The 60948-nt window shown below is 39.9% G+C and overlaps 1 protein-coding gene and 1 pseudogene across 1 annotated transcript in view; both read left to right on the forward strand.

Annotated features, from left to right (window-relative positions):
- LOC128518711 (B-cell receptor CD22-like) overlaps window positions 1–6015 on the forward strand; it is a 15497-nt gene extending 9482 nt beyond the window's left edge. The window contains exons 4-12 of the mRNA XM_053491954.1: window positions 26–370; window positions 516–731; window positions 1505–1855; window positions 1923–2141; window positions 3439–3708; window positions 5286–5385; window positions 5489–5543; window positions 5622–5839; window positions 5925–6015. Of these exons, the coding sequence (XP_053347929.1) occupies window positions 26–370; window positions 516–731; window positions 1505–1855; window positions 1923–2141; window positions 3439–3708; window positions 5286–5385; window positions 5489–5543; window positions 5622–5839; window positions 5925–5997 (1847 nt within the window). The 3' untranslated portion in view covers window positions 5998–6015. The remainder of the gene's footprint in view (window positions 1–25; window positions 371–515; window positions 732–1504; window positions 1856–1922; window positions 2142–3438; window positions 3709–5285; window positions 5386–5488; window positions 5544–5621; window positions 5840–5924) is intronic.
- Window positions 6016–20342: 14327 nt separating this feature from the next.
- LOC128518522 (B-cell receptor CD22-like) lies at window positions 20343–59583 on the forward strand (annotated as a pseudogene).
- Window positions 59584–60948: the final 1365 nt, after the last annotated feature.

Here is a 60948-nt window from a genome sequence, read left to right on the forward strand (position 1 = left end):
TATTTATTTTGTTGCATTGTGTCAGGTGTTTATGATGAGCAGAAGTGCTGGAGTGTGACTTACTCCACCCAGACTATCTGCTCTCTAATTGACTCATCAGTGGACATCCACAGTTATTACACCTTCCCTGAACATTACAAGGTCACAAAAGTGTTGTGGTTCATTAAAGAGCAGGCTGATGGTGAGCCTGTGGATGTGAGAGAGGATGAGGAGTATCAGGGCCGAGTGCAGTACACACAGAGCTCCCAGAATAACTGTAGTCTGAGAATCACTAACCTGACAGAGAGAGACGCTCAAACATACAGATTCAGATTCTACACTGATGGGGGTGATTACACCGGAGAACCTGGAGTCTCTCTGTCTGTCACAGGTAATGGCACTCGATTAAATATAGCTGACTTAGCGCGTAACAGATGAAAAACATATAAAGTATATCATAGAGGTATATATTATAAAGTGTATATATATATATATATATATATATATATATATATATATATATATATTATTTGCAGCTTTCAAAGTTACAGGACCAAAGTTGAGTGATGGGTATAAAAAGCTGAGCTGTAAAACCACCTGCACTCTGTCTAACAACCCCACTTACATCTGGTACAAGAACGGACAGCGTGTTACTGATCAGAACAGAAATGATCTGGATGTCAGTAGTGGGAATGCAGGCAGCTACTCCTGTGCTGTAGGAGGACATGAGGATCTTCGCTCTCCTGCAGTCTGTAAGAACTCACTTTACACTTCACTCACTCTGTCGTCATCTCACTGCAGGTTTATATTTATAGGGCAACTAATGTTTAATATTCTTTTCTCTTTTATTTCTTTCTTTTAATAATTAAGCCTATTGTGATACAGTTAGACAGTTTGCCAAATATTTATTTACATTTTAATGTCAATTTTAAGTTAAATATGAATGTTACGAATAAATATAAATATATAATATGAATGTAAATAATAAATCTAATCCCATATCTTAAATGTTTTTGAATGATTTGTTTATATGCTAATTGCCTGGGCTTCTGAAAGTGTCCAGCATGTGGAAACACAGGGGTGTAGGGTTGCCAGATTTATACAACATTCAGTTATTTTTGGAACACTGTTGAAGAATGAAAACACATCTGCTGATGGCATTTTAAACTGATTTAAAATTAAGACACAGACCCCAAAGTAAGGAATCCTTTTATCCTTTCAAAGGGTCAATAAAATGATGAAAACACTGCAAATAATCAGAAATAAATCAACTCAGTTTCTACAAACATCCTGTAGGCTATGGACATTTAAATGCAGACAGTGTGGATCTATTTACAATGTACAGAACCATGTCTACCCTTTTTATAAACATATTATTATGTTATATTATAACAGTATAATAATTATAATTCATTTTTACAACATTTTACATGTATGTTTTATGTGTTATCTGTTAGACTGCAATAAACTCACATGCAGTGGTTCATGAGTAGATTAAGATTGCTGTTCTTATTTTGTGTTTCAGGTGTTTATGATGAGAAGAGCTGCTGGAGTGTGACTTACTCCACACAGAATATCTGCTCTGTGATTGGCTCATCGGTAGACATACACAGTTATTACACCTTCCCTCATTGGCACAAGGTCACAAAAGTGTTGTGGTTCATTAAAGTGCAGGCTGATGGTGAGCCTGTGGATGTGAGAGAGGATGAGGAGTATCAGAGCCGAGTGCAGTACACACAGAGCTCCCAGAATAACTGTAGTCTGAGAATCACTAACCTGACAGAGAGAGACACTCAAACATACAGATTCAAATTCTACACTGATGATCCTAAAGGCAGATACACTGGAAATCCTGAAGTCTCTCTGTCTGTTACAGGTAATGTCATACAAATACAGAGATAAGATAAATGAAAGTATTTATTAAACTAATTTTATATTTTCAGATCTAAAGATTACAGTATCAGACTGGAGAGACCAGTACATGACACTGAGCTGTATCACCACCTGCACTCTGTCTAACAACCCCACTTACATCTGGTACAAGAACGGACAGCGTGTGTCTGACTGTAAATCTGCCTCCTGCTCTGTAGCTGCAGTCAGTGGTGCGGTCAGTTACAGCTGTGCTGTTGAAGGCCATGACAGTCTCCTCTCTCCTCCAGTGTGTGAGTGTGTGGATTTTATTCTCCTCAATCACATTACATCTACACTCACCTAAAGGATTATTAGGAACACCTGTCTCAACCAAACTCAACCAATCACATGGCAGTTGCTTCAATGCATTTAGGGGAGTGGTCCTGGTCAAGACAATCTCCTGAACTCCAAACTGAATGTCAGAATGGGAAAGAAAGGTTATTTAGAGCAATTTTGAGCGTGGCATGGTTGATGGTGCCAGACGGGCCGGTCTGAGTATTTCACAATCTGCCGCAGTTATTGGGATTTTCACGGACAACCATTTCTAGGGTTTACAAAGAATGGTGTGAAAAGGGAAAAAACATCCAGTATGCGGCAGTCCTGTGGGCAAAAATGCCTTGTTGATGCTAGAGGTCAGAGGAGAATGGGCTGACTGATTCAAGCTGATAGAAGAGCAACTTTGACTGAAATCACCACTCGTTACAATCGAGGTATGCAGCAAACCATTTGTAAAGCCACAACACGCACAACCTTGAGGCAGATTGGCTACAACAGCAGAAGACCCCACTGGGTACCACTCATCTCTACTTCAAATAGGAAAAAGAAGCTACAATTTGCACGAGCTCACCAAAACTGGACAGTTGAAGACTGTAAAAATGTTGCCTGGTCTGATGAGTCTCGATTTCTGTTGAAACATTTAAATAGTAGAGTCAGAATTTGGCGTAAACAGAATGAGAACATGCATCCATCATGCCTTGTTACCACTGTGCAGGCTGGTGGTGGTGGTGTAATGGTGTGGGGGATGTTTTCTTGGCACACTTTAGGCCCCTTAGTGCCAATTGGGCATCGTTTAAATGCCACAGGCTACCTGAGCATTGTTTCTGACCATGTCCATCCCTTTATGACCACCATGTACCCATCCTCTGATGGCTACTTCCAGCAGGATAATGCACCATGTCACAAAGCTCAAATCATTTCAAATTGGTTTCTTGAACATAACAATGAGTTCACTGTACTAAAATGGCCCCCACAGTCACCAGATCTTAACCCAATAGAGCATCTTTGGGATGTGGTGGAACGGGAGCTTCGTGCCCTGGATGTGCATCCCACAAATCTCCATCAACTGCAAGATGCTATCTTATCAATATGGGCCAACATTTCTAAAGAATGCTTTCAGCACCTTGTTGAATAAATGCCACATAGAATTAAGGCAGTTCTGAAGGTGAAAGGGGTTCAAACACTGTATTAGTATGGTGTTCCTAATAATATCTATATAATTGCTGATCCTAAACACACACCAGCTGATTCAGGTGTTTTATTTCTAATCAGATTCCCCTAAAAACACCAGAGCAGTGGTTCTTTCCTCTGGAGACACAGTGGAGGGGGATTCAGTGATTCTGAGCTGTAGCAGTGATGCAAATCCTCCTGTTCTCACCTACTCCTGGTTTAAGCAGAAAGCAGCTGCAGACACACTGCTGACAACAGGCCAGAATTACAGCATCAGCAACATCAGCTCCCAGCACAGCGGACTGTACTACTGCACTGCTCACAACCAGCTGGGACAGCACAACTCCACACCAACACTTCTGGATGTGTTATGTAAGTAACAGCAGTGTTAGTTTTTTTTACTTAACCATAGATTTTTTTTAATCTGAATGATGTTTCTGCAGTAAATAAAGTCCTACATGACTCAGTGTGGAATTAATAAAACATTGAATCAAATCAATAGGAAGTAAGTTTGAAAATTAAAAATCAGATGTAATCACTTTTAGACTTTTTAACTTTAGACTTTGTCTAAATTCTAATAGTGTTCCTTTAAAAAAAAGATATTTGACATGTGTTGTAGCTGAAAGGCAAAAAAAAAAAAAAAACACTTAAAAAATTACTCTTAAAGGTGATTACAGCAGAACCTTGGATTACAAGCATAATTTGTTCCGGAGGCGGGCTTGTATTCCAAAACACTCGTAAACCAAATACATTTTTCTCATAAGAAGTAATGGAAACAAAAATTATCCATTTCACAGCCCTAAAAAATAAATACATAAAACTGAACTGTATCTTAAAAAAAAAAAAAAAAGTAAAAATAAATCCCGACAGATAAGTGTTTCCGGGTTGTGCGTGTAGGCGCTGTGTATGTGTGTTACATACATAAGGAAGTTACCCTTCCTCCACTCTTTTTACACAGACCCGCGCACACAGACACCGGAAACACTGTTTTATTGAAAAAATAAACAAAAAATCTCTCTAATGACACTCGATTAAGCGATACACTAACGGAATCACTGCTGTAAAGTAAAAATAAAACAAATTAACCTGCACTTAACTTTTGAAAAGAGCAGTGTTTCTGTGTGGAGCAAAGAGAAAGAGTGTGTGTGTGTGTGTGTCTGCGAAGTCGAAAATAGGAGGTGTGTGTGTGTGTGTGTGTGTGAGGCGGGCACGGTGTCCAATGACACGCGCGCACACAAACACAAAGAGCAGCTGATACAGAGAGAGAAAATGGATCTTTAACCTCTCTTATGAGACTTGCTTTTGCTTTACACGCATGCTGTACACACACACATACAGACACAAAATTAAAGATGTTTTAGGAACACACACACACACGTGGTCACAGTGTTATAGTAAACAGTACACTCGTGCACGGATGTTGATTAAACCAGTAAGAGATGTGCACTAAGACCCAGCAGGGGAGGCGATTACCCACAATTCCACAGTGCGAGAGAGAGAGAAACGTTGGCTCAGTTGTGATTACGTGACGCTCAATGGCAAAACAAGAAGCGCATGCGTGATACATGATACTCAGTATTTGTAAACCAAGACTTGTTTGTTTTCAAAATTCAAAATAAGTCAACATTTTTTTAAGTACCATTAGTGTGTAAATGAGTGTGTAAATGTGTGTGCTGGGGTGGCCTGCAATGAATTGAAAACCTGACTGAGGTGTATACCATCTTAGACTCCATGCTTGCATGCTAAAGGATAAGTGGTACAGAGAATGAGTGAGTAAGCGAGTGAGTGAGTGAGTAAGTAAGAGATTCAATGCAATTAAGCACAATAAATATCTGCAGAAACAAAGGTGTCTCTCAATGATCAACCCTGGGGGTAAAAATCCAAAAGTATGTAATCCTAATAAACCTGACTTTGATCACACGTTGAGATTAACTGGTTCTTATGATTAGTTTCTGAAGGCTCAGAGGAGAACACAGTGTTAAAGCTCATCATGGTGGGACTGGGTGTCTTTCTGGCATTAACACTCATCCCAGGAGCTCTGTGGATGTGGTATGTAAACATTAAACAATGTGTGCTATATATGTTTAAACATGATTTACAATTAAATACTAATTTAAACAATTATCATGTACATGTGCTTGGTGTTTCTCAGGAAGAGGAAGTTGAGCTCAGCTAACAGCCACAGCAGCACTGGCGAGAGTGAACAGGTGAGTGTGGGTGAAAGGAGAGACTGTTTGACCATGTGACATGTTTATATATGTAATATAGTCTATTCTTCTTTTCAGCCTTCGCCTGATGCTGTGTATGAAACTGTCCCGGCCTTAGACTTCAGCAGGAGAGTCGCCTCAGATGATCAGGATAACCTTCAATATGCCAGTGTGGTTTTAAAAACATTCCACACACAGGGAGGGTCTCTGTCACCCAGACTTCCTCCAGACACCACAGAGGAAAAGGAAGTTCAGTACGCTGCTGTAAACATTAGCAGGAGCACTGCTGCCACCCAGTGAGCAAATTATTATCATTACACCAACACTAATTGTGCTGCTCAGTCTACTTCATTAAGTTCATCATCTGTTTTTGTTCCACAGACTTGGGACAGATGAAATGGCTGATGATTTGTCTCAGATCTACAGCAAGGTCCATAAAATCCCCAGAAAATGAAAGAGCTGAGAGTGATGCATTGTTTTTTTTTTCTGTATGTAAAGCGAATAGAAGCAACTTTGGCATTTTTTGAGTAGCAATACTAATGCATCAATCTGGTAGTTTTGTGCTCATATACTGTAGTACTGTTTGTGTTAACTATAAAATTATGTCCATAGGTCAGGATTTTAAAGAGGGATTTAGATTAAGTCAGGATTTTGTTTTTGTTATTAAATTGATTTCATTGCTAATTATTTTATACTGCTTTAATTTTTAATGACTTATGTATGCTTTTTTTTATCGGGGTCTTTGTTCACTTTATCATTCAATCCTGAAGTTTATTGGTTGTTGACGTAACTAACACCATGTACAGTAGTTTGCTAACGAGTAAATCAGAAGTTGCTGCTTAGCTAAGTAGCTAAATTAGCAATGTTAGCTGTTATTGATGCCATCCTAATCTGGAATTAGCAAAAAGTAATTAAATAAATAAATAAATAAAAGTAACTTAGATACAAAAAATAGTGAAATAGTGGATCTTTCCTTAATATACTATCCATCTTAAGATGCTTTATTTTCACTAAACTGAGCTCTATTGCTTTACATATTTTTACAACTATTATTTTTTTTACTTAATAATCTCTATGCACAATATTTGTAGAATAAGTAATTAAACTGGACTTTTTAATATAATCAATAAACATTAATTTTGAATGAAACATTGATGAACCACAGTTATTTTTTTTGTATATGATTAAAGCTGAAAATGTATTAAATGTCAAAACTTACACTGCAAAAAAAAACAACAACACAGATATAATTTAACTGATATAACTTAATAAACACCAAGTATTTAAATTACTTAATGTTTCAGAGCAAACAGAAGGCAGCAATTCAAGACAGATTATCTCACACACATCCCAAGTGTATAATTTAAAAAATAAAATCAAGCTCTATCTCACGAAACAGCTGCTGTTGTGCACGGCATCATCCCTGGCATCATATACAAAGCCTGTTTTGTTTGCAAAAGAACAGCTTCTTACAGCGGTGTCTTATCTATCTGCCAAAATAGACACACACTTCACAATATATATACTGTGTGTGTGTGTGTGTGTGTATGTACACTACCGTTCAAAAGTTTTAGAACACTATAACTCCATGATGGTTCCTGATTTTTATTTTTTCTACATTGTAAAGGAATGCTGAAGGCGTCCAAAAAATGCATTAATCTCCTTTGAACAGTTGATATTAAGATGTTTCTGCTACTTTTGCTCTGTAAAGACTTCATAACGCCTCTAATCTGAGGTGCTGTTAATTGGTCATTTTTCAGGCTGATAACTCTAAATGAACTTCTCGTCTGGGGCAGAGGTAGGTTTTGGTCTCGCCCTCCTGGGACGGCCTTCATGAGAGCCAGTTTCATTATGGTGCTTGACAGATTTTGCAAATGCACTTGACAATACTGTTCTTGCAAGAACTATTACAGAAAGGCTGACCTCTGTGTCTTAAAATAACAACTAACTGCTGTTTTTGTTGTTACGTAATTACCTAATTCCATATGTGTTATTTTATAGTTTTGAAATCCCCAGTATTGTTGTAGAAGAAAAAAAAAATCACTAAGCAAAAAAAAAAAGAAATTTGCAAGTGTTCTAAAACTTTTGAACGGTAGTGTATTGTATGTATAAAAAAATTTAATCAGACATTTGAAACAGTTGCGATTGAACAGTTACTCAGTAACTCAGTACTTGAGTAGATTTTCACCAAATACCTTTTTACTCTTACTTGCGTAATTTTTTGGATGACTACTTCTTACTTCTACTTGAGTAATATTATTCTGAAGTACAGCTACTCTTACTTAACTAAATTCTTTGCCTACTTCTTGTGGTAAGCAAGTAAACCACTGAGTTGGTCTATTTATGTTCTGTATATATGTCATTAATATAGAGGTTCTACCTCTATAAGTGATGACATCACAGACCATCACAATTTAGTATATTTCCTACCTGTAGAACAGCTGTGTCTACCCTCAATAACGATTTGGTAGAAATATTAATCCGATCATCAAAGACAGATTGACAAGTAATCTGTCTCAACTTCTTACTACACCCCTAAATGCAGATGATTTAGACGAAGTGATAGCATAGTCACTATTTTTATGAGCACACTAGACACTGCTGCCCCCATTAGATTAAAAAAGGTGAGAGAAAAACACCTGCACCAAGGTAAAATAGTCATAATCACACCCTTAACAGAGCAACCCGTAACCTCGATATATAAAAGTGTAAAAAAAAATAATTAAAAGTTTTTAGAATTGTATATAAAGACAGTATGTCCAGCTACAGACAGCTAGGGCTGAGCATCTGAGCAAAATTATAGCAATAAACCAAACTAGTCCCTGGTTCTTATTTAGTACAGTGGCTAGACTAACAAAAGTTATCTGCAGTATTCCATCACAGTTTTGTAGTGAGGCCTAGAATGAATTTCTTTTTATCTATAGTCTATAGTTTTAATCTATCTATAGTATCAAGAAGAAATTGGCTGTTTAACCTCTGACAGCATCTCGTGATCTAGTTCAACCTAAAGCTCTAATGTATAGGACAGGAAGAGCTGTTTATTACCACAGCTAAATTAACAACGTGTTTGTTGGATCCAATTCCAACTAGATTACTGAAAGACATGAAACATACAGCTGCAGAGCCACTTCTAAACATTATAAATTCTTCACTATATTTAAGTTACGTCAAGTTGGCAGTTATTAAGCCTCTTCTAAAAACCTACCTTAAAAAAACTGGACTGTAATGAAATAACAAATTACAGACCAATTTCAAACCTTTTGTTTATATTAAAAATATATAGAAAAAGTGGTGTCATCTCAAATATGCTCCATGCCATGCTCTATTCGACACTATACAGTAGATCATTATAATCTTGTACATCGCTTACAAACTCACATAGGTATTCAGGGACAGGCATTGAAATTGTTTAGATCCTACCTGTCCGATTAATACCATTTTATAGATCTAAATAGAGAACTGTCTGGTGTAATGACTATTCTATTGTGTTCCTGAGCATGATTGCTCCCCCTTCCCAATTCCCCTGCGTAATTGCATGCACATTATAACATCGGTTCTGTTCCCGTATTTGCATGCGTATGCGTATTTACACAACCAGATACAGTAGGTGGTGGTAGATGCATAGTTGGTTTGTCTTCCGTCCAAATGGGGAAAGAAGGAGAAGCAACCGCTCAGGTCATGAACGGTGTGACATCCGTTTATGCTCTATGCGGATGTTTTTATTTTTATGAAAAAAAACAATGGCCCTATCAACAACATTCCTACTTCAACATCTATCGTGCAGCACAAAGGATGAAATGGGTGTGTGCAGCGCAGATACAGCAGAAGGCACTCTGTAAGGTGTGTAATCAGGTGTTGTCTAGATTCTCTTCTGATTTCCACAGTGAAATAAAAAAAAAATGCTCATTAAACACTAGTTTGTTTGGTCATAGCACATTATTTAGCATTATTTATTTATTTATTTATTTTAATATCTACTATATTTTTCACGAAAATTTAGTGTTTATTTAATTTACTGTAATCAATGTAATCATACACATGTACACAATAAATAAGTAGATAAATAAAACAAATAAATATAACGCTTGCTATAAAAAAAATACAACTAATAGCGATACATATAATAAATATCTAATCATGTATTTTCTGTTCTCCCCAGGATCATCTGGGTTTAGAGAGGTCTGGTGTGTGATGGCAGCATGTCTTTGTGACCTGAAAAGATCAGAAATGGCTATGAAAAAGACAACATTCCTACAAGAGAGGTGCTTGGGCTCATTTTTTCTTACTTTAAGTGTAGCTTTTCAAACTGAGGTATTTGAACTTTTACATCTAAAACATCACCATGCACCAATTAATATTTTGTGTTTAACATGTTTTGTGTGTTTTTATATAATATTTTTGAAAATAAATGCACACTGTAAAATCCAAAATGAGTGTGGGTCATAGTGATTTGGTACAGAGCCAAAACCATTCAAAAACGATTCAAGTAAAAATTCTTCAAGTAAGTGTTGTAACAGAAACGTAGCTGTCAAATATAAGAAAAATGTAAACCTTAAAATGTAGCTATTTCTTTACTTGTACTTGCATACATGTAAAGAAAATGGAGACAATGGCACCATGAAATTGTTCAAACATCATCTGCATCAGCATCTTATTTGGTCTCATGATGTTCCTTCCTCTGTATCTGTAGTCAGCACTCCTCCATCTTAAATTTAAGATTACATCCAGGCATCTGGAGTCTCCTGCTCTTGTGCAACATCATGTTTTGCCTCTTTCATCGATTGTTAGCTGGTCTTGTGATACTGTCAGAGGTTCAGCCTGTGTTTCCTCCAGTGTGTGTCTGCAAGAAAGTATAAAAGCAAGAAGCAAGAAATTAACCAAAGATTACAATCATAACAGCTTGCACAAATTAAACTCTTCCAACATTCAAATTTTGTCACAGCATCTGACTTTCTTTATATGTGCCTCTGAGATGTAATGAAATATACACAGAAATGTTATATAGAAAGGTTATACATAAAATAATGAGTTAAGAGGTAAATGAGTAAAGTACCTGTAACTCTAATAGCTACATAAACACAAAATTTGAGTTCATTTCTTCATTTACTCTTTTGCATTTTGAACAGGGAAATTATCTGGAGCCCTAAATTAAGCAGATATAAGGAGCATTTAAAGCTAACTTTGTTGTAAGCTACAGTAATGTAAAAGGATGGTCCTGTACATCATATATGTCTTTAAAATGTCACCACAAAATCCACATACAATTGCCAGGAGATACCGTGATAATATGGGACTATAGTTAACATAACAATAGTATTTAATATTAACTTACCATCCGCTTGTAGGCTGTCTGCTGGACCAGGCTCCACGCTGTCTGGTTTGGATGATTAGGGTAGATGTTGTGGGACAGAGGGGTTCCGACTTGATCAGATTCGTCTGTTTTGATGGTTTTCATCCTATTATTTGTCCTTGTTCTCCGTTGATTTTCAATAGAAAACAATGTACTGTATGTCAATGTCCAAAACAAAATAATAGGTGACAATTCTTTCCAGAATACAGATAAGCACTTTCTCTGCAGAGGAAAAAGCTCTTGTCTCTTCTATGATGCATGCATATATACATTTACATGACACTTCAACATCCTGTTCCATCAATACAATACTTCCATACATGTGTTCTGTTTCTAACAGGAACCAATGCTTTAATACATACCTTTACTCATTCTCACAAGACACAATGCTCTCATACAGATCTGGCCTTAAAAAATGCACGTTTTCGGAAAAGGGATCCCACGACTTGCCGCGGCTTTGCGCGGCAAGCTGTGAAAATGCCCTTCATTACCTGTAGGAGGCAGTCGTGTTTCAGTCTAAAGTATTGTGTGTCTACTGAAGCCGAAAAATGTTGTCTCTTAGGCGCCCATTGACAGCAAGCGACAGAGCTCATAAACGTGTCAAGCTCAAACTGATATGTATTTATTCTTTATTTTCATTCAGAATTATTATTATTATTAGTAGTAGTTCTCCGAATTTATTTTCTATTATTATTATTATTATTATTGTAACGCACCCGCGCGTGTGCAAAAGGACTACAAAGATGTATGCAAATTGTAGAGGGTCCAGCGAGTATACTGTTAGCCTATAACAGTATTGTTTTATTGTTTTTATGCGCTCTAAACATACACAGGAACTGGTGGCTCAGTGGTAGGCGATTTGCCTGCCATGCGGAAGATCCGGGTTTGATTCCCAGCCAGTGCTCAAAATGCCGGTGTTATGCGCTAAAATGCCACGATATAGCCATTACATTATCAACTTAGGCTTCAGTACTAAATGCATGTTTGCAATTAAGAATTTTTTTTCTTAAGCTATGAAACACATTAGCACTCACCTCACAATTGCTATAATTTAATAATTATCATAAGCAAAAAGTGTAAAACAAAGGATTCACATTTATTACATTTCCAGAGCGGGATTCGAACCAGGGTCTGGACGATTTTATACTATTATTTAAGCAACGCCACACCACATGGAAAGCGGCAAAAATGCTTCAATTTCATTGGCTATCACTGAGTGTCAGCTATTCACGACTGGCCCCCCGGGGACCGCAGAATCCCCGGGCTTTGACTGTGCTTTCTCCATTCGTTATTGCCAGGGGCGGACTGGACCAAAAAGTGGCCCTGGACTTCAACTACAAGGGTGACAAATATGCAAAGAAAAAATAAATCAGGAAGGGGCAAATACTTTTTTTATGGCACTGCACATGTAGTCAGATTGTTCCACTGGGATTAAACTGTGCCAGGCGAAAGTTAAAGCACCTTCAAAATCATACTAACTACACTGATATGAATAACTTTGAATGATGAATGCTTTTTATCACCCTTGTGACTCAATAAGAGACAATGCAAAGAATATTTTCTAACAGCATGTAAATGATACATTTTGGCAGTATTGTCTTGCATCTTTTGAAATACATAAATAAATTTAAAAAAATCACAATACTGACAAAATGTCTAATTTTGCTGTCAAACTGTTTATAAGCCTCCTGGGTCTCTGTGAGACTGGTGCTACTGGACATTAAAAATGTTGTATTTTTATATGTTGTTTGACTTATTATTCTTTCCTTTGTTTTACAAATATGACCCAATATATGTTCGGTAAAACTTTGTTTTATGTTTTTTTATTGTGTTATATTTTTATACTAGTAAGTAATTAAAAAAAATTATCGCCACTTTATTGAGCCAGTGTATTATGATGTGGGATGTGGTGCGCTGCTGAATCCAGCCTTACTGTCCCTGTCAGAATCTGTTCATTTGAAGCATTTCACAGCATTTACCTCTGAAGCTTTTTTCTTATTTTTGCGTAACCTTTTCTTCTTCCTCCTTTTTATTCATGGAAATTATTATTAATTTGCTCAAAAAATTCGCTGCATCTAGAAAGGATCAATATCTAAAAATTTTAAGATGCCCACGTGAAAGAATACCAAAGTGTATAATCTTTAATAAAGTTAGCCTAATACAATATTGTTTCCAATGCTGAAGCAAACATGATTTTGTTTTAGTCTATTCATTGAATACAACGCGACAGCACGCTCCGAGGTGAAGCGCACCCACAACTACTGTAATCCTCCATCTCACCTTTACGACAGGTGTGAAGTCATCAAACTGGTTTCGCTGCTGGGGGAATTCGCAGAATTGGGGGTTTTAAAACAAATTAACAAGACCGAGTAGACACCTCTGCCTAAAATGTATTTCGCCAGCAAAACATAAACATAAATAGAAAAATAAACACGTAGATATAAAATGTTTAATGGTAACAATTAAATCTGACTTCATAGTTAGCATAGTAAAAGTACCCTATCATAAGTTAATATATACCTATATCAAATAAAATTTCATATTATTCACACACACATTGATTTATATACATCGCGCAGGGGGGTTAGAAGTAGCGCTGAAGGCGGGGGGGGGGGGGTTCTCGCCCGGGGAGCAATTCAGTGTAAAACCGCCACTGCCCTTGCTTTTATAATGTGGAGCAAGCCCGAGATCATATTAACGTTAATTATCGCCAGCCGAAACGAATAAGCGGCTCCGTCCCTTTGCCGCCTATTCAGGGAGCCTACGGAGTGAGCGAGTATCGATAGTAGATTTGGGCGCACACCCATCACAGCGCACGCCGTGACAGATCATCATAATTTTCTTTAATAGTAAATAATGACCCCCGTTGCGCTGTACCACCGCTGGCAAAACCCTTATAAAATAGAAGTTAAACGAATTTACAAAACTTTATGCGTGCGGTTAAGCGCTGATTCTACATACAGTAGGAAAGTAAAGAGGAGCAGTGGCGGACTGGCCATCTGGAGCACCGGGAGTTTTCCCGGTGGGCCGCTGGTCAATGTGGGGCAGCCCAGTCAGTACGCAAATATATGTATATTAAATTTTTTATGTATATTTAAAAAAAAGACGGAAACCATAATACCATGCATTTCCTTTCTACGCATATGTATGCACAAGTGCCCCGCCGACAAAGAGCGCGTGCTTATGTTACCGCGGATCCCAGTGGAACAATCTGACTACATGTGCAGTGCCATGAAAAAGTATTTGCCCCTTCCTAATTTTTTCCTTTGCATATTTGTCACATTTGTATAGGTGGAATTAATAGTTTGTAAAAACAATGCAATTTATGCTTTCATAAGGAAAATATTAATTCCAAATTCCATTCCAAGGATTAAAAACGGTAACAATGTCAACTTTAGAATCTAAAATCCAGAAGATAAAATTTACACAAATTTAAAAAGAGGCCTTAATCACTAAAAGTCTTCAGAAGAGCCTCAGATTCAAGAGGTTTTTAAAGTGTGGAGAGGTCCATTACAGTTCCTCTGAATGTATAGGTGAGAACAGCTGATTCACACTTGGAGAGAGTGAATAATTTGCATTTGAATGTTGTCTGGCATTGTAAAGCGCAGTGACACTAAGAGAACAACAATTTAGGATTAATAGGAATAGGAGGCACTAAAGAGGAGGATTTTTATTTAGACTATAAAAAAAATTAACCTGCGTCTATTTTTAGGTGTGCCAGTTGCCACTTTTTAGTTAGAAGTTTTTCAGTACAAATCTTATAATGCCCACATGACATCAAACATCCCCCTTGTTAATATTTTAACTATTACCATCCGTGCCTAAATCCCCGGCCCCGCTGCTTCGCATATCTGAAGGGGAGGACGCCTAACTAGTGAGCGAGGAGCGATATTGATTTGGCCGCACGCCGTGACAGGCTGAAAAAAAACTATTGTCCTCAAAAATGTAACAGATGAGGACTCTGATTAATGTGCAAAACTATATAAGACTACATAGCCTTTATAAAACTTTTATTTAAGCGAACTCACAATAACGAAAAAACTTTGTGATTTTATAAATGTTTGAAAGCAAATAAGGTGCGCTGTTCTGTATTGTTTTTGGTGAACTTGAGCACAAACGTTTTTTTTAAATGGTCAGAGTCAGTCTGCTTGCTGTTTTCCCGACGCGTTCATAATCATTAGTCTACTTCTGCCGGTGCGCTCTGGAAAACTTCATGCATGCGGCTGAGCGCTGATTAAAACTTTGGAGTAAATTAAAGAGGAGAATCACGATGCCGAATCGAAGTCCTGAGCCCAAACCTAATTTAAATTAAATTAACAAATATTATAAGTAAAAAAAAACAATAGCCCACGTTTAGAAAACGTTTATAAATTCTTTCCGACATGAGTTGGCCCGGTGTTATGCGCAGAGCGCCAGGAGATTTCCTGAAGCTCCGAAATCACTGGGGCATTTTTTCTAAATAGATGTTATCTTTAATAACTGATGGAGGTTTTGAGCTGTATACACACGCATTTTTGAGGGGTTTAAAACGAATTAATAAGTCTGAGCAGACCTACATGAAAGGTGAGAAGTGAGTAACTGCGCGCGTTGTCGCGTTGTATATACTGTACAACACACGTTTAACAACCTTTTGATAAAAATGCTGCCTTTTGTAAAGTGAAAGTACTTTACAAAAGACAAACAGCTTTATTTCAGTCATGAATTCACAATCACATCACATTCCAGCTATTATTTCCAGCCGTGGTTAAATAATGGATGAAATAATTATTAAATGCTGGACACAAACAGCAAATATGATGATTATTATAAAAAGCCAGAAGAACTTTGTGTTCATTAAATAATATTTACTTACTATGATAATATATATATATATATATATATATATATATATATATATATATATATATATATAGTTTATTCATGTCTTCTGATGATGTCGAAAAAATGTTATGTTTTAAATAAGATATGTTGGCATATTCATGAATCAGGACATTCGCAGTTAACACTATCAGATTGCCTACTATCAGGAAATTAAATTAATTTCAACACCATTTAAACCAAGGCATTGCCATGTCTTTCACTGTTTTGTCCCTGTTAAGACATTGCAAAAACTATATAAGAAACCTTTAAAGCACGAATTTGGGCATCTCATTTCATCAATATGAAAATAATATGAAGCACATATACACACATTCATCCTGACAGATCTGTTGTAAAACAAAATAAAATTCATGTTTGCTTCAGCATTGGAAACAATATTGTTTTAGGCTAAGTAATTATACACAGTTCTTCGTTGTACAGTACTTGGTCCGGCTTTTAGATAAAGTCCTTCCATGCGCCATCTGGCGGATATTCAGTGAAGCACAACACATTTATTTAAATTCCCAAATGTTGCTTACGGCAAGTCACGGCACGCCGCGCGCTAAATTGCGGCGTCTCGCGGGAAAACACGCGCAGTCTTAATGGCCACATCTGTACATGTTCATCCTATGGGTAAAAGAAACATCACTTACTTAATTGGACAGCTTGTCCATGCACCCCATCCTACACCGCGATCCGTCTGCTCTGTAGGGTTATACTGAGGCCTTGGTGGCCCAGCACACAGTTTTAAGTCATCAGTCTCTTTACTGGGTACAATGATACATTTTGCACTATATTGTTCCCTACATGTATGATATTGCAGATTAAACATTATCTGTTTAGGTACAGAATTCGTGATTAATATTTTGTGGTTAAATTACTACATTTGCAATCTGTTTAATTACAAAGCTTGTTGAAGCAGGAGCTGTTAGGCCTCAGTGACCTTATCATCTTCTAACTCTTATAGAGAAAACCAGGATTTATAAACATACTACAGTAACTATGAGCATAGCAATTCAAATCTAAAAACAAAAAAGCATATTATTGTTAAAAAATAGAGAAGTGAAAGTTATGATCTCAAAAGTTTGGATATTATTTGAAAGTACAGACTGTTCATATGGCTACTTCCCTGTTTGGAGAATTGGCCCAGACAGGCAAAGGCAAAAGATAATTGTAAAAGATAAGATAAGATGGGGAATGCAACCACGGGGGGGCGCAATCCAGTGTCTTCTTGTGCCAGTCCCAAGTCTGGATAAATGCAGAGGGTTGTGTCAGGAAGGGCATCCGACATAAAAAACATTTGCCAAATCAATGATGCGAATCACGAATATAATTCCCATACCGGATCGGTCGTGGCCCGGGTTAACAACGACCGCCACTGGTGCTGTTGACCTACAGGGTGCTGGTGGAAATTGGGCTACTGTTGGTCGAAGAAGGAGAGGAGGAAGGCGTGTTCGAAAGCAGAGAGAGAAGAGGAAAGGCAAGAGTTTAGAAGTGATAGTAGGGACGTTGAATGTTGGGACCATGACAGGGAAGGGAAGAGAGTTAGTTGATATGATGCAGAGAAGGAAGGTGGATATACTGTGTGTCCAGGAGACCAGGTGAAAAGGTAGCAAGGCTAGAAGCTTAGGATCAGGGTTCAAATTGTTCTACCATGGTGTGGATAGGAGAGGAAATGGAGTAGGAGTTATTCTAAAAGAGGAGTTTGTAAGGAATGTTCTAGAGGTGAAGAGAGTATCAGATAGGGCGATGAGTCTGAAGCTGGAAATTGAAGGGATAATGTTCAATGGTGTTAGTGGTTATGCCCCACAGGTAGGATGTGAGTTAAAAGAGAAGGAGAAATTCTGGAGTGAGTTAGATGAAGTGATGCAGAGCATCCCCAGAGGTGAAAGAGTGGTGATTGGTGCAGACTTCAATGGACATGTTGGGGAAGGGAACAGAGGTGATAAAAATGTGATGGGCAGGTTTGGTCTTCAGGACAGGAATGTAGAAGGACAGATGGTGGTGGACTTTGCAAAGAGGATGGAAATGGCAGTAGTAAATACTTTCTTCCAGAAGAGGCAGGAACATAGGGTGACATATAAGAGTGGAGGCAGAAGCACTCAGGTCGACCACATCTTGTGTCGACGTTGTAACCTGAAAGAGATCAGTGACTGCAAAGTGTTGGTAGGGGAGAGTGTAGCCAGACAACACAGAATGGTGGTGTGTAAAATAACCCTGGTGGTGAGGAAGGCGAAGAGGACAAAGGCAGAGCAGAGGACAAAGTGGTGGAAGCTGAGAAAGGAAGAATGTTGTGAAGTCTTTAGGGAGGAGTTGAGACAGGCTATGGGTGGTCAGGAGGGGCTTTCAGTTGACTGGACAACTACAGCCAATGTGATCAGGGAGACAGGTAGGAGGGTACTTAGTGTATCATCAGGTAAGGGGAAAGTGGACAAGGAGACTTGGTGGTGGAATGAGGAAGTCCAGGAGTGTATACAGGGAAAGAGGCTAGCTAAGAAGAAGTGGGACACTGAGAGGACTGAAGAGAGTAGACAGGAGTACAGGGAGATGCAGAGTAAGGTGAAGGTAGAGGTGGCAAAGGCCAAACAAAGAGCATATGAGGACTTGTATGCTAGGCTAGACAGTAAGGAGGGAGAGGTGGATCTGTACAGGTTGGCAAGGCAGAGAGATAGAGATGGGAAGGATGTGCAGCAGGTTAGAGTGATTAAAGATAGAGATGGAAATGTACTGACAGATGCCAGGAGGGTGATGGGAAGATGGAAGGAGTACTTTAAGGAGTTGATGAATGAGGAAAATAAAAGAGAACAAAGAGTAGAAGAGGTGACTGTTGTGGAACAGGAAGTAGCAAATATAAGTAGAAGTGAGGTGAGAAGGGTGTTGAAGAGGATGAAGAGTGGAAAGGCTGTTGGTCCTGATGACATACCTGTGGAGGTATGGAAGTGCTTAGGAGAGGTGGCAGTAGAGTTTCTGACAAGTTTGTTTAACAAGATCTTGGAGAGTGAGAGGATTCCAGAGGAATGGAGGAGAAGTGTATTGGTGCCAATTTTTAAGAACAAGGGAGATGTGCAAAGCTGTGGCAATTATAGAGGTATAAAGCTAATGAGCCAGACAATGAAGCTGTGGGAAGGAGTAGTGGAAGCTAGGTTAAGGGCAGAGGTGAGCATTTGTGAGCAGCAATATGGTTTTATGCCTAGAAAGAGTACATCAGATGCAGTATTTGCTTGGAGGATGCTGGCGGAGAAGTACAGACAAGGTAACAGGGAGTTGCATTGTGTCTTTTTAGATTTAGAGAAAGCATATGACAGGGTGCCAAGAGAGGAGCTGTGGTATTGTATGAGAAGGTCTGGAGTGGCAGAGAAGTATGTTAGAGTAGTGCAGGACATGTATGAGAGCTGTAGGACAGTGGTAAGATGTGCTGTAGGTGTGACAGAAGAGTTCAAGGTGGAGGTGGGTCTGCATCAAGGATCGGCTCTAAGCCCCTTTTTGTTTGCTCTGGTGATGGACAGGATGACAGATGAGGTAAGACAGGAGTCCCCTGGACTATGATGTTTGCAGATGACATTGTGCTCTGTAGCGAGAGCAGGGAACAGGTGGAGGAAAATTTGGAGAGGTGGAGGTATGCTCTGGAAAGCAGAGGAATGAAGGTTAGCCGCAGCAAGACAGAATACATGTGTGTAAATGAGAGGGACCCAGGAGGATCGGTGTGGCTACAGGGAGCAGAGGTAAAGAAGGTGCAGGATTTTAAGTACTTAGGGTCAACGGTCCAGAGCAACGGAGAGTGTTCAAAGGAGGTGAAGAGGCGGGTACAGGCAGGTTGGGATGGGTGGAGAAAAGTGTCAGGTGTGTTGTGCGATAAAAGAGTATCAGCGAGAATGAAAGGAAAGGTGTACAGGACAGTGGTGAGACCAGCAATGCTCTACGGCTTAGAAACAGTGGCGCTGAAGAAAAGACAGGAGGCAGAGTTGGAGGTAGCAGAGCTGAAGATGTTGAGGTTCTCTTTGGGAGTGACAAGGATGGATAGGATCAAGAATAAGTTTATCAGAGGGACAACCCATGTTAGATGTTTTGGAGATAAAGTCAGAGAGGCCAGATTGAGGTGGTTTGGACATGTTCAGAGGAGAGATTGTGAATATATCGGTAGAAGGATGCTGAGGTTGGAACTGCCAGGCAGGAGGTCTAGAGGAAGACCAAAGAGGAGATTTATGGATGCAGTGAGAGAGGACATGAAGTTAGTTGGTGTGAGAGAAGAGGATGCAGAGGATGGGGTTAGATGGAGGCAAATGATTCGCTGTGGCGACCCCTGAAAGGGAACAGCCGAAAGACAAAGAAGAAGATAAGATGGGGATTTATGTTCGGAGGATGATGGTGAGGAAGATAGGAGTTAGCATTATGTTAATTATAATGAAGTATTTTTTTTAAACAAGTAAGATAATCAATGTATAAGCAGTAGAATAAACATTCTGTGGAAATTAGACTAGTAATTTCCCAAGTAAAAGAAGAACCTGAAAGTTACAAGTGAAGGAGGAACAGGCTGATTCAAGCAGTTAATGTTCACTAAAAGTGTGTGTATACATACCATTTTTTACAGAATGTGGAGAAATATTACAGTAGCAGCAATCCTCATGTTACTGACAGGTAAACTTTTCCCATATTTCAGCTCTTTCTACTGTTTTTATGTGCTGTTGTGTCACTACTGTAACAGTTCAGGAAAACTCTCAACATGTCTGTGTGTTTGGAAGTGTTTTAGCATTTAAAATTAAAAGTGTGAATTCTACTAAAAAATACATATACTCAGCAAAAAAAGAACTGTCCTCTGACTTTCAACTGTTTTTACTTTCAGTAAACTTAATGTCTCTTTAGTGTCCTGTGTTTTTAGAACTGTGACCTTAAATGCATACTTTCTGTAAGCTGTTAGGGTCTTAACGACCATTCCACAGGTGCATGTTAATTAATTGATTAGGGTTAATTGAACATGCATGGAAAACATTGTTTAAACCCTTTACAATGAAGATCTGTAAAGTTATTTGGATTTTTACAACATTATTGTTGAAATACACAGTCCTGAAAAAGGAGTGTTTCTTTTTTTGCTGAGTATACAGGTCCTTCTCAAAAGATTAGCATATTGTAATAAAGTTCATTATTTTCTGTAATGTACTGATAAACATTAGACTTTCATATATTTTAGATTCATTACACACAACTGAAGTAGTTCAAGCCTTTTAATTATTTTAATATTGATGATTTTGGCGTACAGCTCATGAAAACCCAAAATTCCTATCTCAAAAAATTAGCATATAATAAAAAGCTTCTCTAAACAAGCTATTTACCTAATCATCTGAATCAACTAATTAACTCTAAACACCTGCAAAAGATTCCTGAGGCTTTTAAAAACTCCCAGCCTGGTTCATTACTCAAAACTGCAATCATGGGTAAGACTGCCGACCTGACTGCTGTCCAGAAGGCCATCATTGACACCCTCAAGCAAGAGGGTAAGACACAGAAAGAAATTTCTGAACGAATAGGCTGTTCCCAGAGTGCTGTATTAAGGCACCTCAGTGGAAAGTCTGTGGGAAGGAAAAAGTGTGGCAGAAAACGCTGCACAACGAGAAGAGGTGACCGGACCCTGAGGAAGATTGTGGAGAAGGACCGATTCCAGACCTTGGGGGACCTGCGGAAGTAGTGGACTAAGTCTGGAGTAGAAACATCCAGAGCCACCGTGTACAGGCGTGTGCAGGAAATGGGCTACAGGTGCCGCATTCCCCAGGTCAAGCCACTTTTGAACCAGAAACAGCGGCAGAAGCGCCTGACCTGGGCTACAGAGAAGCAGCACTGGACTGTTGCTCAGTGGTCCAAAGTACTTTTTTCGGATGAAAGCAAATTTTGCATGTCATTCGGAAATCAAGGTGCCAGAGTCTGGAGGAAGACTGGGGAGAGGGAAATGCTAAAATGCCTGAAGTCCAGTGTCAAGTACCCACAGTCAGTGATGGTCTGGGGTGCCATGTCAGCTGCTGGTGTTGGTCCACTGTGTTTTATTAAGGGCAGGGTCAATGCAGCTAGCTATCAGGAGATTTTGGAGCACTTCATGCTTCCACCTGCTGAAAAGCTGTATGGAGATGAAGATTTCATTTTTCAGCACAACCTGGCAACTGCTCACAGTGCCAAAACCACTGGTAAATGGTTTACTGACCATGTTATTACTGTGCTCAATTGGCCTGCCAACTCTCCTGACCTGAACCCCATAGAGAATCTGTGGGATATTGTGAAGAGAAAGTTGAGAGACGCTAGACCCAACACCCTGAATGAGCCTAAGGCTGCTATCGAAGCATCCTGGGCCTCCATAACACCTCAGCAGTGCCACAGGCTGATTGCCTCCATGCCACGCCACATTGAAGCAGTCATTTCTGCGAAAGGATTCCCGACCAAGTATTGAGTGCATAACTGAACATAATTATTTGAAGGTTGACTTTTTTTGTATTAAAAACACTTTTCTTTTATTGGTCGGATGAAATTTGCTAATTTTTTGAGATAGGAATTTTGGGTTTTCATGAGCTGTATGCCAAAATCATCAATATTAAAACAATTAAACGGCTTGAACCACTTCAGTTGTGTGTAATGAATCTGAAATATATGAAAGTCTAATGTTTATCAGTACGTTACAGAAAATAATGAACTTTATCACAATATGCTAATTTTTTGAGAAGGACCTGTATATCAAAATATTATATTTTATTATAAATGTAGAAAATAATACATTTATGTCCTCCAACTTTATTTACTCTGAGTTTATTGGTACTGTTCTATAAACCCGAATTCAAACTAAGTCCTATTTTTATCTGCATTTTCACACGTTCAAGCTCTCGTGCTGTGTGTGACTGAGAACAGCAGCAGCAGCATTTAAATGTGTGAATACACTCTTAATGTCCAGTGCATCTCATTGCTTTCGATTCAATTCAATTCAATTTTATTTGTATAGCGCTTTTAGCAATTTTCATTGCCGCAAAGCAGCTTTACACAATCAAAAGAATTATTTAAGTTTGTATGAAATGTGAATTTGTAAGAATCAAAATGGTCAGTTTGTCCCTGGTGAGCAAGCCGAGGGCGACAGTGGCAAGGAAAAACTCCCTGAGATGGTAATAGGAAGAAACCTTGAGAGGAACCAGACTCAACAGGGAACCCATTCTCATTTGGGTGAAACAGAAAGCAGTAAATGATCTGCATTTAAACAGTGTGTTAGGTGGCAGGCAGTTCAGCTATAATAGCTGATGTTACTTGATGTTAATATGGAGTCCAGGTAGTTATTGAAGACCCAGGTAGACTTGTAGGAAGTTCCAGTCCTGAACTATCGAACTGTCAAGTCCCCAGAGAAACAGTTGCCAACACCAGTCAAGGCCAGAACCATCTTCTAGGTAGAGAGAATCATCCCCAGACACCAGACTAGGTTCTGATCTGACATGGCTAGATTAACATCTGCATCAATTACATTGTTCGGTTTCAAAACCTCAATTTTATGCCTAATATTTACAATTTTATTATTAAAAAAGTTCATGAAGTCCTCACTATTGCATGATGATGTTGTGGAGATTTCTGCAGTGGTCTTATTTCTGGTTAATTTGGCTACAGCATTAAATAAAAATCTAGGATTATTTTTGTTATTTTCTATAAGAGTGGAGAGATATGTTGATCTAGCTACACTAAGCGCTTTTCTATAGTTCAGTATGCTCTCCTTCCATGCTATTTGAAATACTAACAATTTAGTTTGACGCCATTTACGTTCTAATTTCCGAGCGGTCTGTTTTAAAGTGCGCGTGTGATCGTTATACCAGGGAGCAAGTTTCTTATCTCTAATAATTTTTCTTTTAACTGGAGCTACATTATCTAAGGTATGGCGAAATGTCGACTCTAAATATTCAGTCGCCTGATCGAGTTCTGTGGGGTCAGACGGTGATCTAATCGAAGTTGGGAACTCTGGGAGATTACTGATAAAACTCTGTTTGGTAGTTGATGTGAATGTACGTTTCATACGGTAGCGCGGCGCTGTGCGTACATTATTACTGTGACACACTTGAATTGAGACAAGATAGTGATCTGCGATAACTTCAGATAGTGGAATTGTGAATAAATTCCTTATACTTAATCCGAATAATATTATTAAATCTAAAGTGTGACCTGCTTTATGAGTGGGTCCTACCACACACTGATTTACTTCTACCGAGTCCAGTATGGACATAAATGCTGTTCTCAGAGGGTCTTCTGGATTTTCAAAATGAATATTAAAATCTGCAGCAATTAACACTTTGTCTACAAAAACGACTAGGTTTGAGAGGAAATCTGCAAATTCACTAAGAAGTTCAGAGTATGGCCCTGGAGGTCTGTAAATGACAATTAGCAGAATCGACTGAGCTGACTTATTATTTGTAGCTACACTTGGTATGTTACTATTAAATTAAATTTATATTAAAATTTAAATTTATATTAAATTTTATATTAAATACTAATTAAATTTGTGTCCGTGTTTTTGTACAATAGTCAAATTATCATTGTGAATAACTGCGACGCCTCCTCCTCTACCAGTTAACCGAGGCTGGTGTATGAAGCTGTATCCAGGAGGACTAGCTTCATTTAGAGCTACATACTCGTCCTGTTTAATCCAGGTTTCTGTTAAAGAGTATATTAAACTCCTGATCCGTGATAATTTCATTAACTATAACTGCTTTAGATGCGAGAGATCTAATATTTAACAGTCCTAGCTTCAGATCAGAGGTGCCGGCTGCGCATTCAGTATGATCTGAGTTTGTAGTCTTTATGTTAATTAAATTACTAAAACAGACTTTCTGAGTCTTTCTAAATTTGTTTTTAGCTCGGGGAACAGACACAGTCGCAATACAGTGAACCCTGGGTGACGACTCTATGCAGCTAGCAGATGGTTGGTTTAGCCTGTCTGTCTGCTCCCTGGCCTGGGCTCTGGATTGTCACCGATTAACTAGGCCTCTTCTGAGACTATGAGCTATACTGCAAGAAATGAGAGCAGCACCTTCCCGAGTGGGATGGACACCGTCCCGCCCTATGCCAGTTTTGCCCTCAAAGGTCTTCCAATTATCAATGAAGCCCACGTTGTTTTCGGAGCACCACCTGGACATCCAGCGGTTCAGCGACCATAACCTGCTGTAAGTTATGTCACCACGTCTTATTGGGATGGGACCAGAGCATATTACGTCATCGGACATCGCCTTCGCTAATTTAAACACCTCTGTAACGTTATTCTTACTAACCTCTGACTGACGAAGGCGTATATCGTTAGCTTCAGCATGTACCACTATCTTTGAGAACCTGTGCTGTCCTAGAGCCCTAAGATTACCTGCTATGTGCGGTGCTCTGGCTTCCGGGATACACCTAACCACTGCCGCTGGCGCCCCTAAAGGCCTGGCTAATTTCACATGTCTCATTATAGAGTCTCCTATAACCAGAGCTCTTTCAGGTTTCTCAGTGGGTGCTTCATTGAGGAGAGCAAACCTGTTCGACACGTGAAGCGCAGAAGAGGTATGCTCCGGTGGGCAAGCCTTAGCGTTAGCTTTGGCTGAACGAGTATGCCGCCGAGTCGTCACCCACTTGCCCAGCTGTGAGGGCTCTAATGCCGGAGTCGGCTGGTTATCTCTGCCTGCGGCACCCAGACTGTCCGCAACAGGAATAACGCTGCTCTCACGCTCTCTAACACTCTCTAAAGTCTGGATGTGCCCCCCCTACGCTGATATCTTCTCCGTCAGAGTGCTCACTAACACACACCTATCACAAATAAAATTACCACTAACGATGGAGGAAGAATGTCTAAACATCCTGCACTCTACACACTGAACGAGCTGAATATTAGACATGATATCGTACCTGAGTCGGAGTTTGGTTGTTTGGAGCTGAATTCCGTTTGTTGTTTTTAGACGAAGAAACTCGCGCGTTCTCCAAAAAGCGCAAAAAAAGACGAAGCCAAATAGTATGAAGATGTAAAAACTAGTTGCTATTAATATTATTATTGTATAAATGAAAAAGTTATCTAATTTAAACGCTGATACAAACGCAAAATTTTCGCGGCAACGATACAAAAACAGGAAGCTACGTCAGGAAGCTTTCTGTGTTTAATTTTAATTTGTGCTTCTTGTGTGTGTGTGTGTGTTCCAGGAGTTCAGGCTCAGCACAGTGTAACTCTCTCCTCTCAGAGTCTCTGTGCTGTTACTGGATCTACAGTAAAAATCCCCTGTACATTTACAACACCTGATCACTCCAGTGTCACACAGAGAGAGTGGTATCAAGTCCAGAGCTCTGAAGGAAAACCACAAGACCTGAACACAGATCCACAATACTCAGGACGAGTGTCTGTAAGCACAGTGACGTCTAACTGTGAGCTGACAGTGAGGAATGTGAGAGTGAGTGACTCTGGAGTTTATAAGTTTAGATTTAAAACACAGAGAAGTGACTGGATATCAGCCTCATCTGGAGTTCATCTGACTGTTACAGGTAATACACACACACACACACACACACACACACTTTTTTGTATAATATCTACGATGTATTTTGTGTATATAGTATAAACAAATCTTGTGTGTAGACTTGCAGGTGAAGGTGGATCCTAACACTGTAGGACAGAGAGAAGTGAAAGTGACCTGTAGCGCCACCTGCAGTGTCAGTACAGCCCGTTTTTACTGGTACAGGAACGGCCATTACATTAGATATACCACTGATGCCACTGTTGTGCTCGACTCGACCAGTCCACATGATGAAGGCAGCTTCTCCTGTCAGGTGTATGAGAGTGAACACCGCTCTCCTGCAGTGTGTAAGTGTCAAAGTAAATCTGTCCCTCAGCATCAAACTGAAACCAGTAACTCGTATTGCTCTCATTAAAACATCATGTTTTACTTATTTTGCTAAATCTACATGCTGGTGTGAGATATAATTGTATTTATTATTTAGTAAATAATTAAATATTACCTAAGTTATTAACTAATGTTGTTTAACTCTAATCAAAAGATGTCACTTCACATTCCTTTTCACATTATATTTGACTTCATTTTCAAAGAGAAATAAGACCATAAATAACAGAACATTTGCAGTTTAATCTGTAAAACCAGTTTAAAGATTCCCAGATAAAACAGGTCCTGTTGTTTTTATTTTAATTTCTAAAGGGAAATAATAAATACAAACGTAGCTTCAGATCAGATGTTAGAGTTGTATTTGCTTTTCCTGAATTTTACAGACCAGCACACAGGGACGTGCAGAGATATTTAAAAGGACTGTCGGTTTTACATGAAAAAGCAACTATCATTCACGTTCTCCCTTACTGTGTGCAACTTTCTCTGTGTTTCAGTTGTACCGGGTAAAGAGTGTTAGGGTGTCACTTACAGTAACTACTTAAAGAGCAGGCTGAGGGTGAGCCTGTGGATGTGAGAGAGGATGAGGAGTATCAGGGCCGAGTGCAGTACACACAGATTTCCCAGAATAACTGTAGTCTGAGAATCACTAACCTGACAGAGAGACACGCTCAAACATACAGATTCAGATTCTACACTGATGGGGGTGATTACACCGGAGAACCTGGAGTCTCTCTGTCTGTCACAGGTAATGTTACACAGTTTATAAAGTTATTTAATTACGTTTACAGAGAAATGATAAATCCAGTTTATTATTTTACAAATCTGGAGGTTACAGTATCAGACTGGAGAGACCAGTACATGACACTGAGCTGTATCACCACCTGCACTCTGCCTAACAACCCCACTTACATCTGGTATAAGAACGGACCAAGAAGGAGAGATGGCAGTTAGGTATGGTCACAGTCACACAATGTATAATGTGAATGTATATTAACTGTAGAGTGCAAGCAGAGACTCCGGCAGGACTAACTATGACAGCATAACTAAAAGGGAGAGCCAGAAGGAAACACAAACATGAGGGCTTCCTGAGATGTAAAGCAACCAATCACCTCACCGTCAACAAACCTGAGTGATCAATGAGAGTGGGGAGGACAGCATCTAAACATACCAGTTCACCATAATACTCTACGACCATGAGTCTCCCAGATCTGCTTCTTTACCTATGGCAAATCTATTTATAAAAATGCTTGGCTAAATAAATAGGTTTTTAGCCTGGACTTAAACACTGAGACTGTGTTTGAGTCCCGAACACTATTTGGAAGACTATTCCATAATTTTGGGGCTTTGTAAGAAAAAGCTCTGCCCCCAGCTGTAGTTTTCATAATACGCGGTACTGATAAGCAGCCTGCATCCTTTGATCGAAGTAGGTGTGGCAGATCGTAACACACTAGCAGTTCCCTTAGATACTGCGGTGCGAGACCATTTAATGCTTTATATGTCAAAATTAGTATTTTAAAATTAATGCGCAATTTCACGGGAAGCCAATGAAGTGAAGATAAGATATGTGTGATGTGCTCGTATCTTCTGGTTCTAGTGAGTGACTTTCGCTGCTGCATTCTGGACTAGCTGAAGCTTGTTAATGCACCTAGTAAAACAACCAGACCTCCTTGCGAAAATTTCCTTTCGGAGAGCGATCTACATACTTTCTGCTTTGAATGTTTGGGTGAAAAGCACACTCTCGAAGGGCTTAATGGGGAGTGCGAGCATTGTGATCTTCTTCCCATAAAAGTGCTTCGCACGCACCTCGCGTTTTTTAGGGAACCACAAGCCGCGCTGCACTCCTGGGGATCACAAGCCGACTTGGCCGAGGCGCGAGAGACGGAGTCCCTCCTTTCTCTCACCCTCTCCCCCGATCCCGAAATCTCTCCTTTCACTTCATGAGCACACTCCAGTGCTTCTCGTGGGTGTGTAGAAGAGACTCGCTCTCCTGCTTCTGTGGAAATGGAAGTAGCTACCTCAGAACAGGAGCAAGCTCACCCAAAACAGTCAGAATTAGACGACAGATTTCTGTCGGGTGGCCAGGAGATGACCTCCACAACTAATTATCTCGTTCTTGGAGTAAACCTGTTTCATCCCGTATTTTTGTACCATCAACTTCGTTTTATTCGAACATCGTTGATGCAAAAGCACGAGGTTATATGGTGATGCCCCAGATAGAAGAGACGCTCGCAGGCTATCTCTTTCCTGGGACATTATCCTCATTAAAGAAGCCAACACTTCCCTCCAAGCCGTGTAAAACTTCTTCTACCCTGGTAGGTAAGGCGTTCCAAGCAGCAGGTCAGGCCGGCGCTTCCTTGCACACCATGGCGGTCTTGCAGGCGTACCAGGCTGATCTGCTGAAGGATTTGAGCATGAGCGGCACTGTGAATCATAAAGCATTCACATAATTACGCCAGGCTACTGATTTATCCCTTCGTGCGACTAAACAGACAGCTCGTGCTATCGGCCGTACTATGGCCTCCTTGGTGACCGCTGAAAGGCACCTATGGTTAAGCCTGACAGGCATCAAGGATAAGGATCGAACATTCCTCCTTGATGCCCCTGTCTCACCTTCCGGCCTATTCGGCAACGCTGTTTATTCCGTCGCCACTAGGTTTCGAGAGGCTAGGCTGTATGAACAGGCTTTTGGGAAATTTCTCCCATGCCGTGCTCAAGAGTCTAGGTCGTCGGCCACCCAGCCTCGACCAGATCTGATTCCTGCCAGGTGAGAAGCGCAGAAGGAGAGTGTTAGCAGCCGGGCACTCCCCCGTAAGGACTGGGGTAGGGCTCGCCGCCCCTCAGAGGCCGCCTTTAAAAGATCAGATCGCCGCACTGTCTCATTTTCGAATAAAAAATCCTGAAAGCTTACGCGCCCAGGACCGTAACGTTCTTTCCTATAAGAGCATGCCCTCACAGGCACCCCCAGGGGGTTGGTGTTCAGTTTCCGTCGCCTTTGGTGTTTCGGACACCGGTCTCCAACGACACGTTAGTCCTTCGGTCATATCCTGCTATATTCCAGGATGCCAAACCACTAACACCCCCGTGCAGTCGAAGTACTAAAACTTGTACCCCTTTCGGAGAAGCTGGCAGCGTGGAAGCCTGGTCTACACTTCCGTGATACCGGAAAGGGTGCATCTGCTGAACTATGAACTCCAAGCGTTGCTGGAGAAGGGAGCCATAGAACAGGTTCCTCCTCCAGACATGGAGTCAGGCTACTACAGTTGTTATTTTTTGGACTCCAAGAAAGACGGGGGGCTGCGTCCAATCTTTGATATTTGCGGCTCGGACCGCCATCTCAAAAAGTACAGATTCAAAATGTTGACAAAATTATTGTTTTACAAATCCAACCAGAGGATTGGTTTGTGACAATAGACTTGAAGGACGCATACTTTCACATAGAAATTTTGCCACAACACAGGAAGTTCCTGAGGTTCACTTTTGGGGAAAAAGCTTACCAGTATCAGGTCCTTCCATTTGGTCTAGCTCTGTCACCCCGCACATACACGAAATGTATGGATGCAGTCCTGGCTCCCTTGCGACTCCAGGTCATCCGTATTCTCAATTACATAGACGACTGTATGATCCTGGCCCAGTCTCAGCAGCTAGCGCTTCGACATCAGGATGTCATCCTAGCTCATCTCCATTCGCTGGGATTAAGACTTAACGCTACGAAAAGCATTCTCTTTCTGGCTCAGAGGACAACATACTTGGGTGTCAGGTGGGATTTGATCACTGTGCAGGCACAATTGTCTCCTGCTTGTGTCAAATCCATCCTCAGTGCCCTGAAAGAAATCAGACTAGACCAGAAAGTGACTGTACATCACTTTCAAAAATGTTTAGGCCTCATGGCAGTTGCATCCATGGTGATACCTTTGGGCCTTTTGCACATGAGAGCTTTTCATTTGTGGCTAAGAGCCAGGGGATTTCATACGAAGGCCAAACCCTAAAGGCAAATAAGGGTTACGCGCAAAGGACTTCGTACCCTTTCTATGTGGTTCAGACCCCGGTTCCTGACTTTGGGTCTCACTCTAGGTCCATCTTGTCGACGCAAGATGCTAACGACAGACGCTTCCCTTACCGGCTGGGGTGCGGTCTTGGATGGCCATCCAGCCCAAGGGAGCTGGAGAGGCCATCTTCTCGCATGTCATCAATTGCCTCGAAATGATGGCTCTATTTTTGGCCTTACAGTACTTCCTCCAGCAGCTGAGAGGCTACCATGTTCTAGTGCGGGTGGACAACACTTCGGTAGTCTCCTACATACAATAGTCTCCTCCTACGCCAGGGCGGACTGCACTTGCGCCGCTTGAACGAGCTAGCGCATCAGGTTTTGCTCTGGGCACAGGACAAGTTCCTGTCCCTCAGGGCGATTTACATTTCAGGGCACATAAATGTGGGAGCAGATTTACTGTCCAGACAAGCTGTGACACACGGGGATTGGAGACTCCACGCCGAAGTGGTCAGTCGAATCTGGGAAAGATTCTTTACAGCAGAGGTGGACCTCTTTGCCTTCCAAGAGACAGCACAATATCCCCTTTACTACTATCTGACTCATCCAGCTCCCCTGGGTCTGGACGCGATGGCCCATACGTGGCCCAATTTACGCCTTTATGCGTTTCCTCCGATAGCTCTGCTCCTGGGAGTCCTGGCAAGGGTCCGTCAACACGGTTTGCGCCTCTTACTGATAGCGCCCCGTTGGCCGGCCAGAGTATGGTTCTTGGATCTAATATCTCTCCTCGACGCCTCAACTTGGATGACTTCAGTGGGGAGGGATCTTCTGACTCAGGCACAGGGGACAATATTTCATCTCCGGCCCAAACTTTGGAACCTTCATGTTTGGCCCCTGAACGGGACCAAGTAAGTCAAGCTGGTCTTCCAGCCAGCGTAATTGACACCATCCTAAACGCTAGGGCTCCCTCCACTAGAAGAGCTTATGCCCTCAAATGGAATGTATTTGAAAGTTGGTGCATGACGAAGCAGGTAGACCCAGTCCACTGCCGAATTGTTTCAGTGCTGGAGTACCTGCAAGAAAAGTTGTCCTCGGGCTTGTGCCCTAGTACCCTCAGGACATACGTAGCCGCTATTTCAGCCTGCCACGTTCCAATTGAGGGGGTTACTGTGCAAAAACACCCTTTAGTTGCCCGTTTCATTCGTGGAGCTACAGTTGATCGCCCCATCTATTGCACTAGCAAGAGGTATTCCCCTGCAGCAAGTGTGTGACACGGCGGGCTGGTCTGCTTCGCACACATTTGTTAGATTTTATAGTCTGCATGTTCATGCCGACTCGGGCTCACGAGTCCTCGAGTCAGCTTCCCAGACATAGTTCTGAGACCTCTTGGCCTTGTGCGCACACGCTACACAACCTGGGGGTCCAGACACTTGCGTTGGTACTCTCGTTCCCAAAGTGTTTTCACGCAGCATCGAGTGTAGCCTTTGAAAGGGAACGTCTCGGGTTACTTTGCTGTAACCCTGTTCCCTAAAAGGCGGGAACAAGATGCTGCGTCCCAATGCCGCACTGCCCACGTGACCAGACGTCTGTTCAGACAAATCAATCTGAGGAATGCTTCCGGTTTACTCCTATTTATAACCTGCAGGTGCGTCTCATCAGATGACATCACCCGACCGAGGTTATATAAGCCAAAATTTGGCGTGTTCGAAACACACATGCTTCACAACCGGCAACACGAAAATATATTTCCATAGCGTTTTCACGCAGCATCTCGTTCCCGCCTTTTCAGGGAACAGGGTTACAGCAAAGTAACCCAAAACGAATCTATAATCACACCGAGGTCTTTTACTGTTGCACTCGATGGAACAGAAAGGCCATCTAAAGTTACAGAGTGATCTAGAATCTTACTTCTAGCTGTATGCGGTCCTATGACTAGAACTTCTGTCTTATCTGGATTAAGATTTCTTATGTCCTGCACACATTGCTCAACTTTAGTAATCTAGTTTATCTCATCAGGTTTTGCTGAGACATATAACTGTGTGTTGTCAGCATAACAGTGAAAACTAATACCATGCTTAAGGATTATGTTGCCCAGAGGAAGCATGTAAAGGGAAAAAAGCAGTGGGCCTAAAACTGAACCCTGTGAAACATCAAACTCCACTAGAGAACATGCAGAATAATCACCATTTAAGTCTACATACTGATACTGATAATTCAAATAGGATCTGAGACAGGAGAGGGCTGTACCCTTAATTCCTACTACATTTTCTAATCTGTGAAGAAGAATACTATGATCAATGGTGTCAAAAGCTGCACTGAGGTCAAGTAATACAAGCATGGTTACATAACCTTGATCAGAGGCCAATAGGAGGTCATTTACTACCTTAACGAGTGCTGTCTCTGTGCTGTGATGAGGCCTAAATCCTGACTGATACAGTTCATGTATGCCATTTCTATGTAGATATGAGCATAGCTGCTCCGTTACTATTTTTTCCATAATCTTAAAGATAAAGGGGAGGTTTGATATTGGCCTGTAACTGACACGGGTCGAGGTCAGGTTTCTTAATAATCGGTTTAACAACTGCTAATTTAAAAGGTTTGGAACATACCCAATGCTGAGTAAAGAATAAATAATTCTCAACAGGGGTTCTGTTATTGCTGGTACTATCTGTTTAAGAAAATGTGTTGCTACAGGATCTAATATACAGGTTGATGAATTTGCAGAAGAGATGAGTGAAATTAGTTCATTCTCTTCAAGGGGAGGAAAGTATTCTAGGTTCCAATCTGACATGGCTAGTTTACTATCTGCATAATTCAATTCAATTCAATTCAATTTTATTTATATAGCGCTTTTAACAATGGTCATTGTCCCAAAGCAGCTTCACAAGAAAAAAAATGAAAGATTTTTTTTTTTTTTTTTTTTAAGAAAGAAAAGAAAAGAAAATATTTGGAAGTGTGTATGTGTGAGAAAAATGTGTCTAGATAATAATTAAATGAATGAATGATGAATGAAATGTCTCTGATGAGCAAGCCAAGGGTGACGGCGACAGTGGCAAGGAAAAACTCCCTGAGATGGCAATAGGAAGAAACCTTGAGAGGAACCAGACTCAACAGGGAACCCATCCTCATCTGGGTGATAACAGATAGAAATAACATCAAGTGTGTTGTGCAGGTGAAAGTTCAATATATCAGAAGTTGTGTAGATTCAGTTCAGCAGTAGGTGCAGAGGGCAGATGGGGTCAGATCACTGGAAGCACAGGAGCAGGATGTGTAGCTCCAGCCATCATAAAGCAGAATCTAGCTGGAGCAGGTCCTTCTCAAGATGCTTTAGAAACCTCGCAGGGTTGGCCTTTGTCTACTGAAGCTGATCTCCACAATCTCCAGATAACTTACATTGTTTGGTTTCAAAGCCTCAATTTTATGGGTAATATTTACAATTTTATTATTAAAAAAGTTCATGAAGTCCTCACTATAACACGATGCTGTTGTGGAGATTTCTGCAGTGGTCTTATTTCTGGTTAATTTGGCTATGTTTTAAAAAAAAAAAAATCTAGGATTATTTTTGTTATTTTCTATAAGAGTGGAGAGATACGTTGATCTAGCTACACTAAGAGCTTTTCTATAGATTAGGATGCTCTCCTTCCATGCTATTTGAAATACTAACAATTTAGTTTGACGCCATTTATGTTCTAATTTCTGAGCGGTCTGTTTTAAAGAGCGTGTATGATCATTATACCAGGGAGCGAGGTTCTTATCTCTAATAATTTTTCTTTTAACTGGAGCTACATTATCTAAGGTATAACGGAACGTCGACTCTAAATATTTCTGAACGAGTTCTGTGGGGTCAGACGGTGATCTAATCAAAGTTGGTAACTCTGGGAGATTACTGATAAAACTCTGTGTGGTAGTTGATGTAAATGTATGTTTAGTACGGTAGTGCAGCACTGTGCGTACGTTATTACTATGACACACTTGAATTGAGACAAGATAGTGATCGGATGCCCGTGTGTCTCTTTGGGATGCGTCTCATGTCTGGGGATGGTTCTCTCTACCTAAAAGACGGTTCTGGCCTCGACTGGTGTTGGCAGCTGTTTCTCTGAGGACCTGACAGTTCGATAGTTCATACAAGTCTCCCTGAGTTTTCACTAACTAACTATTAACATCAATTAACATAAACTATTATAGCTGAACTGCCTGCCACCTAACACACTTTATAAATGCAGATCATTTCCTGCTTTCTGTTTCACCCAAATGAGGATGGGTTCCCTGTTGAGTCTGGTTCCTCTCAAGGTTTCTTCCTACTACCATCTCAGGAAGTTTTTCCTTGCCACTGTCGCCCTCGGCTTGCTCACCAGGGACTATTTGACTATCTGACCATTTTGATTCATACACATTCAAATTCCATACAAACATAAATAATTCTTTTGATTGTGTAAAGCTGCTTTGGGACAATGCCAATTGTTAAAAGCGCTATACAAAAAAATTTAATTGAAAAATTGAATTGAATCTGATATAACTTCAGACAATGGACCTAATAATAAATTTTTTAAATTAAAAATAAATTTCTTATACTTAATCCGAAGAATATTATTAAATCTAAAGTGTGACCTGCTTCATGAGTGGGTCCTACTACACACTGATTTACTCCTACTGAGTCTAGTATGGACATAAATGCTTTACGCACAGGGTCTTCTGCATTCTCAAAATGAATATTAAAATCTCCAGCAATTAACGCCTTGTCTACAGAAACGACTAGGTTTGACAGGAAATCTGCAAATTCACTAAGAAATTCAGAGTACGGCCCTGGAGGTCTGTAAATGAGAATTAGTGGAATCAACTGATCTGACTTAATATTTGTAGCTACACTTGGTATGTTACTATAGAGAACTTCAAATGAATTAAATTTGTATAAGTTTTTGTATAATAGTCAAATTATCATTCTAAATAAATGCGACGCCTCCTCCTTTACCAGTTAACCGAGGCTGGTGTATGTAGCTGTATCCATTTAGAGCTAAATACTTATCCTGTTTAATCCAGGTTTCTGTTAAACAGAATATATCAAATTCCTGATCCGTGATAATTTCATTAACTATAACTGGTTTAGATGCGAGAGATCTAATATTTAACAGTCCTAGCTTCAGATCAGAGGTGCCGGCTGCGCATTCAGTGTGATTCGAGTTTGTGGTATCTATGTTAATTAAATTATTAAAACAGACTTTCTGGGTCTTTCTACATTTTTGCTTAGCTCGGGGAACAGACACAGTCTCAATACAGAACCCTGAGTGACGACTCTATGCAGCTAGCAGAGGGTTGGTTTAGCCTGTTTGTCTGCTCCCTGGCCTGGGCTCTGGAGTGTCACTGATTAACTAGGCCTATTCTGAGACTATGAGCTATACTACAGGAAATGAGAGCAGCACCTTCCCGAGAGGGATGGACACCGTCCCGTCCTAACAGGCCAGTTTTGCCCTCAAAGGTCTTCCAATTGTCTATGAAGCCCACATTATTTTGGGAGCACCACCTGGACATCCAGCGGTTCAGCGACCATAACCTCATAATGTCACCACGTCTCATTGGGATGGGACCAGAGCATATTACGTCATCGGACATCGCCTTCGCTAATTTAAACACCTCTGAAAATTTATTCTTGCTAACCTCTGATTCTCTAAGAGAGAGCAGGAGAGTTCAGCAGCTTAAGCACAACTCACTCAGCTGTCAGTAACAGAGACGTTTTAAAGACAGCAACCCTACTGCAAGGACAATAAAAAGCATAAAGAACGTGGTGTGCTATATTTAATTCTATTTTTGCTTTGTGTGCTATATTTAATTCTATTTTTAATTCTATTTTTGCTTCCATTTATTGTATTTTTCTTTTAATTTTAATTTCTTGTATTTTTACTTTTCCTTGTCTCAAGGTTTTCTTTTTTTTTTTTTTTTATTAATCAATGCAACTGTATGACCAAGACAAAGCAATTACCCTCTGTGATTAATAAAGTTCTTTGAATCTTTGAATCTTGAATCTTGAAAGAAATATCAAACAAAATAATGGAATTTAAAGGGTTTTCAGCGACTCATGTTCTACTTGGATTTACGTTACACTTACACTTACGTTACGAAGAACACCGTCATGACAATCATGGATCGATTCTCCAAGGCCGTGCACCTGGTGGCTCTTGCCGGACTCCCATCAGCCAAAACAACAGCCGAGCTGATACTAGAACATGTAGTCCGCCTGCATGGGTTCCCGAAGGACATCGTCTCGGACAGGGGGCCCCAGTTCACTGCCCGGTTCTGGAAGGCCTTCTGCTGTCTGATCGATTCAACCTGCAGTCTATCTTCTGGATACCATCCTCAGACCAACGGTCAGACGGAGCGGACCAACCAACAACTGGACCGCTACCTGGGATGTTTCATCGCCGATCACCAGCGCTCCTGGGCCCGCTACCTCATTTGAGCAGAGCTGTCTCACAACCTCCATGTCTCGTCAGCTACCAACCTAAGTCCATTTGAGGTATGCCACGGTTTCCAACCTTCCATGTTCGAACACCAGGAACCGGAGGTTGATGTACCGTCAGCCCAACAGTTGGTCCGCCGGTGTCGACGGCTGTGGTGCCAAGCCAACCACGCCATCCAACAGGCCAACGCTCGCTACACGATTCAACATCGCCGTCGACACCCTCCGGGACGATTGTACAATGTAGGTGACAAGGTATGGTTATCAACATAAAGTCTTCATCTCCATACAGAGACACGGAAACTTTCACCCCAATTCATCGGCCCATATCGAATCACCCTCTGGATTAATCCTGTCACCTACCGGCTCCAGCTGCCTGCGGCGCTCCGAATCCATCCGGTCTTCCACACCTCACAACTGAAACCCTTCACCACTTCACCTATGATTGCACCCTCTCCCCCTGCTCCTCCTCCCCAAATCATTGATGGTGGCCCTGTCTACAACATGCGCCAGATCCTCGATACGCGACAGAGGGGCCGGGGCACCCAGTACCTGGTCGACTGGGAGGGCTACGGTCCGGAGGAGCGATCGTGGGTTCCGGCCCGGTTCATCCTCGACCCCGAGCTCTTTAGGGATTACCGTCGCCGGGTATCCTCCACCCCAGGACCGTTGGGAGTCGGTCCTGGACAGGGGGGTACTGTCACACACACCCGTTCCGCGACCGGCACTAGGACCCGGAAGTAGTACGGTCACGAAACAGGAAGCATAAAAGGAGACAAGATGGCGCTTTACACTCGCTCAGTCATTAAGTTTCGCCCATGTTGGTCCAGATTGTCCGTCTGCCAAATCGTGAGTACTCATTTTCTTGGGTTTGCTTTCTGATCCGAGTGTGTGTTTATAGGACGCAGATTAAATTTGTGTTTTTCCCTTGCTCCCCTTGTGTGAGAGTCCTTAGATAAAATCGCGTGGTTATCCTGCCTATTCGCTTACTTCCGCGTTTGGGTTTACCAACGCTACAAAGGGCTAACCGCTAGTGCTAAAGTCTTTCAATCATCCAGGTTAGTTCATGACACTTTAACCTCTACCTATCAGAGACATTAATTACACTTGCCTCTTGTTTTTTGGCAGAACAATAAAAGCCACTTGCCTGCTTTCGCATAAGCAGCACGAACCTACTGTACCTCTTTTGATAGCAAGCGACTTTTTAGGTCAGCAGGAATTATTATAGAAACAAGCTGTTGGCCAAAAATGCAAAGATACTTATATTCATAAAGAATCTGCCCTTGATGTTTAAAAAGTAATCTTCTAATCTTTATCCACCCTTTCTCATTCTCTTCTTCACTCCTGCTCTCTCTACTCCTCTCTTTACCTCTTTAAATGCCCACAAAATCTGACTGAGCTTCTCAGTAAAAAAGTAACTTAAGAATTTATCATTAATTCATGATGCAGAAGCCAGTTGGGATTCTGTTAGTGTCAACTGCCTTTCTTTTTGACATCCCAAGAGATGTAAACTTGCTAAATCTGCCCTAAAAAGGGAGTTAAAGTTGTAAACAGATATAGGCAGATACAAATATGGAAATACATGTTCTTTGTTATTTGTAATTTTTTGGGCACTTTATTACCTGTGGTCCTTAAGATAAATAGAAAACCTGAGAGCTGACTTTATAAACTGACTTGAAACCCAAGTTTGACTCTAGCTCTTTTTTTGTCTAAAGTTAAAGTAGTCTGAAGCTAAAGTTAAAGTAGTCTAAAGCTAAAGTTAAAGACTCTGTTTGTTCTGTTACTTTAAGTATTTTTATATAATCTACACGAAAGTTGTATTTATCAAGCTCTAGGTTGTTAACCAAGCACAGGCTGCTATCTTTTAAGTTGACATGTTGCTTGCCAATAAATACAGTTGTGAATTCTTTATATTCCTCTTCTCATAATTTTAATGCTTAATTTATATTGTTAAATATAGTTTTATAAATAATCCTAAATGATAAGGCTTCAAATAGACGCTGTAATCGATGATCAGTATCGGACAATACAGCTCCCCTAGTTTATATTAATGCAGTCACACCACTGCACCACTACTGAGTTACTGTTACCACCCTGCAGTTGGTTATTTTCATATAACAGAAAGTGTTTTATAGCTTAGTACAACTTTACTCCTGGTGTTTACTGATGTGCTGCTTAATGACTAAACCAATTAGTAAAAACAGCTTATACTGGATGAAACATAAACACAAACTTAAATATCTTTAATTATTCAGTTTCACAGTTTTAAGGTTTTTGTAGGATTTTCTTTTTCATTTTGCTTTTCTACTACAGTTTTTTTTACACAGTGAATAGTATCACAGGTGCTGAGGAGAGCTCAGCTCAGGTCTGGAAGCTGGATGCTGTATGGGGGGCTGCTGCACTCATTCCTGCTCTGCTTCTCTCTATTCTTTCTGCCGTTCTGTGCGTTAAGTGACTGAATTCTTGCATTATGACCATGAATCTGCACCATAAACCTAATCCAGTGTTAAGCAGAAACAGATTGAACAGCCATGTTTTTATATCATTTGTGTGAATAGGAGGAAAAGAGTAGCATAGAGAGACACAGGCATTTAGATACACAGACACAGTCATTCAGAGTTTCACTTTATGTCTTTACCTTCATCAAACTTTACATAAATGTACACTGTAAAAACTAAACTATAGAATTTACCCAATAAATGTGAGGTAACAATTTGCATTGACTTTGGTGGGGTAGATTTAATCCCATATATTGAGTATAAACTATCGGAAGTAAAAAGCTATTAAATACTTGCATAAATTGGGTAACAATACCTCACGTTTATGTATATGTTCAACAGCTATCTACTCATTAAAACTAGGTAAAAATTATCTCTTCAGATCAAAGTAAATTAATATCAGTTAATAACAATTATTTATTCAGAGAAGGTAAAATGTACCCAGCAAAATGGGTTATTTTTTTTAACCCAGCAAAATGGGTTAAATATTCAACCCAAATGCTGGGTCATATTTAACTATAATGCTGGGTTAATTCTACCACATAAATTGGTCAAATGTTCTATCCAGATGTTGGTTCATTTTAACTGGAATGTTGGGTTAATTATACCACACAAATAGGTTATTATTATTTTCATGTTTAACAGTGAATCTGTCAAAAAAAAAAAAAAAAAACTACTTATGTCTATTAAACAGTTAAATTACTTTGATATACTGGTTTATTACAAAAAATACATACATGCAATAAACAACATCCTATTAAATGTTCATAAAAACATTTATTTTTCAAAAGCACAAGAGCAGATAATCAACAGTGACATCATTACTATACTATTACTCACAAGGGCAGAATGGAGTAATAACACAAATAGGCTGAGGCAGCTTCTACAGAGCAAAATCTCTCTGTGACATTAGATATCTTTTCTGCAGAACAAAACTATCCAGCCCTGGTCTCATTTTAACATACAAACACTGTCTATGACTTTTCAAGTAGGTCCGCTATTTCATAGCAACATTACAAAAAGTCCTCTACAGGAGCACACTGCTTTGAATAGTTAATGTCAGAAATATAAAATGCCTTGAAGCACACATCAACCAGACCAAGTAGTGTGCATTGCTCCAGAGCCTGTCCCACCAGAATGCCTGACTCTCCCAACTTCAGGATCTGGGGGTATGGCCTTGACACTTCAGCCTGCTGAAGGTATTCCACCATGTTGGTGCCAACCTTAGAAAGAAATAAAAGAAAGTCAAACATTTTTTGCATAACAAAGATTAAACTGAATAAGACTATCAATTTAATGTGTAATAGGATTTATACTAAATAAAAACAATTACAAAGCTAGGGTATAGGTAACCTGAAACAAAAACATGGAGACAGCTACTACCAAAAATAAAATATGCAAAAAAAGCATGGCTTTTGGGATAAAGCTGGGATAATATATATATATATATATATATATATATATATATATATATATATATATATATATATATATTAGTCAGACTAGTTGATCTTGTGGTCTGCGTTGATTTTAAGCTAATTACCGAGGAGATGCATTGTCATAGCTGGGGTCATACTGGCACATTACAATCACCCAAATATTAATGGATGGATGATGGATGATCCATCTAGTAGTTATCTGTACAGCTGACTTAATTTAGTCACAAGCAACTTTGGTTAAAGAGGGCTACCTGGTTATCTTCCATGCAGCAGTCATATTTGCATACTACTTGCCAAAGGGGGAAAGGTGTAAAATATTGTTATAACTCCGCAGAGTAAATTACTAGCTAGTGAAAAACGGGAGGGTTAGCAGGTGTGTATATTTGTGAGAGGGTCAGTGTTTTGTAACACCCCAGCATTTTATTGTCTTAAACAGTGAGATTAATAAAGTTCTAATGTTAATGTGGTTGCTAACACTAGCAACCTAACTAAATCCTAGCGTCATGCTAATACTACAGTTACAGTTTCTTCACCCTGCAAACATTCTACAGAGAAAGATAAAAAGCTCAGACATCTTATCCGTTTCCTTCATACACAGGTGGGGTTCTTTGGCTAACTATAGCAGCTATTGTCAGCTAAATTATCTTACCTCAGACCAGCCTGAAAGTTTGAGTGTAACCTTAACACGGTAACAGTAATAAATCTTACATATAGTAATAATTTTTCAGTCATATGTGACTTAGTTGAGTGAACATGTGAATACAGACCTTGTATTTAACGTCATTTTCCCTTAAATGAACCGTCATCAGCGGTGTGGAAGCTCAAGAGAGACACGAAGCTTTGACTGACAGCCGCTGAATACACCAGTAAACTTTGGGGGAGGGGCCACCAAACTTCAACCCAACTCTCTGTAAATAACCCAGAAAAATGACCCAACAGCGGCAACCCAGCGCTTGGGTAAAAAAAAAAAAAACCCAGCGTTTTTTAGTGTGTATGAAACAGCACAACAGCTTTACACAACATTTCAAGTAATGAACCTGTTGCGGGCTGACGCATGCGCAATTTAAAGCAAAAAAAAAACATTCTATGCTACCAAATATACCCATGGGGGAGTCATATACCCATGGGGGTATACAAATATACCCATGGGGGTATATTTTACTGCATTTTTCTATGTGATGGTTCTTACTGTTAACAAATGGGTAGCGTAGATCGAATTTACCCATTTCGTAAGGATTCGTTGGATGGCTGCAATAATCATGTAAATTTTATATGGTTTCCACAGATTATTTTTTACCACTCTCCAAAATTACTTTTTTCAGTGTAATGAGATGCATATGGGGGAACTAAAAGTCCCATCAGCCCTAGAATTAGGTTGTATTACAATGTGATTTGGGAAACTACAAATCCCATCAGCCTTAATGTTCTAAAAGAAAGGGAGTGATGGGATTTGTTCTTCCACTTCCTCCATTTTGGTTTTCGTGGCAGATTTAAGACTTAAGCTCGTAGTAGATTTGCCTTTTGTACAGCGGCAATCTACCAGCAGATCCCTAATGCAGTATTGAGTGTTGCATACATTATACATCATTAAGGAGGTAGTAGTTTTATTATTTTTTGATCATTTAGTTATGTGTATTTAACACATTTTTATTGATGTTACTTTGTTTGTTTTTAGTATTATGGCTGAATGGTCGCTTGCATATTACAAACCTGAACAACAGATGGTACACGTATTTATTTTTTTAAAGGAGCAGTGTTGGGTGTAACATGTTACAAAGTAACGCATTAGAGTACTTAGATTACTTTTTGGATGTAACGAGTAATCTAATGCATTAGGTCCGCCATTTAAGTACTCAGTTATTTAGTTAATTATTTTCAAAAATGTAATCCGTTATTCAGACAATTTATCTAATCCGTGAGCCAGACAGCAGTGATTTCCAATCTGTTACTGTGTGTGTGAAAGTCATCCTACAAGCCCTGCCCCTGATAACCCACCCCCATCTGTTATTCCTGCTGTTATACCCCTATCTCACCTATGTGGTTTGTCTATGTGAGGACCGATGCGCAGAAAGATGGAAACCTAATCACAGCGCCAAAACTCGCGGTAAATCATGATGAACCGTACTTGCGGTCGTACTTGCGAAAGCGCGTAGGTGAGATAAGTAAAAAAAGGTATTAGTAGTTAACAGATTATGGGCCAAACTTCACTGAGTGATGATGGTAAATTAATTATATAAGGTCTTGACTAAAACAACATGCATGAGGAATCAGAATAAAGTTTTCATTTTCTGCTATGGAAAAGTATTTGAACTAGTTACTTTTATCAGAAAGTAACGCTGTTATCTAACTGATTACTTTTTAAAGATATTAATTTTGTAATGTAAGTAGTTACTTTAAAAAGTAACATCCCCCAACACTGTAAAGGAGTTATAAAAGTAAGTTTTAAAAGTTATTATTTAAACATGTTAGTAATGGGTTGTATTTTACCTTACTGGATGAAATGACTAGCAGCATGGGTACTATTTTTACCAGTACATTAGACACTGTTGCTCCCATCAGATTAAAAAAAGTCAGAGATAAAACACTTGCTCCTTGGTACAATAATCATACTCGCGCCCTAAAGAGAGCAACCCGTAACCTCGAGCGAAAATGGAGAAAAACTAAATTAGAAGTTTTTCGAATTGCGTTTAAAGACAGTATGTGCAGCTATAGACAGGCTCTAAAAACTGCTAGGACCGAGCATCTTAGCCAACTGATAGCAAGAAACCAAAACAATCCCAAGTTCTTATTTAGTACAGTAGCCCGCCTAACAAAACCTAAGATGCAAAGAACAAAACCTAAGATGCCTGCAGAGAGTACTCATTTTTCATCTACATTTTAGTAGTGAAGATTTTATGGACTTCTTTAATGAAAAAATCGATAGCATAAGGAAGAAAATAACGGAAGTTCAACCTCTAATAGCATCTCATGATCTAGTTTAGCCTAAAGTTTCACATTTAGTTTTTCAGTGCTTTACAGGTGTAGGACAGGAAGAGCTTTATAAACGTATCACCTCAGCAAATTCAGCAACGTGCCTGTTAGATCCAATCCCAACCAGATTTTTGAAAGAAGTGATGCATACGGTTGGAGAGCCACTTTTAAACATTATTAATTCTTCATTATATCTAGGTCACGTCCCTAAACCTTTCAAGTTGGCAGTTATTAAGCCGCTTCTTAAAAAATCTAATTTGGAAGCAAATGAAATAACAAATTATAGATTTCAAACCTCCCCTTTATATCAAAAATATTAGAAAAAGTAGTATCAGCTCAAATATGCACATTTTTGCAGGAAAACAATATCCTTGAAGAATTTCAATCAGGTTTCAGGCCCCATCATAGTACAGAAACTGCACTAGTTAAGATTGCAAACGACTTGTTTTTAGCTTCGGACCAAGGCTGCACCTCAATTCTAGTCTTGCTTGATCTTAGTGCTGCATTCGAAACTATAGATCATAATATTCTCATAGATCGCTTACAAAATCACATAGGTATTCAGGGACAGGCATTAAAATGGTTTAGATCATACCTGTCTAATTGATACCATTTTGTAGATCTAAATGGAGAACTTGCTGGTGTAATGCCAGTGAAATATGGGGTCCCACAAGGGTCAGTTTTAGGACCTCTGCTGTTCTCAATATACATGCTTCCCCTGGGTAACATCATTAGAAGACATGGGATTAGTTTCCATTGTTATGCTGATGATACCCAATTATATATCTCAACAAAACCAGACGTAATACCTAAATTGTCTAGATTAACCGAGTGTGTCCAGGACATAAAAGATTGGATGACCAATAACTTTCTCTTACTAAACTTAGACAAGACAGAGATATTACTCATCGGCCCAAAAACCAGCACACAACAGCTTTCACAATTCAGCCTGCGTTTAGAAGGATGTACTGTTACTACTAGCTCAATAGTAAAAGACCTGGGCGTAATATTAGACAGTAACTTGTCCTTTGAAAATCATATTTCCAATATCACAAAAACAAATCTGATGCAGAAAAGCTAGTTCATGCATTCATGACCTCCAGACTGGACTATTGTAATGCATTACTAGGTGGTTGTCCTGCATCCTCAATAAACAAGCTTCAGTTAGTCCAAAATGCAGCTGCCAGGGTTCTCACCAGATCCAGAAAATATGATCATATAACCCCAATATTATCATCCCTGCACTGGCTACCTGTTCAGTTTAGAATTAATTACAAAATAGTACTACTTACATACAAGGCTTTAAATGGTTTAGCTCCCACATACCTAACCAGTCTTCTGAAACGCTATAATCCACCACGCTCCTTAAGATTACAAAACTCCGGACTTCTTGTAATTCCCAGAATTTCAAAATCTACAAAAGGGGGTAGGGCCTTTTCATATTTAGCTCCAAAACTTTGGAATAGCCTTCCAGACAGTGTTCGGGGCTCAGACACAGTTTCCCAGTTTAAAAGTAGACTCAAGACGCATCTCTTTAATCTGGCATACGCGTGACTCATCCCATAACCTCATACTCCAGTACATCTATCCTGAATGGCAACTACGCTAATTCTCTCCATCTGTTCTGTACTTTTCTACCCATCCCGAGGCATCTGGAGATTGTACCAGCTTCAGTAGACAAAGGCCAACCCTGCGAGGATACTGAGGCATCCAGAGAAGGACCAGCTCCAGCTGAATTCTGCCTTATTATGGTTGGAGCTACACATCCTGCTCCTGTGCTCCCAGTAATCCAGATCACATCTGCCCTCTGCATCTACTGACTCATCCCTATGTTGAACTGGACTTCATGTTAATTTAAAGAATTTCTGTTATATTGTACTGTACTTTCAGCTGCATAACACACATGGTGTTATATCATCTCTATCTGTTATCACCCAAATGAGGATGGGTTCCCTGTTGAGTCTGGTTTCTCTCAAGGTTTCTTCCTATTACCATCTCAGGGAGTTTTTCCTTGCCACTGTCGCCGTCACCCTTGGCTTGCTCATCAGAGAAATTTCATTCATTCATCTCGTTATTATCTAGACACATTTTTCTCACACATACACAAATTATTATTATTATTATTATTTATTTTTTTATTTACTTTTTTTTTATGAATTTCTTTCATCTTTGTAATGCTGCTTTGAGACAATGACCATTGTTAAAAGCGCTATATAAATAAAATTGAATTGAATTGAATTGAACTGAAATTGAATTAAATTGAACTGTAGTGTTCATTTTACTTTGTGTACTTTGGTTATTGTTGCATTATGTGAATATTTCGTGTTTGTATCTTTTTGTTGAATTTTGTGTTTTCTTTATTTGAATGTGGCCTCAGTTTCTCCCCAGGTAATACTGGTATTACAATAGATGCTAAGCAGGGGTTGACCTACTTAATTGCATTAATCGCTGTTAATATTATGCTTTTTGTTTTAGATCTCCATCTTCATGGTGGCTGCAGGGTTGACCTTAATGGTGAATAGCAGCGGTGTTGTGGCTTGGTCACTTTATTCTTTTTCTGTAGGTTTAAAGTGTGATTTGCTTTGCGTTGGATTTTGGTGAGAGCATGTTTGTCTGTACATCAATATAGGTAACCTGTGACCATCCATGGTTTTTTCCTTTCTTTTTTGGAGTATTTGCATTAGAGGCCTGTTGTGTTTGAGAGAAATGAAAAGAAAACCTATTTAATATTTATTTAATAACAGTTTTATAAAACACCCCTTAAAGAAGTGGGACTAAATAATCAAGCGAGATCATTAAAAAAAGGCGAGGTTGCGGATCAATAAACAAAAACAATTTTATTACATATAAGACAATAAACAAAAGTATTCCTCAGAAGAGGTTCCAACACCTGGAGATGACACGTACACAGCACTGAACCCCATGACTGTGTCTCCAGATTATGGCACTCTGCAGGTACGTATACAGTCTGTCTGTCTGTGTGTGTGTGTGTGTGTGTGTGTGTGTGTTTGTTTGTGTGTGTGTGTGTTACCCCACAAATACCTTGTATAATTAGTTACACATAATTAGTTCTCTAAACTATCATTGCCCCATTGAAATGCTAAAAGCTCTGCAAGTGAGAATTACACAACCATGAACCCTGCAGTTATGTCCTCTGATTACTGATGGTAAGTGTGTACATCTGCAACACCAGACTGATATAAATAAATGTATTTCCTAAGACAGACACTAGATGATGCTGCTAATTAAGACTAGCAACTTGTGTTATGTAAAAGGTTACGTGTCCTCCTAAGCAGTGGGTAAATATGTAAAAATATGAAAAGCCTTGTGGCTCAGATGTGTCTAGATGTTATGGATTTGTCACAATAGATGGCTGATGGTCAATCTTTGTGAAACTAAGATGAAGTGTCTGAATGTATGATGCCTTCAGCACAGTTAATTGTTAAACTGGGCAATATCACTCACTCTCCCTTATCTTCTATACCGCTTTATCCTGTATTCAGGGTCACGGGGACCTGGAGCACGAGGCAGGGTACACCCTGAACAGGGTGCCAATCCATTGTAGAGCACACACACACTCATTCACTCACTACAGGCAATTTGGGTGATGCCAATTAGCCTAACCTGCATATCTTTGGACTGTGGAAGGAAACCGGAGTACCCGAAGGAAACCCACCAAACACGAGGAGAACATGCACACTCCATGCACACAGAGACGGGAATCGAGCCCGGACCCTGGAGGTGCAAGGTGACAGTGCTAACCACTACACCATCATGCCGCCTTGGTACAAGTGAAATGTACATTGTCCTTCATGTGTTTGTAAAGAGTGTTTATAGTTCTATGTAATGTGGTAATGTGTGTGTTTCAGGGTGTGGCTACTCGACTCAAAACAAAACTCCATGCAAAAAAAAATAACAAAATTGAAAACAATAACAACACAGAAAACAAAATAACACGGAAAACAAAATGACAAAATCAAAAACTAAATAACAAAACCAAAAACAATATAACAAATCAGAAAACACAATGACAAATTCAGTCAAACCGGAAAAGCCAGGTATACAGTAGTTTTTGCGAATGAAATTCTTATCGCTGATTGGATGAGCCATCTGTCACTCAAGACATACAAGCAGTACTATCAAGTGAAGTCAGAATACTTTTTAAAGCACATTCAACACAACTTAGTTGACCGAAGTAATATATAATCCTAAAATACTGAAATGAATCTTTAAAATACATCTAAGTGTTTGTGTGACTGCAGTATTTCCTGCAGTGTATTTTGGGTGACAGATGTCTTGTCCAATCAGCGGTAAGAATCAACATGTCTATGTGTGGTTTGCGAATGAAATTCTTATTGCTGGTCTTTAGTGGCAGATGTCTCGTCCAATCAGTGGTAAGAATGTCATTCGCAAACCACACCTACCTTTTTTTGGCTTGTTGATTCTGTCCGCTGATTGGACAAGACATGTGTCACTCAAAATATAGTACGTATATATGAAGTACTGCAGCCACATGGACATTTCGATGTATTTTCATTTAAGGATTCATTTCAGTATTTTAGGATTACACAGCACTTTGGTCAACTAAATTGTGTTAAATGTGCTTTAAAAAGTTATTCTGACTTCACTTGATACTGAAGTCAAACTGGGACGCCATGTCATCCGGACTAAAGAGGACAAGGACAAGCCAAGTTGTTATCAGCTTTCAGTTCAGAAGCCTGCATCTCTGATGGTATGGGGTTGCATGAGTGCATGTGGCATGGGCAGCTTAAATATCTGGAAAGGCACTATCAATGCTGAAAGGTATATCTGAGTTCTAGAAGAACATATGGTCCCATCCAGATGTCATCTCTTTCAGGGAAAACCTTGCATTTTCCAACATGACATTGCCAGACCACATACTGCATTAATTACAACATCATGGCTGCGTAGTCCAGATCTTTCACCAATAGAAAACATTTGGCGCATCATAAAGAGGAAGCTGTGACAAAGAAGACCTAAGACAGTTGAACAGCTCAAAGCCTGTATTAGACAAGAATGGGACAACAGTCCTATTCCTAAACTTGAGCAACTTGTCTCCTCAGTCCCCAGATGTTTGTAGACTGTTATAAAAAGAAGAGGGGACTCCACACAGAGGTAAACATGGCCTTGTCCCAACTTTTTTGAGATGTGTTGATGCCATGGAATCTGAAATCAACTTATTTTTCCCTTAAAATTATACATTTTCTCAGTTTAAACATTTGATATGTCATCTATGTTGTATTCTAAATAAAATATTGAAATTTAAAACTTCCACATCATTGCATTCTGTTTTTATTCACAATTTGTACAGTGTCCCAACTTTTTTGGAATCGGGTTTGTATAATAAAAAAATAATATAGTGTAAAAGTCCATGTGCAAGAATAAATGGAGGGTATGCTGGGTAAATAAAAAGATGATAATATAACAGTAAAGGAAGAAATTATATGATGTAGACTGTGGAAGATTCCGAGATTGGCAAGAGATTTTTTGATTCTTGGTGGCAGCAGCGCAGATCAAGTAGTCAAAAAGGGCTTGAACTGCTTGGGCCTTGTTAAGGTAGATGAGAATTACAGGTAACAAATAACACTGGCTTGGCCCTCCATGACTCCTAGCTTCATTGGAGAGCTTCTTATTTTAGTGGAAGGCTCAAGAAGTAATCCTACCTCCCTGCCCACAAAAGAAACATGCCTTCATATCTTGCAGACACTGTTGTTCTTCCTGGGAGATTTGGTACCGGTTGACCTGCATGGGTTCATTGGGTGGGTCAGGAGATCAGGGAGGAGTAGATGGTCTTTTAGCTGATTCAGCATGGATCGTTGGCATCCCATAGCACCGTTCCTGTTCATGCGTAAAATTCAAGAGAAAGGAAGGGATTGAGAAAAAAAGGACCACTAGGTTGCAGGTTCACCATCCTATGTCTGAGCATTGGGCAGGTGGGGGTCTCAGAGCGGCCATGGTGCTGAAACTGTTGGTGAAGTCACATGAATCTTATAAACCTGAGAAATAAGAGCAGTGAGAATCAGAGAGTTCCCTGCTATTGTGTGATGAGAAGCACGCCTTGTTTTTCAACTGCTGAATTCCACTGACCAAAGCCTGCTAGGCCCATGTTAGCCTATTATTCTGTCAGATGCTGGCGAAGAGGGGCAGGGTTGGGTGGAACAAAAAAGCAAGCACACATGGAGATGGTCAGATGAAGTAACTTTAATAACATCAGCTTATGTCTTAAAAAAGGAAGAAAAAAAAGAGTCAGCAACAAGATCTGGCGGTATTCCAAAAGTAGTTCAGGAAAACAGCATAGGACAAGTGATGAATCCAGATGGAAGTGTAGTCAGTAAATCACTAAGAAGAATCAAAGCCTGTAAGTTCCAAGACCTAGATTTATAATTCCAAACATAAAAAGGTTGGGTCGATAAATCCAGCACATTAACAAAATCTCAATACACACAAATATATATATATATATATATATATATATATATATATATATATATATATAAATGAGAAAGGACCAGTAATTCCAAAATATCAGGTTGATAAGTCCATGTTTTACAACTTCGCTTCTACCCCTGTGGCCATATGTCTCAGAACTCGAGAAAAAAAATAAATAAATGGGGATGACCTGCTCGTGATGTAATACAGACTGGGAAGAAGAGTCAATACTACTTTTTATCTTTTCAAATAAATGTAATTTGGAGCTTACAGAGAATCGGTAGCTGAGTCCTGAGCAGCAGAGAGCTGTGTGTCTCTGTGTGTCTGCAGGCATGTGTGTCTGTATGTCTTTAAGAATTCTGAAAAATAGAAACTAGAGCGCATGTACAAGTTTTTCCAAGCCTTGCCTCCAATTTCCTCTGAAATGAGACAGTCACGGGAAAATATGAGCACTCAACAATGCTGAACCATCAGAACCATGTAAATCTGGCATTTATATTTATTTCATGATAACTACTAAATAATGTGACAGTGAGACTTTAATCTTCTCATGTTATTTAATTAGGATTTGCTATATTTTTATATTATTTATATTATTTATATATATATATATATATTAAATTGCTGAATCCTCAAAACCTAAAAAAGGTCAAAAACCAACAGGTTTAACAACAGAACATGAACTTTGCTGAAAGTCTGCTTAAACAATCTTTTACTTTAACTGAAATAGGATTAAATATGTAATCTTTATTAAAAAATTATTCAGTAATTCATCATTATCTGGCTTGGAGGTGTTATCTGTGACAGATATGACTTACCCGACAAAATGGTGGACTGCGAGAGCTCTATAGCGACGCCTGGATTAATAAAGGGGCGTTAATCACACGTCTGTATGTCTGTTGTGCTAAGTGCACTACTCTACTTCCCTATCTTTACTGCTAGTGTCGTGTAGAAACTCATAACTGCTTACAAGAGCAGTACGAGTGAAGGAGGAACAGACTGATTAATGTAGTTAATGTAAAACTGTAAAATCGATTAATTTTGTATTTATTTTAGTCTAAACTATACTCTACTGATGTCACTTTCTTTTACAGAATGTGGAGCAACATTATAGTAACAGCAATCCTCGTGTTACTGACAGGTAAACCTTTCACATACAGTTTTTTTTTTTTGCTGTTTATGTGCTGTTGTGTCACTACTGTAACAGTTTAGGAAAGCCCTTAACATTAAAAATACATTAGTGTTTTCACAGTTAAAATTGAAACGCATAAACAAACGATTATGTTATAACTTTAGAAAATAATATATTATTCTCTTCTACCTCTCTTTGTTTGTGGATTTATTTATACTGTTATTTCTAAAAACGCGAATGAAGTTTATGATCTGTTTTAAACTGTGTTCTATTTTTATCGTCATTTTGACACTTCTTGCAAGAACAGCAGCAACAGCCGTTAAAACTGTGATTACACTCTTGCTGGTCAGTGCATGAGTCATTGCTTTGGATATTTAATACATTTTACTTTGTGGCTTGTGTGTGTGTGTGTGTTTCAGGAGTTCAGGCTCAGCACAGTGTAACTCTCTCCTCTCAGAGTCTCTGTGCTGTTACTGGATCTACAGTTAAAATCCCCTGTACATTTACAACACCTGATTACTCCAGTGTCACACAGAGAGAGTGGTATCGAGTCCAGAGCTCTGAAGGAGAACCACAAGCCCTGAGAACAGATCCACAATACTCAGGACGAGTGTTTGTAAGTAGTTGGTGGTCTGGCGATGAGCTGACAGTGAGGAATGTGAGAGTGAGTGACTCTGGAGTTTATAACTTTAGATTTAAAACACAGAGCAGTGACTGGATATTAGCCTCATCTGGTGTTCATCTGACTGTTACAGGTAATACACACACACAAACTTTATTTCATAATATGTAGTATGTACAGGGGTTGGACAGTAAAACTGAAACACTGGCCAATTTAGTGTTGGAGGTTTCTTAGCTAAATTTGACCAGTCAGTATCAATAGTGCCAGCAGCAAAAAAATTGGGCTGTGGACAATGTGAAACATGTATTGTTCTCTGAGTCCACCTTCACTGTCTTTCCCACATCTGGGAGAGTTACGGTGTGGAGAAGAAGCGTACCACCCAGACTGTTGCATGCCCAGAGTAAAGCCTGGGGGTGGATCAGTGATGGTTTGGGCTGCGATATCATGGCATTCCCTAGGCCCAATACTTGTGCTAGGTGGGCGCGTCACTGCCAAGGACTACCGAACCATTCTGGGAGGACCATGTGCACCCAATGGTTCCAACATTGTATCCTGAAGGCGGTGCTGTGTATCAGGATGATAATGCACCAATACACACAGCAAGACTGTTGACAGAGTGGTTTGATGAACATAAAAGTAAGGTTGAACATCTCCCATGGCCTGCACAGTAACCAGATCTAAATATTATTAGGCTACTTTGGGTGTTTTGGAGAAGCGAGTCAGGAAACTGTCACGGTACCCCAGGTCCAGTGGCGGCTGCTAGCTTTTGAAACAGGGGAAGCTCATATTGGGCCTTTATCATAAAATTCAATATGTTATTTGTACGTAAATTCGTAGAGTCTCTCCTCGTAAGGAAGACTACTAAATGGTTTTGCCAAAAGCAGGTCAACAATATTAGCACCGTCTGCCATTATGCACAGCTTGCTAGCTGGCTAGTTTCCCCTTCCACAAGCTACTTTAATTATATGAACGAACTAACTTTACAATGCTGAAACAAGGAGCAAAGTCAAGAATGCTATAATACATTTTTTTTTTATTATTTAAAGAATGATTTGTACAAACAAAAATGGTTTATATCACCAGCAAACAATACAGAAAACAGCAGTTCGTCGTACCACTTCACCTGCAAATCCGCATGGGACTGAACTCGAATCTCTGTAGCGCTGATGTATACTTAAGACATGCTGTCAATCAAAAAAGGGGTTCCGCCCTTTAAACAGCTCCTCCAATCATCAAGCTCCTCTGTGCTTGTCCATAGCGCTCCAGTGAAGCTGGGCTTCAGGAGGGTTTAACGCACTGTGCTGCATGGAAATGTATGACAAGAAAATCGCGTCAAACAATCTACAATAAATACCTGATTCTGAACGAGCTAGTCATGAAGTTGAACGCATTCTAGCGCACTTTTATTAAAACCAATATAAATACGACATTGCATATATGAGCATTTATTTTCTGACATAGGAGAGGAAGCGGAGCTTCCCTTGTAGTCTTAGAGCAGCCGCCACCAGGTCACGCCCACGCCTCGAGCCAAACCTTGATCACCCGCGACTCCACATTCCGTTCCACAGTTTCCGTTTTGCCGCCTCATTCATCGGCATGAGCACACCTGCTCCGTATTTTCATTCATCATCTCGCTCTATATAACTCTCGCACAAGCAACCATGCCTTTCCGAATTATTGTGTGCTCCAAGCTCTCTGTTTTCGTTTCTTTTGTTTGACAAGAATATTTTCTCGCTTTTTCACGTTTACGACTTTTTCGCTTCCCCAGGTTACGTCTATTTCCTCATGAATTGGATTTGTTCACTACGTTGACTGATCGCCCAGCTTTGACAACTTTGCTTTCGTTTTCAACTTCGTCTCTGCCTAAATCCCCAGGTGCCAGCAGCAAAAAAATTGGGCTGTGGACAATGTGAAACATGTATTGTTCTCTGAGTCCACCTAAATACAGGTGCATGTGTTTTAAAACCAAGTCTGATAGCAAGCGCTTCCATCACACCACCATCATGCACGCTGCAGCTTTGATCTCCCCACACAGCAACGCTCACTCTGCGCGTTGGCCACGGCACGCGCTCTGCATCACCCATCCCTTAAGGCCTTGTTCACACAGGCGTTAAAATCGAGCGTTTTTCTTGCGTTCGTAGCGTCCGATGAGCGCGGATCAAGCGCAGAGTGTTTTCTACACATAGGAGTCAATGAGAGTGTTCACACGGGCTTCGGTGACGTGCGTTTGTCCGGCTGCGCGTTTATACGGCATTAAAAAAACGTTGCATGCAGCTTTTTCTTGGCTTTCAAAACCCAACAAACGCAAGGAAACCGCTTCTAGTGCGTTTTCTTCACGTTCAATTTACACTTCGGAGGACCGGATATATCCCATGATCCTACATGCTATACATAGAGAAATGCGGAAAAAGGCAAAATAAAATAATTGTTAAAAAACTTACGCGGAAATTTTCGCATATTTTTTTAAACCACAAAAAAAACTTCCTCTAATCCGACGTTGTGCAGTCAGAGAGTGAACCCGGTAGCGGCGGGCTTTCATATCCAGTTCCCGACACTGCCCCCACAGGTTAACACACAAACTACAGTTGGGGCTGCAGGCTGACGTTAGACAGAGACAAGCGAACGCCGGTGTAGAAGTCCATCAAGCGCCACTACAAAACGCAACATAAACGTCTAGGACGTTCAGAGCACGTTCGTTTATCCAAAAACTTAACGCCCTGTGAACAAGACCTAACACCTCTACAGCTACTGTCAATACACCTTAGACAGCACCCCAAGTATTGGTTCTCTGCTTATTTTTTCCCTCTTTTCTATCTTTCACATTTTTTCATTAAAATCAGTTAAGTCCTATCTGTTCTCTGCTTTGGGGTCCTCCAAGCCTGTGCAACACAGTTGACGCCCCCTGACAGAAACGTTTTCCTCCACCAGCATCACGTAGTGATCTGATTACTATTCTGCAAGAAGAATGCCTCAAAATCGTTCTGGCCACTGTGCAGGACTTGTATCTGTCATTCCCAAGACGAACTGATTCTGTATTGGCCACAAAAGGAGGCCCTACACCATACTAATGAGTTATTGTAGTCTAAAACCAGGCGTTTTAGTTTTATTGTCCAACCCCTGTATTTCAGGTATTAAGTATTAACAGTGTTTTTGTACATAATTGTGTGTAGACTTGCAGGTGAAGGTGGATCCTAACAATGTAGAACAGAAAGTGAAAGTGACCTGTAGCGCCACCTGCAGTGTCAGTACATCATATTTTTACTGGTACAGAAACGGCCGTTACATAACAAACTCCTATGACGCCTCCATTGTGCTCGACACGACCAGTCAACGTGATGAAGGCAGCTACTCCTGTAAGGTGTATGAGAGTGAACACCGCTCTCCTGCAGTGTGTAAGTGTCAGACTAAAACTGTCCCTCAGCATCAAACTGAAAAACTTCTCAGTAGGTGATGATTTAAGATTTCTTTTTATTATTATTTTGTAGTAAATAACTCAACATTAATCAGTTATTAAAATGTTTGTGCTTGTTAACTCTAGTCAAAACACGTCACTTCACTTTATAATTCCACCTCATATTATATTTGACTTTATTTGCACAGAGAAATAAACACATTTGAGTTGCTAAATGCTAAAGACACAACATTTTAGTGGCAGTTTTAAGTGTAAAATCTGGTTGAAGCTCCCAGATAAAACGGCTTCTGTTGCGGTACTTATTTAATTTTTTTTTATTAATGAGAAATGTAAATGTAGCTTCAATCAAATGTTAGAATTGTATCGTCTTACCCTAAATTGTACATTTCAGTGGTTTACAGACCAGCACACAGGCACATGCACAGACATTTAAAAGGACTGTCGGTTTTATCTGAGAAAAGAGTCAGTATTTCACTTCTCCCTTCCTGTGTGTACCTCTGTGTGTTTCAGGTGTACTGGGTACAGAGTGTTGGGGTGTGACCTACACTTCTAAACATGTGTGTGCTCTGAAAAACAAGTTGATTGATCTCTCCTGCTCTTATAAACACCCTGCAGGACTCACAGTGTTAAAATCATTTTGGTTCATTAAAGTGCAGGCTGATGGTGAGCCTGTGGATGTGAGAGAGGATGAGGAGTATCAGGGCCGAGTGCAGTACACACAGAGCTCCCAGAATAACTGTAGACTAATAATCACTAAGCTGACAGAGAGAGACGCTCAAACATACAGATTCAGATTCTACACTAATGATCCTGAGGGCAAATACACTGGAAAACCTGGAGTCTCTCTGTCTGTTACAGGTAATGTCATACTAGTATAGACATAAGATAAGTTATTGTAATTACTAATATCTAATTTAATATTTGCAGGTGTAAAGGTTACAGTATCAGACAGCAGTAATGGGTATAAATGGCTGACGTGTAAAACCACCTGCACTCTGTCTAACAATCCCACTTACATCTGGTACAAGAACGGACAGCGTGTTACTAAGCAGAACAGAAATTATCTGTATATCAGTAGTGGGGATGTAGGCAGCTACTCCTGTGCTGTAAGAGGACATGAGGATCTTCGCTCTCCTGCTGTCTGTAAGAACTCACTTTACACTTCACTCACTCTGTCATCATCTCACTGCCAGCTTCTGTTAGATGAAAATAAACTCAGTCAGTGATTCATAACAGAATGGTTTTTGTTGTTGTTTAGATTTCTGTGTTATATGTTGTTTTGTATTATGTTTCAGGTGTTCCTGATGAGAAGAGCTGCTGGAGTGTGACTTACTCCACCCAGACTATCTGTTCTCTGATTGGCTCATCAGTGGACATACACAGTTACTTCGTATTTCCTGATCATTACAAGGTCAGAGCAGTGTCCTGGTTCAGTAAAGCACAGGCTGATGGTGAGCCTGTGGATGTGAGAGAGGATGAGGAGTATCAGGGCCGAGTGCAGTACACACAGAGCTCCCAGAATAACTGTAGTCTGAGAATCACTAACCTGACAGAGAGAGACGCTCAAACATACAGATTCAGATTCTACACTGATGGGGGTGATTACACCGGTGAACCTGGAGTCTCTCTGTCTGTCACAGGTAATGTTACAGTTTATACAGTTATTTAATCACGTTTACAGGAAGATAATAAACCCAGTTTATTATTTTGCAGATCTGAAGGTTACAGTATCAGACTGGAGAGACCAGTACATGACACTGAGCTGTATCACCACCTGCACTCTGTCTAACAACCCCACTTACATCTGGTACAAGAACGGACAGCGTGTGTCTGACTGTAAATCTGCCTCCTGCTCTGTAGCTGCAGTCAGTGGTGCGGTCAGTTACAGCTGTGCTGTTGAAGGCCATGACAGTCTCCTCTCTCCTCCAGTGTGTGAGTCTGGATTTTACTCTCCTCAATCATACTACATCTATATCTATATAATTGCTGATCCTGAAAATACACCAGCTGATTCAGGTGTTTTATTTCTAATCAGATTCCCCTAAAGACACCAGAGCAGTGGTTCTTTCCTCTGGAGACACAGTGGAGGGGGATTCAGTGACTCTGAGCTGTAGCAGTGATGCAAACCCTCCTGTTCTCAACTACACCTGGTTTAAGCAGAGAGCAGATGCAGACACACTGCTGACAACAGGCCAGAATTACAGCATCAGCGACATCAGCTCCCAGCACAGAGGACTGTACTACTGCACTGCTCACAACCATCTGGGACAGCACAACTCCACACCAACACTCCTGGATGTGTTAGGTAAGAAAACTTTTAAAAAGCTATATAAAATAGATAAACAAAAGAAATTACGAAAAATAAGCCTTGTTTTGTTTTATTAGTTTCTGAAGGCTCAGAGGAGAACACAGTGTTAAAGCTCATCATGGTCGGGCTGGGTGTCTTCCTGGCATTAACACTCATCCCAGGAGCTCTGTGGATGTGGTATGAAAAATGTGATCACATTGAATATGTTTAAAACATTATTTACTATTAAATACTTATTTACAATTATTATGAACATGTGCTTGGTGTTTCTCAGGAAGAGGAAGTTGAGCTCAGCTAACAGGCACAGCAGCACTGGTGAGAGTGAACAGGTGAGTGTGGGTGGAAAGAGAGACTGTTTGATCATGTGACATGTTCATATATGTAATTTATTCTGTGCTCATTTGCAGCCTCAGTCTGATGCTGTTTATGAAACCGTCCCAGCCTCAGACTGCAGTGTCGCCTCAGATGATCAGGATAACCTTCAATATTCCAGTGTCATTTTTAAAAACTGCAACACACAAGCATTTAAGGGTCAAGGGTCTCTGTCACCCAGACTTCCTCCAGACACCATAGAGGAAGAGGAAGTTCAGTACGCTGCTGTAAATGTTAACAGGAGCACTGCTGCCATCCAGTGAGTAAATTATTATCATTACACCAACACTAATTGTGCTGCTCAGTCTACTTCATTAAGTGACTGATTAGAAATGTAGGACATTACATTTTTCTAGTCGTCTCATTTTGTTCAACAGGCTTGGGGCAGATGAAATGGCTGATTCGTCTCAGATCTACAGCAAGGTCCATAAAATCCCCAGGAAAAAAGAGAGCTGAGAGTGATGTGATCGTTCAGAGCTGAACAGGAGAAGAGGGTGACACTGACCTCATGGACTGGCCTCCAAGAAGTCCAGATCTCACTTCATGTGTTTTTTTATTTTTTTTTATTTGTGGGGCTAAGCTAGGGAGGAGGTGTAAGGGACAAAGCCTCGCACACTGAAAAACTTGGAGGCATGGATTTAGGAGGTTCTCAGCAATATCCCAAACAACTTTCTTCAGAAGACTATGCATTTTATCCCTGGCTGTTTGCAAAAACTCGTTGATGCCACCAGTGCCTACATTGACATTTAAAGATTTGCTTTAATTATCCTATGTAATAAAGTACAGTGGGAGCCACGTCAAACAGTCACCTGGAGCATGACAGGACCATGCACGGACCATGCACGGAATGTGATCCCCCGCGATGACGCAGTTAACGATGCCCCGCCCCATAAACGCCCCCATGCGCTTTCTAAAAAGATGGTTGCAATACTGTATAATCCCGCCAGATGGAGCATTGACTGCTTCAGTTAACTGCAGTGTCCAAGCAGCCGGTTACTATATTTGATATATATAACATAACTTACGTCAACATAGTTTCATAAATAGATGATGTGGTAAAAAAGAGGGAGAAAAATGATTAATAAAACAGATTTAAATCACCTAATACACAATCCATGATGCTTATGCTATTTTTAATTAATTAATTAATTAATTAATTAATAAAACTACTTTTTGCAATATTTTTCTATACCGGTCGTTGTAAGTACGGAATACAAGTGCGGGCTACAGTATGTACAGTATTTTACATTACGGTGTATTTTATCTATTTACGTTTAATCCACTGGTAGATAATATTTTGCTGCAAAGTAAAGCTTAAAATTTAACTTCTGCTTGAGTTTGTTTTCGTTATATTTTTAATGTTTTCGCTGATGTTTTTTTTTCGCTGATAGTCAAAAATTTGCATAACAAATCGATTAATGGCGCATAATATCTGGAACAAATATTCCATACGGATCAGTATTTCTTTAGTCATTTAACCAGCATAATGTTGCCCATCAAAGATCTGATGGGGCATTAATCACTTATCACTACTGTGAATAGATGCGGCAGCAGAGACAGATTAAATCCCCATAATCATTCACACTTGAAAACAATACTAACAGAACTAAACAGTTCCAGAGGGTCAGCGTCTGTTATCGCAGGACAGGGATCACCTACAGGATACTATTGTATTTTTCACAGCTTATATATTTTTTCCATAGTTTCATTTGGTTTTACACGATTTCATGTGTTATTTGTGTGTGTGCGAGAGAGAGTGAGAGTGTGCGCGAGAGAGGGCTTATATTGTGATTTGTCCAAGGTTACTAAGCCTGGCTTACTACTAATAAAAATATTTCAATGTAACCCATCAGTCTCGATCACAAAATCAGCCAACGCTGTAAACAGATGACACAACCAATTATATACTCTGAAACGTTCATTTGAACATTTAAAAATATATACAAGAAACATTCAACTATTATTGTTAAAGTCAGCCCGTGGCTGTTTAGGGTCAAGTTTACGGGGCTTCTCGGTCTTTCGTTAATTTTACTTCTGACTCAAAACCAATCTGGCTTATTAAAGATGTACTGTTTTATTGGACATGGCTGTTTTGTAATGTTCAGCAAAATAAACACTGTCTATGGTTCGAATATACTGTGAACGTCTGAAAGTCATGATGTAATAGAGACAATTCTCTTCAGATCCTTCTGCACTAATGCTATCATGGTGTAAATTATTAGTGTATTGATGTATTTCACTTGCGGACAAAATAGACCATATGTGTCTGTTTAGTATTTCTTTTAAACAGCTGTGTTCATAGGTTTTATCAGCTATTTACAAGACAACGTTAAAGCACTAACGGCTAACGTACCACCAGTGTGTGTGTGTGTGTGTGTGTGTGTGTGTGTGTGTGTGTGTGTTTGTGCTCCTGCATTCGTCAGGTTTGTTTGAGCCAGCTTTAACACAAACACATTTGCGCGCCGGCAGGTCGAAAGAACCCATCTTAGCACCATCTAACAGTCAGTAGTGGGCGGAGTCAGTACATTCTCACATTCCACTCCTCCTAAGTTTGTCTTTTAATGAAGTTCTAAGTAAACTAAGAAAAAAAAAATTATTTGGGTCACTTAGGCACAAAATAGCACAGTCTTTTTTAGTTTTAGAAGTGTATATATAATGCTTTCTTAATGTATTTCCTAATGTTTTTATTTTTTCTTT

Source organism: Clarias gariepinus, chromosome 3 (assembly GCF_024256425.1).
Source record: "Clarias gariepinus isolate MV-2021 ecotype Netherlands chromosome 3, CGAR_prim_01v2, whole genome shotgun sequence".
Lineage (NCBI taxonomy): Eukaryota > Metazoa > Chordata > Actinopteri > Siluriformes > Clariidae > Clarias > Clarias gariepinus.